Genomic DNA, 52,931 nt, shown 5'->3' with positions numbered 1-52,931 from the left:
CTGAAGGACCCACCTTTTTTTGGTTAGGTGTTATATCAGACCCTAAACTTTTGTTATAAACCATAATTGTCATATTGAATTCAAGAATTTGAATGAAATACTCCAAAACGTTAACACTAAAGTCTATGGGAAAACAATTGGTTGGTTGGTCTCTTGAATAAGGTGAACAATGACCGTTCTGTTAATCTAAGTAAAAAAATCACGCCTGCAAACTGAATTCGGTGTTAGTAACATAGGACACACTAGTGTATACATACACTCAGATGGCGATGAAGCTGGACAAATATGAACAAAATACAAATGTTCATGGAGACCAATAAAGATTTGAAATGGTTTTTTACATCCTTGAAGGCATCCGGCAATAAAAATCTGGGTCAAATATGGGTTCAGTCACATTCTTAACATGATTACTTTGATGGTGATAAGGGGACCACTAGGCATACCAACAAGGTAATATGGCATTTGGGACATACTGGGGGTATAAACACCATAGGTAAGGAAAGCAGGGGTGTTATTATCCAGAAATGGAAAATTTATTATTATGAAAGTGTAATTATATCGTGTCTTTGTCTTTGGGTAGAACCTGTTCAGTATGGTAAGCATAATTAATTATCGTATTTATTTAACTATTATTTTTGGAACATCTAGTCTTAATATGCTGATAATTTTACCAGGTATCGCTGAAGTTAAATTTTGTCTTCGTTTTTGTCAGCTTTGATGAAAAATCCTTTCTGATACGTTTGAGACGCTTGAGCGACACTATGGTGGTACTTTTCCGGTGGCGACTGCATCGTCATTTTAAAGTTTAAAGTTTTTTTGTTTTGATCCATTTCTCAAAACGTGAATGTTCCACTTTAACCATTCGGTATATAGTTAGACCACATATTGGACGTTTAGACACATGCATTGTCCAGTGACTATGGAAATCAGGCAATGCTAAGAATCTGAACTTAGGTTTTGAGATTTCTTTGTTTTTTGTTATCTTTATTACATCTCAAATGGACTTATAAATTAGCTTGTAGACTAATTTTGGTACACTTTCTGTAATACTCTACATACAGGTATATATTTGTTTTGGATGAGAATGTCATATTTAGATGAATTTTGAGAATTAGTGATTTTGCAATGCATCAATTATAATTATTAAACTTGTGTATCAAACATACAGGGTCTGTACTATCATTTTATTTATGTAAATGCTTGGTTGCTTTTGGGAATTCATGAAATAGTGAATTGTGGAGCTTAAAACTTAAAACAATGTTGACACTGTGAAACTAGCGACGTAATATATACCAACACTATTATTAGTAATTAATTGGATCCATTGAGGACGTTCTATTTCCTGCCTGTATGTATTTCATCCTATTAGTTGAGCCAGACCCATTGGTTCGATAACAATAATGTATTCTCTGTTATTATCATTTTTAAATAGTACATACATTTATGTCATATCAACACTCGTCTATGATTGGTTTCCAAATATAAGTTGCATTTGCATGTACGTATTTCATTCACATCTCCATGACAGTTGCGTAGTTGCCTAAATGGCCCCAGGTTGATAACTGGTTCTTACTAATACACCGGACACAGGTCACAGGTAGTATGGATGCGTCATAATCGTCACCGGTCATTCGTCAACATTATTGCGAGCTTTTGTCGTTTTATCGAATCGCATTTGAGAAACATTTCCTGATTTCCTTGTGCAACTTGTATAAATATGGAGGAGAACCATCCCCGAACCATTCTCAATATTTACTGGACACCGAATCGTACCGACGTCTAGGTAAGTCATTGTTTATAGTATGTTAGCGAATATATCTTTCTGTTATTTATTAATGGCATTTGAATTTTGTCCTCATATTTCGTTTAACCATATCGAATTTCGACTCTATATTTAGTTTAATAGGCATTCTGTTCCAATTGGAGTTAATCTATCCGCATTCTGACGATATATTTCGTTTGATCATTGCTGTTATCAGTTCATATTGTCTAGTATTTTCATCTTACTGTTTTTACATTGTAACCGAACTATACATTATCAGCATACGACTCTTTGCTTCTCTTTGTTGTGTTTCCTATATATGCTTTTACTTGTATATCCGTTGATGATTATAGCGTATTGATAGTGTATTAAGTTATTTCTTCGCCTCCGTTAGCTCTAAATGTTTTTGTGCTTTTGTGTTTTAATTAGATAAGAGTCATGGAATGACGCTGTAATTGAATAGAGATACGGCTTGTTGTAGACAAAATAAGATATTTTACATTTTGTTATTATATAATAACATTTTTGTCTTTCAGTCACTACCAAGTCTACACCATGCTGAAGGTATTGTTTCTCCTGTCCTGCCTCGTCGCTAGCGGGCTCTGTACTTATTATGGTGAGTGCAGTGGATGTTCACGCATCAACATACATTCACATATTATACACTACACAACTTATACATAACATAACCAGCAGTCATTTTTTTTTGATAATTTTGGGTAAAAACCATTCAATATTCACTAGGAAACAAAGTGACAATTATGTGTGTATGCATTTTATTCGTATCCCATAATCTGTAGAAAATAATGGCTTATGTGAGGAACCGACTGACCTTTTCACATTTTTAAGATGCAAATACATAATTTACGAGGCTTGTATATGATGCCGACCTCTGTTTATCACAAAACAGCCCTACAACCTGGTTACACTTGATGAGATATATTCCCTGCTGGGTGTCTATTGCTTAAAAGTTTCGAGTCAACCTTATTTCCAAGGTTGTTAAGTGTGACATTTTTGTTGTTTGCATATTCAGCTTTACAAACAGAAAACATTTATTGCAGGGAATTCCTACGGCTATGGGTTGGGATCAATGTTAGACAATGGATTCGGAAGTGGTCTTGGACTTCTTGGTGGTGGATATGGATATGGAAACGGATACGGAAATTACTATGGTCGCGGGGGGTACGGACTTGGAGGCCACGGACGCGGATACGGAAACAGGTGGATGAGACGACGGAGTTCCGTATTTGGTGGATATTAAAACGTTTTCCAGGTAAAGTTCGAAGTGTTTTAGATTTGCTTTTTTGACCTTGTTGTCGATATGTTTGGTATGGAGTAATGAGTATAGATAACTCAGAATCAAATGAGTATGTAAATCAGCAAATAAAATATTTCTAGGTAAAGCTCGAAGGCATTGTCTGTTTATTACCTAATTTGACATTGTAACATATTCTCCTAATTTACACAAAGAAGTTGTCATTAAGTGGTAAATCTAAGCTTTTAAAATAGACCAATCAAGCATCATCAAATAGAAATTTAATATTTTTCACATAAAATAATAATCAATGCAGTAAATGCTTCATAATGATGATAAAATTGCATTATTTTAAGACAAATTGCACTGAAAATGTTAAAAGTTCGAAAGTTAGGAGCATCAACCGTATTGCTTATCAATTGAGTTTTGTCAGTTCTTATCTATATAGTGTTAAATATAACCACGAAAGAAAAAATTGCCCGTAGTCAGAAATATGGACAGACAGTAACTGATAGAAACATATATTGGTAATTATAGATATTATAGATGATATCATTGACAATTGTATTAAATGTGTTTCTTTTTTTTTGCAGATTCATCACACTCTCCTTCATGCTTTAACCATTTAATTTATTGCCAAAAATTGTGTTCACTTAATAAAATGTTTTTAATAAATGAAATATGGTTTTTATTTGTATATAAAGTCAGAATAGTCAAAATAATGCACAGAAGAAAATGTTTCTACCAGAAAAATTCTAGAGGTGATATTCGTTAAGTGCTGGATAATTAGTATGACACACAGACCCCTCCCTGCCGCGTAGACTTGACTCTGTGTTTTGATTATCGTTACCAGATTCAAATTATGATTTAAACTAATCTCAAATGGTTGAGATATCATAGCATGATCGCACAAACTGATTGTTTCCTCATACCAGTTGTACATTTTAAAATGACGCCAACGTTTGAAAAGTATTTTCACTTGATTGGTTTTTTGACCCCACGACGTTACAAGCTTGTTCATGAAGTGTTATGATATTGACTACTTCTTGATGTTACAGAAATAAAGTAGTATCAATATTTAAAACGAGAACTTTATCAATGAACTTCCTTGCTATGTTATTAGATGTCCTAAAATGACAAATTTTTGTTCTAAAGTGCAATTTGTATACAACTTTACATTACTATTAACTTATAAGGGAACAAATGTCTTTTTTTACTGTCATTGCGAATTGTGATAAATTTAATACCTAATTACATATGAAGTTAATTATCAGAAGATACATATAATGATTACTGCGACGGATTCCTTGTGAAGAATGATTGTGGAGAGTTGCGAGTAACATGTATAATGCTTTTAACCGATGAAGTGCCTAAAATAGACAATGAAACTAAATCAGAGTTAGATCGACCAATTACCATGAAAGAACTAGCTCATTCAGTTAAATGTCTTAAAAATGGCAAAAGTCCCGGCCCAGATGGGTTTACAACATAATTCTATAAGTTCTTTTGGATTGATCTCAAGCTTTTTATCACGAACTCCTTAACTATGGGTATTCAAAAAGGCGAGTTATCACTTACACAAAAACAAGGTGTTGTATCTCTACTACCTAAGGGTAATAAACCTAGAGAACTCCTAAAAAATTGGAGACCAATATCTCTTCTTAATGTTTCCTATAAAATACTCTCTAATGCAGTTGCTTATCGATTAAAAGATGTTTTAAACAGTATAATACATGAAAATCAAAGGGTTTTTTTAAAAGGTAGATTTATTGGTGAAAATGTTAGACAAATTTATGACTTAATGCAATATGCAGAAGAGAAGGAGATACCTGGTTTATTATTATTAATAGATTTCGAAAAGGCCTTCGACTCTATTTCATGGAACTTCATAACAAAGGTTTTAACATACTTTAACTTTGGTAATTATCTCAAAAATGTTATCCATACTTTATTCCAAAAGGCATCTTTATGTGTTACACAACATGGTTTTTTCTCTCAATTTTTTAATATTGGTAGAGGATGTAGACAAGGCGATCCGCTGTCACCCTATCTTTTTATTATGTGTGTGGAGATACTTGGCATATTAATAAGAAATGATAAAGACATAAAAGGCATCAAAGTCGGTAATAAAGAATTCAAGTTATCGCAGTATGCTGATGATACTGGTCTCACATTAGATGGCTCAGACAAAGCACTCAAGAAAACTTTAGATCTTCTTACTCAATACGCCAAATACTCTGGGTTAAAACCCAACATCGAAAAAACAAAGTGTATATGGTTTGGAACTAAAAAATTAAGTACGGATAGGATATGTGCTAATAATAACCTTTCTTGGTCAAATGAACCATTCACTTTCCTAGGAGTGAAATTTAGTCCGAATCTGTCAGAGCTTGCTGACTTGAATTACTGTGACAAACTTAAAGAAATTAAAACTCTCATTCACATATGGTCAAAGAGGTGTCTTAGTCCAATAGGTAGAATTACAGTTGTTAAAAGCATCATTCTTTCTAAATTAACACATTTATTTATAAGTATTCCAAGACCTGATAAGGACTTTGTAAAAATCCTAGAAAGACTTTTATACAATTTTATATGGGGCAGGAAAAACGACAGAATCTCGAGAAACCTGATAGTTCAAAATTACAAAGATGGCGGTCTTAAAATGGTTCAAATTGATGCTTTCATTAAATCCATGAAACTATCCTGGATAAAACGCCTGTTAACAAATGAGAATTCATGGACCTACCTTTTTGAAGAAGTGATTGGCGAATCAAAATTTACTATTATTTCATATGGGGCGGACTATTGGAGAAAAAAGTCGAAATCTATTAAAAATCTGTTCTGGAAAGAAGTCCTTGAAAATATACATTGTTTTTTGTACCTTCCATGCAACGAAGAAAGTGTTTTGTATCGTCCCTTGTGGCACAATCCAGAAATAAAGATTGATAACAAGACCTTACATTTTAAACAATGGTCACGAAAAGGGATATGTTATGTGTATGACTTATGTAATGACCAAGGTAAATTAATTGAAAACTATGAAGAATTTTGCGAAAAAGTTTCTTTTTCACCAATACTAACTCAGTTTTATGGCATCAGGAATACCATTCTGTCTAAATGGCCTTTTCTGAGAAATTATAATTCCACTATTATACTTCCACATGGTCAAAAGTACATTTATCACATCTTAACAAATAAACAACGAGGACTCTCGATATATAATCTTTTTATTAAAGATTTATCTACAAATGATAAATACAAAGTCAAATGGTCACTTGAACTTGATATACATCAAAATCAATATTGGTGGGAAAAGATTAACTTTATAATATTTAAGTTAACCTCGGACTCAACACTTCAATGGTTCCAATACCGAATTACTCACAGAATCATTAGCACAAACAAATACCTGCGTATGATAGGTGTAATTAACTCGCCTGTATGCTCATTTTGTAAAGCAAATATAGAATCAATAATCCACTTGTTTTGGGAATGTACTCTTGTTACAAAATTTTGGCAAGAATTCACCACATGGGTAGAAAACAAAACCGGGAAAACTCTGAGTTTGATTAATTCAGATGTTATCCTTGGGAAAACGGACAACGAAATAAACAACATAAACTTAATTATTGTTTTAGCAAAATTGCACATATACAAGCAAAAGTATAAAAATCATGTCCAAAAATTTGAAAAACGATGGGTTGATTTGAAAGCACTTGTAACGTAACAAATCAAAAAAAGAAAAACTTGTTATTGTTACTTTTAGAACTCTATTACTGTTAAAGTATGAGTCTGTGCATGTAAGAAGTCTTTATGTATGTTTTTTTTTTTTTTTTTTGTATATCTACATGTATAAAAAGTTTTCTTCTGAACTAATATGGCAATATCCTTACCTGAGGTATACCACAAATAGCTATAGCAGCACAATAAAAAAAAAAAAAAAATATATATATATATATAAAAGAGCATGTTCTATCAGCCACATTACACAATGAGATAATATGATATCGTGATGAACACTTTCATTTTATACGATTGCACGATTTAATGTATTGGGACGAAACTGCATCTGAGGTATACTTCATGTATTGATGAGCGAATTTTTTATTAAGCGTATGAAAAAGTGTAATTGTTGCAATTAAATATACACCAATATTATGTATTGCTACGTGTGTGCATATGTATGGAAGAAAATAAAAAATTTTGAAAGCTAAAAAAAAATTATTTAAAACGAGAACTTTATCAATGAACTTCCTTGCTATGTTATTAGATGTCCTAAAATGACAAGTTTTATTCTAAAGTGCAATTTGTATACAATTTACATGACTATTAACTTATAAGGGAACAAATGTCTTTTTTTACTGTCATTGCGAATTGTGATAAATTTAATACCTAATTACATATGAAGTTAATTATCAGAAGATACATATAATGATTACTGCGACGGATTCCTTGTGAAGAATGATTGTGGAGAGTTGCGAGTAACATGTATAATGCTTTTAACCGATATTTTACAATGGAATACATAGAAAGAAAATATACATTAATGTCATTTTTAATATCTGAAAAAAGTCATTGTCTCTATGAGGACGCCGAAATTTTTTTTTAAAGGTGTACATTTAAAATAATCATCTGTGTTATTGCCCTTAGGGTTTTTATGCTGATGAATTCTCCTAATTCAACGACGGAAACAAAATAGAAAAATCCTGTTTGTATCAACAAAGTTTAGTTGTAAGCATAGGGAAATTCAGATGAGCTGAACCGGATTCCACGTCATTTAATATATATATGATTTGTCAGAGACACTGGATAATTGGAAATAACATTGATATGAATCTGGATGTCAATACAATTTAACAATATATATATATATATATGCAAACTCTCACAAAAAAGATACTGAATACTTCGCCCCGGAACATCTTCACCAAACCAAAAGTTACGTCCGTCAGGCATGGTTGAATCCTCCCATCAGTCAATGGCTAAAATACCAAACAAGGTATGGTTCTTTCTGAATATTCGCACATGTTTACAATTTGATGTGACCCCCACAATAGTCTCACAATTTCTTAACAAATTTAAAGTCTTCTTGAATACCAAACAAAATCTCGAAACAAAACTATATGGCGAACATCAAGAAAATGCTACTCTTCTTTGAAAATGGAATGAAATGTGATACATGTACCAGTGTGTATTATGTTATTGCGCTGGTTAGGTCATACGTTCCATCATTCGCAATTTGTGGTGAGTGTAACTTGTGTTACAGTTTTCAACGAAAAACTTTGCGATTTCACATGCTTCATCAGTATGACAGGGCATGTAGCAAAAAATTGTTGCCGTGTAAAGTTTTATGAAAATTATAACCCGATATGACTCAGAATGTTGACACATATGCTTTTGGTATTCTTATTTCCTAAACTTTCGTGATGATTTTCTATTTAATCTTATCAATCCCTCAATTGGACATTATCGCATACCTTAAAATAGTTTCTGCAAATAAGGTTTTACGAGTTATGGCCCTTCAACGATATTCGCACATCTGTTGGCAAGGTTGTGGGACCGTAACATGTCTGACAATTTCTAAACAAACTATTAAGAGCTCACATTTGTTATAGGTTTGATATAGAATTTTAAATATTTAAAGATACATGTCACGTGTCAGTTCTTCCCCTAGTTTATGGTTTCTTTCACCAGTAAATCTGAAAAAAATACAGCTGAAAGTGGCGTAAATACTAATAAAATAAATGAAAAACAATATATTGTAAATACAGTCAAAATTCGATGTTTCGAAGTTCAAGGGACTAACAGAAAAACTTCGAAACAGCGGGACTTCGAATTATTCATGGGTGACAATAGATCGATGTTTTCTTGATAATGACCATATATGTTAACGTTACATGTCCTCGGTGTCTTCGTGAGGATCGTCGCCTGTCAGGCTCAAAAGTTAATTTATACCTCAAACACAACAAAATGAAAATACTTTTCATTAATTATACCTAAGCATTTTATTATTAAACAAACTATGTATCGGTTACAAAACACTTATATCGCGTTTAACAGAGAAAGCAAAAGAAGTACAATGCACACTTACGTAAGTCGTTAGGCTTTTCTGCTAAAGACACGTGCGGTTACTTTTGCATATAAAATACGGAATGCCGATCGGTTGGAGAATGCATGATTGAATGACAAATAATCGATTTACTTGGATATTTATGTATAAGTTTGCAATGTGACACTTATGAGTGAAGACATCGCTAATTGTTTGTGTTTAAAATTGGTCCGCTTGTTTTATAGTTCCGTAAAATTTACTCACCGACCGCTGATTTCAATGGCGGCGAAGATTATCAGAGACGACTACCGAAATGTTTTACCGGAGTGATTAAATGTCATGGCTTCTAAATACACCTTTTATCTATCAATTTGGTCTGATTATATATTAATCAACCCCATGATAGGGAGTGACAACACACGCTATCGTTATCCCTATTGTCAGTCAGGGCATCTAGGGGAGAAGTGTGAAATCTTGCCGCGGGGGTCACGACCAACACCTGTCCAGTGGTCAGTACAGGTAAACTTTTGTTGGAATCATGAGATGTCAATTACCTATGACATCATAGCTAACGGGCCATGAAAAAAGTTCGATATATCGAAAACTTCGATTTATAAAAATTCGAATCATGCATAGGTTCGTTAGTAGCGTTATATAGTAAGGAAATTCGGGACCAAGCAAAAAGTTCGATACAGCGAGAAATTCGAATCGACGAAGTTCGAATCATCGAGGTTTGACTGTAATTCATTCTTTATTTTTCAACACAATATCTATTACTCTTCAGGTCAATACCAATCACACAACCCTATCAAATGCCAACATTTTCAAAGTTAAAGGGCTATGTCTCTTATTTCTATAGCTAGGGGCGGATGAGGAAATTAAAATGTAAATGGTAACTTGATAACATAGACGGTAATGTCCATTGCAATGTAAGATTATCATACGACTCTGATAAAAAAAACCCATATCTGCACAGTAGCAGTGTACAGTAAAAATGCCCAATTCTGAAAAATATAACACATGCTTAGATATTTAAATATTGCCAGTTAACCTAACATATTACCTCTAATTAAGTATATATATTTGTAATCTATACACTATTTGCAATTTTTAAACAGCCTAGAATACCACGGTAACAACTTAAAAATAACTTAAAAATTGCAAAATTTTATGTTTGACCCAAAATGACAATTCTCTTCACGATTTTTTTTCTGAAACCTAATTGAAATTAAAGATCTATCCCAAAGACAAAATTAATCTTGTTTTGACATATGTTGTAGATTAAGTTTTCCCGCAATCTTACCTTGATTATATGAGCCTCCATTTTTCGTTGTAGGCAAAACCGAATTTCCTGTGTAAACACACTTTCGGAAAGTCCGGAACCAATTTTGTTATTTTAGTTTTAACAAATGTGAAGACTATATGCACTACTTCATAATGAATATACCAATTATAGTGTGCATTTATTTTTTTCATTTTTTATGCATATCATAATACAGGAGTTATTTGCTTAAAGAAAATCACCCATGGATAGCCAGTCATTCTGTGGCGTGCTACCACATATTCCATAAGTCAGAACACTATGCAAGTGACGTCGGAACAGTAACACAGACAACTGCTTCTATACATTAAACCAATCGTTGTTATTATCAAGTATCATTATAAAAAAAATAATCCCGACATACGGGTAAGAATCTTTTGGCTCGTCGACGGCACCCTCCATGCAAAGCTAGGTTAAATCTTCGTTAAGTAACGTTCGTAAAATGAAAACCAGTGCTGTGACAACGTAATCAGTAGGTATACTAACAAGTATCAAACACTTAATATCGCGCAAGGAAATATGGCATCTGGAACATATAAATACAAATGTATCGTATGTATGGGAAGCAGGGATGTTACTATCTCCAAAGGGAACATTTGTTATTGGGGAATTGTACTTATATCCTGTCATTGTCCTTGAGTATAACCTGCTCAGTATGGTAAGTCTTATCAATCATCATATATATTTTGAAATGATATTCGGAACATCGAGTCTTGTTCCCCTGATAGTTTTAGCAAGTACCGCCGAGTAAATCATTTTGTTATACCTTTTCCTCGTTTTTGTTAACTTTGATAAAATCCTTTTAGTTCCAGAGACTTGTTGTCACACCCTAAATGCCATATCTAGATTCTTACGGATAGTGACACACAGTTTAAAAATACATAACCATTTGATGTGATGTGAAACATATTTAAACTGATCGCCATTTTCATTGAATTATATAGAGTTATAGTCTTTCTCACATACGTGTGTGCTAGGGAAAAGATAAATCCATCCCACACAGGGGGTAAATAATAACGTAACGTCATCATTTTACGCCATGTCGTAAATGATGACGTCATCAATTTTGACGCATATTAAAAGGAGCATTGTAGATGGCGCGATGCAATACTTTCATAAAAAATTTGCTTTCAAGCATGTGAGAAAAATAAACAAAAATGGGTCTGTTCCACAAACAGTGATATATCAACCCTCGTGTAAGAGTTTGGCTCGTCAGCACTCGTCAAGCCTTGATCTGACTGGCTAAACTCTTACATTCGGGTTGAGTTATCCCTGTTCATTGAACAGACCCATGCTAGATTATATAAATAGCAGCTTATAAAGTTAGTATTTGAGACAGATTTCTGTGGAATACTTTTTTTTTGATTCCCACGCTTTTTTCCATTTGCATAACTGATTTAAGATATATGATGATGGAACATAAGTATTATGCAGTTTTACTGTCTAAACTTTGAAGAAAAGTCGCGAAAGCGGCGACAGCGACAAACATGGTGGTGTCGTCGTAAACATTTTATTTTAAAGTTTTGCGTTTAGATCTGTTACTCAAAATGTATATCTTCAACTTTGACCAACTTTGGAAGATAGTTACATCATTATTGGATATCTCAACGCGCAATCACTCATAGAGTAAAACCGAAAATGTACGGTCCAGCGACTCTATAAGTTAGGAATGCTGTAATTCTGAACTTTATTGCATATGCAATTTAACTATCATTTACTATATAGAGAAATTTTGAGACAATTTCTGAAATACTGTATATACTTGTTTTGGATAAAAAATCATATTTAGGTGAAGCTTGAGAATTTTTGATTTTGCAAGATTTGCTCTTTCTTTTACAATGCATCAATATTTAAACATGTCTATAACGCATGAAATGGTCCATACTATCATTTTATTAATGTGAAAATTTGTTCGATTGTAAAAACAAAAGAAATAGTAAATTTTAGAGTTTGCTTACAACTTACCATAATGACTAAGTGGAACTAACGAGTTAACATATGACAACACGTAGTTTATGATTTATTATTTGACATTGATTGGATCCATTGTAATTTCCTGTCTATATGTATTTCGTCGAATAAGATGTGACAGACCTACGGTTTTGATAACAAGAATGCATTCTTTGTTATTCTTTTTAACAGTACATACATATATGTCTAATCAACACCTTTCTATGATTGGTTTCCAAACATGACTGCGTTACTTGTAAGCATTTCATTCACATCTCCATGACAGTTGCGTAGTAGCCTAAATAGCCCCAGGTTGAATACTGTTGATATTACTAATACACCTTATTGGACACAGGTCACAAGTAGTATGGATGAGTCATAATCGTCACCGGTCATTCGTCAACATTATTGTGAGCTTTTGTCGTTTTATCGAATCGCATTTGAGAAACATTTCCTGATTTCCTTGTGTATCTTGTATAAATATGGAGGAGAACCATTCCCGAACCATTCTCAATATTTACTCGACACCGAATCGTACCGACGTCTAGGTAAGTCATTGTTTATAGTATGTTAATGAAAATATCTTTCTGTTATTTATTAATTGCATTTGAATTTTGTCCTCATATTTCGTTTAAACATATCGAATTTCGTCTCTATATTTAGGTTGCATTCTGTTCCAATTGGAGTTAATCTATCCGCATTCTGACGATATATTTTGTTTGATCATTGCTGTTATCAGTTCATATTGTCCAGTATTTTCATCTTACTGTTATAACATTGTAACCGACACTATACATTATCAGCATACGACTCTTTGCTTTGCTTTGTTATGTTTCCTATTTATGCTTTTACTTGTATATCCGTTGATGATTATAGCCTATTGCTATCCACTAAGTTATTTCTTCGCCTCCGTTAGGTCTAAATGTTTTTGTGCTTTGGTGTTTTAATTAGATAAGAGTCATGGAATGACGCTGTAATTGAATAGAGATACGGCTTGTTGTAGAAAAAATAAGATATTTTACATTTGTTATTATATAATAACATTTTTGTCTTTCAGTCACTACCCAGTCTACACCATGCTGAAGGTATTGTTTCTCCTGTCCTGCCTCGTGGCTAGTGGGCTCTGCACTTATTATGGTGAGTGCAGTGGATGTTCACGCATCAATTACATTCACATATTATACACTACACAACTTATACATAACATAACCAGCAGTCATTTTTTTTTTATAATTTTGGGTAAAAACTATTCAATATTCACTAGGAAACAAAGTGACAATTATGTGTGTATGTATTTTATTCGTATCCCATAATCTGTAGAAAATAAATGGCTTATGTGAGAAACCGGCTGACCTTTTCACATTTTTAAGATGCAAAAACATAATTTACGCGGCTTGTATATGATGCCGACCTCTGTTTATCACAAAACAGCCCTACAACCTGGTTACACCTAATGGCTTATTTTCAAGACCGTTTATGTAGAGATATGTTCCCTGCTGGGTGTCTATTGCTTAAAAGTTTCGAGTCAACCTTATTTCCAAGGTTGTTAAGTGTGACATTTTTGTTGTTTGCATATTCAGCTTTACAAACAGAAAACATTTATTGCAGGGAATTCCTACGGCTATGGCTTGGGATCAATGTTAGACGATGGATTCGGAAGTGGTCTTGGACTTCTTGGTGGTGGATATGGATATGGAAACGGATACGGAAATTACTATGGTCGCGGGGGATACGGACTTGGAGGCTACGGACGCGGATACGGAAACAGGTGGATGAAACGACGGGGTTCCGTATTTGGTGGATATTAAAACGTTTTCCAGGTAAAGTTCGAAGTTTTTAGATTTGCTTATTTGACCTTGTTGTCGACATGTTTGGTATGGAGTAATGAATATAGATAACTCAGAATCAAATGAGTATGTAAATCAGCAAATAAAAATTCCAGGTAAAGCTCGAAGGCATTGTCTGTTTATTATCTAATTAGACATTGTAACATATTCTCATAATTTACTCAAAGAAGTTTGTCATTAAGTGGTAAATCTAAGCTTTTAAAATAGATAAATCAAGCATCATCAAATTGAAATTTAATATTTTTCACATAAAATATTAATCAATGCAGTAAATGCTTCATAATGATGATAAAATTGCATATTTTAAGACAAATTGCACTGAAAATGTTAATAGTTCGAAAATTAGGAACATTAACCGTATTGCTTATCAATTGAGTTTTGTCAGTTCTTATCTATATAGTGTTAAATATAACCAGGAAAGAAAAAAAATGCTCGTAGTCAGAAATATTGACAGACAGTAACTGATAGATACATATATTGGTAATTATAGATATTATAGATGATATCATTGACAATTGTATTAAATATTTCTTCTTTTTTTGCAGATTCATCACACTCTCCTTCATGCTTTAACCATTTAATTTATTACCAAAAAATGTTTTCACTTAATAAAATGTGTTTGATAAATGAAATATGGTTTTTATTTGTATATAAAGTCAGAATAGTCAAAATAATGCACAGAAGAAAATGTTTCTACCAGAAAAATTCTAGAGGTGATATTCGTTAAGTGCTGGATAATTAGTATGACACACAGACCCCTCCCTGCCGCGTAGACTTGAATCTGTGTTTTGATTATCGTTACCAGATTCAAATGATGATGTTAAATAATCTCAAATGGTTGAGCTATCATAGCATTATCGCACGGACTTATTGTTTCCTCATACGAGTTGTACATTTTAAAATGACGCCAACGTGTGAAAAGAATTCTCACTTGATTGGTTTTGACGGCATTTCGACGCCACGACGTTACAAGTTTGTTCATGAAGTATTATGATATTGACTACTTCTGGATGTAACGGAATAAAAGTATTGTCAATATTTAAAACGGGAACTTCATTAATGAATTTCCTTGCTATGTTATTAGATGTCCTAAAATGACAAAATTTTGTTCTAAAGTGCAATTTGCATACGATTTACATTACTATTAACTTATAAGGGAACAAATGTCTTTTTTACTGTCATTACGAATTGTGATAAATTTAATACCTAATTACATATGAAGTTAATTATCAGAGGATACATATAATGATTACTGCGACGGATTCCTTGTGAAGAATGATTGTGGAGAGTTGCGAGTAACATGTATAAGACTTAACCGATGTTTTACAATGGAATACATAGAAAGAAAAAAATACATTAATGCCATTTTTAATACAATAATTGTATCTATGCGGACGTCGAAAAAAAGATTTTAAAGTTGTTTTATATATAAAATAATCATCTGTGTTATTGCCCTTAGGGTTTTCATGCTGATGAATTCCCCTGATTCAACGACGGAAACAAAATAGAAAAATCCTGTTTGTATCAACACAGTTAAGTTATAAGCATAGGGAAATTCAGATGAGCTGAACCAGATTCCACGTCATTTAATATATATATTATATGTCATCGACACTAGATAATTGGAAATAATATTGATATGCATCTGGATGTCAATACAATTTAACAATATATATATATATGCAAACTTTCACAAAAATGATACAGACTACTTCGCTCTGGAACATCTTTCCCAAACCACAAGTTAAGTCCGTCAGGCATGGTTGAATCCTCCCATCAGTCAATGGCTAAAATACCAAACAAGGTATGGTCCTTTCTGAATATTCGCACATGTTTGCAATTTGGTGTGACCCCCACAATAGTCTCATAATTTCTCAACAAATCATTTAAGTCTTCTTGAATACCAAAACAATTCTCGAAACAAAAACTACATGGCGAACATCAAGAAAACGTTACTCTTCTTTGAACATGGAATGGAAGGTGATTAAAGAACAACAGGAAGTTTTATACGTCCGCGATACATATAGCAGTGTGTATTATGTTATTGCGCTGATCAGGTCATACGTTCCGTCATTAGCAATTTGTGGTGAGTGTAACTTGTGTTACAGTCTTGGGCATGTCGCAAAAACATGTCTGACAATTTCGAAACAAATTAAGTGCTCACATGTGTCCTCGGACTGATATGGAATTATATATATTGGTAGATACATGTCACGTGTCAGTACTTTTCCCATAGTTTTACCAGTAAATCTGAAAACAAAACACAAAAATACAACTGAAAGTGGCGTAACCACCAATAAAATAAATGAATAACAATATATTGTAAATAGTTTATTCTTTATTTTTTAACACAATATTACATTTCAGATCAATACCAATCATACAATCCTAACAGATGCAGACAATTTCTAAGTTAAAGGGCTATATCTCTTATCTCTATAGCCAGGGGCGGCTGAGGAAACTAAAATGTAAATGGTAACTTAATTACAGAGACGGTAATGTCCATTGCAAAGAAAGATCATCATGCGATTCGGATGAAAAAACAACAAAACAAAACAAACAAACTATTTCTGCACAAGTAGCAATGTACAGTAAAAATACCCTATTCTGAAAAAAATATGGCACACGTTTAGATATGTAATCATTGCCAGTTAACCCTACATATTACCTCTAATAAAGTATATATTTGTAATCTATACAACATTTGCAATTTTAATACAGACATACTTAATCATGTTTTGACATACATGTATGTTGTATATTAAGTTTTCCCGCGATCTTACCTTGATTATGAGCCTCCATTTTTCGCTGTTGGCAAAAATAAATATATAGTTTACATTTATTTTTGTTTTATTTTTTATGCAAATCATAATACAGGAATTATTTGCTGAACAAAAAAACAAATCGCCATGGCCACCTAGTCTTTCTGGGGTGTGCTACCGCATATTCCGTAAGTCAGAACACTATGATAGTGGCACCGGAACAGTAAAACAGAAACTGCTTCTATGCAATAAACCGTTGCTATCATCAAGTATCATTGTAAAAACTAATCCCGACATACAAACAGAACCGTAATTCAAACTCAAAATCGATAAAAAGAGGACACCCTACGAACACAAATGTAGATTTGCATATAGATCAGTGGGGTTTTGTACGGGTAAGAATCTGTTGCCTCGTCGATGGCACCCTCCATGCAAAGCTGGGTTAAACCCGCGTTAAGTAGCGTTCGTAAAATAAAAACTAGTGCTGTGACAACGTAACCAGTTGATATACTAACAAGTATCAAACACTTAATATCGCACAAGTAAATATTGGATTTGGACATGTAAATATCATATGGGAAGCAGGGATGTTTCTATCTACAAAGGGGACATTTGCTATTTGGGAATTGTACTTCTACCCTATCATTGTCCTTGAGTATAACCTGTTCAGAATGGTAAGTCTAATCAATCATGATATATATTTGAACGATTTTCGGAACATCGAGTCTTGTTCCCCTCGTGTAAGAGTTTCGCTCGTCAGCACTCGGCAAGCCTCGTTCCGACTGGCTAAACTCTTACACTCGGGTTGAATTATCCCATGTTAGATTATATTAATCTCACCTTATATAGTTAGTATTTGAGGCATATTTTTGTAGTATCCTCTTTGATTCCCACGCTTTTTGCCCTTTGCATAACTGATTTAAGATATATTATGATTGAACATAAATATTGTGCAGTTTTACTCTCTAAACTGCGAAGAAAAGCGACATTAGGGTGTTACTGTTCTGGCGGGGGTGTCGTCGTAAACATTTCATTAAGAAAATTGCGTTTAGATCTAATACTCAAAATGTATATGTTCAACTTTGACCAACTTTGGAAGATAGTTACATCATTATTGGATATCTCAACGCGCTATTCACTCATAGAATAAACCGAAAATGTACGGTCCAGCGACTCTATAAGTTAGGAATGTTGGGAATCTTAACTTTATTGCATATGCAATCGAACTATCATTTACTTTATAGAGAAATTTTGAGACAATTTCTGAAATACTGTATACATATTTGTTTTGGATAAAAAATCATATTAGTTGAAGTTTGAGAATTTGTGATTTTGCAAGATTTGCTATTTCTTTTGCAATGCATCAACATTTACACATGTCTAAGAAAGGGTCCATACTATTACTTTATTAATGTGAAAATTAGTTTGATTGTAAAAACAAAAGAAATAATATTAAAGTTTGCTTACAACTTACCATTATGACAAAATGGAACCAACGAGTTAACATATGACAACACGTAGTTTATGCTTTATTATTTGACATTGATTGGATCCATTGTGGACGTGTAATTTCCTGTCTATATGTATTTATGCATGCTCCACATAAAACTAAAACCAATGATTGAATTGAAAAGGCCATCTTATACAAGATGACAATTTATTATAGAAACATGAAAATTATTATCATCAGAAATATTTTGAAAAGCTCATCATAAGATGGCTAATTCCGCGTCAGTATTAGAACAAAATACAAATTGTATGACAATTTACATCCTTAGGTGGGTATTCGACAGAATTACGCCGAAATAGAACAAAATACAAATTGAATGACAATTTACATCATGAGTGGATATTTGGCAGAATTACCCTAAACCGTATTACTTGTAAAAGGGTGGAATGAGGGTGGGCTTCGAAATAGCTTAATTTTAGATTTAGTTCTATATGCGTAAAAACAAAATGGCGATGATGAAAAAAAAAAATTCAAGTGAAGAAAAGTAAACAGCCAATCACCGACCAGCAAGTGCTGAATGCTCTTGGGCCCCCAACGGGATAAAAAAGGGCCCCATAAAGGGACATAACCCAAACAGAATAAAATTACAAAAGAAAATTAATGTATTACAGCATAAACTCAGCTATTTGCATAGCTTGCATTTCCTCGAATACGATGTGACAGACATACGGTTTTGATAAAAAGAATGCATTCTTTGTTATTCTTTTTAATAGTACATATATATATATATCTAATCAATACTTTTCTATGATTGGTTTCCAAACATGACTGCGTTACTTGTATTGTATTGTTTATTCACTTTAAGCCTTACGGCTCATAAGGATACATATACATAATAACATAATATATAATCAATCATATGAAATACTAAATAATTCTATCATCAAATAATAAACATGATCTTGTACATTGCATGGACAATATAGATGTTCGAAAACAATTATAGGTACAAGATCAAGAAATTTATAAAGATGGGCGGCTCTAAAGTGACAAATGCAATTTTAAACATAAATACTAATTCATAATTGATGGTGAATAATTGAAGAATCGGCAGCAATTCTGAAAAAGGGGCTAAGTAAAATATATTAGCAAAACAATAGTAGGGTCTATATGTCAAGTGGTGCTGTCAGGGGATGGACTATACAGCAAATGCAGGAGACGGAAAATGTACTAATGTAATATAACATAAATAAGTAAATGAGATCAAATTAAACTAAGAATGAATTCTGGACCGTGATAACAAGCTTGATTGTAAGCATTTCATTCACATCTCCATGACAGTTGCGTAGTAGCCTAAATAGCCCCAGGTTAATCACTGTTGACCTTACTAATACACCTTATTCGACACAGGTCACCAGTAGTATGGATGAGTCATAATCGTCACCGGTCATTCGTCAACATTATTGTGAGCTTTTGTCGTTTTATCGAATCGCATTTGAGAAGCATTTCCTGATTTCCTTGTGTAACATGTATAAATATGGGGGAGAACCATCTCCGAACCATTTTCAATCTTTACTCGACACCGAATCGTACCGACGTCTAGGTAAGTCATTGTTTATAGTATGTTAATGAATATATCTTTCTATTATTTATTAACGGCATTTAAATTTTGTCCTCATATTTTGTTTAACCATATCGAATTTCGACTCTATATTTAGTTTAATAGGCATTCTGTTCCAATTGGAGTTAATCTATCCGCATTCTGACGATATATTTCGTTTGATCATTGATGTTATCAGTTCATATTGTCTAGTATTTTCATCTTACTGTTATTACATTGTAACCGAACTATACATTATCAGCATACGACTCTTTGCTTCGCTTTGTTATGTTTCCTATTTATGCTTTTACTTGTAGATAAGAGTCATGGAATGACGCTGTGATTGAATAGAGATACGGCATGTTGTAGACAAAATAAGATATTTTACATTTGTTATTATATAATAACATTTTTGTCTTTCAGTCACTACCCAGTCTACACCATGCTGAAGGTATTGTTTCTCCTGTCCTGCCTCGTGGCTAGTGGGCTCTGCACTTATTATGGTGAGTGTAGTGGATGTTCATGCATCAACATACATTCACATAGTATACACTACACAACTTATACATAACATAACCAGCAGTCATTTTTTTTTTTTTTTTGATAATTTTGGGAAAAAACTAGGAAACAAAGTGACAATTATGTGTGTATGCATTTTATTCGTATCCCATAATCTGTAGAAAATAAATGTCTTATGTGAGAAACCGACTGACCTTTTCACATTTTTAAGATGCAAATACATAATTTACGAGGCTTGTATATGATGCCGACCTCTGTTTATCACAAAACAGCCCTACAACCTGGTTACACTTAATGGCTTATTTTCAAGACCGTTTATGTTGAGATATATTCCCTGCTGGGTGTCTATTGCTTAAAAGTTTCGAGTCAACCTTATTTCCAAGGTTGTTAAGTGTGACATTTTTGTTGTTTGCATATTCAGCTTTACAAACAGAAAACATTTATTGCAGGGAATTCATATGGCTATGGGTTGGGATCAATGTTAGACGATGGATTCGGAAGTGGTCTTGGACTTCTTGGTGGTGGATATGGATATGGAAACGGATACGGAAATTACTATGGTCGCGGGGGATACGGACTTGGAGGCTACGGACGTGGATACGGAAACAGGTGGATGAGACGACGGGGTTCCGTATTTGGTGGATATTAAAACGTTGTCCAGGTAAAGTTCAAAGTTTTTTAGATTTGCTTATTTGACCTTGTTGTCGATATGTTTGGTATGGAGTAATGAGTATAGATAACTCAGAATCAAATGAGTAAGTAAATCAGCAAATAAAATTTCCAGATAAAGCTCGAAGGCATTGTCTGTTTATTACCTAATTTGACATTCTAACAAATTCTCCTAATTTACACAAAGAAGTTTGTCATTAAGTGGTAAATCTCAGCTTTTAAAATAGACAAATCAAGCATCATCAAATAGAAATTTAATATTTTTCACATAAAATAATAATCAATGCAGTAAATGCTTCATAATGATGATAAAATTGCATTATTTTAAGACAAATTGCACTGAAAATGTTAATAGTTCGAAAATTAGGATCATTAACCGTATTGCTTATCAATTGAGTTTTATTAGTTCTTATCTATATAGTGTTGAATATAACCAGGAAAGAAAAAAATTGCCCGTAGTCAGAAATATGGACAGACAGTAACTGATAGATACATATATTGGTAATTATAGATATTATAGATGCTATCATTGACAATTGTATTAAATACTTTTTTTTTTTTTTTTGCAGATTCATCACACTCTCCTTCATGCTTTAACCATTTAATTTATTGCCAAAAATTGTTTTCACTTAATAAAATGTGTTTGATGAATGAAATATGGTTTGTATTTGTATATAAAGTCAGAATAGTCAAAATAATGCACAGAAGAAAATGTTTTTACCAGAAAAATTCTAGAGGTGATATTTGTTAAGTGCTGGATAATTAGTATGACACACAGACCCCTCCCTGCCGCGTAGACTTGACTCTGTGTTTTGATTATCGTTACCAGATTCAAATTATGATGTAAACTAATCTCAAATGGTTGAGATATCATATCATGATCGCACGGACTGATTGTTTCCTCATACCAGTTTTACATGTTAAAATAACGCCAACGTTTGTAAAGTATTCTCACTTGATTGATTTTGACGGCATTTTGACCCCACGACGTTACAAGTTTGTTCATGTACTGTTATGATATTGAATACTTCTGGATGTTACAGAAAATAAAAGTATTGTCAATATTTAAAAGCGAGAACTTCATCAATGAATTTCCTTGCTATGTTATTAAATGTTCTAAAATGACAAGTTTATGATCTAAAGTACAATTTGCATACAATTTACATGACTATTAACTTATAAGGAAACAAATGTCTCTTTTTACTGTCATTGCGAATTATGATCAATTTAATATCTAATTACATATGAAGTTAATTATCAGAAGACACATATAATGATTACTGCGACGGATTCCTTGTGAAGAATGATTGTGGAGAGTTGCGAGTAACATGTATAATGCTTTTAACCGATGTTTTACAATGGAATACATGGAAAGAAAATATGCATTAAGGTCATTTTTAATATCTGCAAAAGTCATTGTCTCTATGAGGACGTCGAAAATAGAAAAATCCTGTTTGTATCAACACAGTTAAGTTGTAAGCATAGGGAAATTCAGATGAGCTGAACCAGATTCCACGTCATTTAATATATATAATATGTCATAGACACTAGATAATTGGAAATAACATTGATATGCATCTGGATGTCAATACAATTTAACAATATATGCAAACTTTCACAAAAATGATACAGAATACTTCGCTCTGGAACATCTTTCCCAAACCACAAGTTAAGTCCGTCAGGCATGGTTGAATCCTCCCATCAGTCAATGGCTAAAATACCAAACAAGGTATGGTCCTTTTTGAATATTCGCACATGTTTACAATTTGGTGTGACCCCCACAATAGTCTCATAATTTCTCAATAAATTATTTAAGTCTTCTTGAATACCAAAACAATTCTCGAAACAAAAATCATATGGCGAACATCAAGAAAAGGCTACTCTTCTTTGAAAATGGAATGGAAGGTGATTAAAAGAACAACAGGAAGTTTTATACGTCCGCAATACATATAGCAGTGTGTATTATGTTATTGCGCTGGTCAGGTCATACGTTCTGTCATTAGCAATTTGTGGTGAGTGTAACTTGTGTTACAGTCTTCAACGAAAATACTTTCACATGCTTCATCAGTATGACAGGGCATGTCGCAAAAAACATGTCTGACAATTTCTAAACAAATTAAGTGCTCACATGTGTCCTCGGTCTGATATGGAATTATATATATTGGTAGATACATGTCACGTGTCAGTACTTTCCCCATAGTTTGATGGTTTCTTTTACCAGTAAATCTGAAAACAAAGCACACAAATACAGCTGAAAGTGGCATAAACACCAATAAAATAAATGAATAAAAATATATTGTAAATAGTTTATTCTTTATTTTTTAACACAATATTACATTTCAGATCAATACCAATCATACAATCCTAACAGATGCAGACAATTTCTAAGTTAAAGGGCTATATATCTTATCTCTATAGCCAGGGGCGGCTGAGGAAACTAAAATGTAAATGGTAACTTAATTACAGAGACGGTAATGTCCATTGCATAGAAAATCATCATGCGATTCGGATGAAAAAAACCAAAAAAAACCCCAAAACAAACAAACCATATCTGCACAGGTAGCAGTGTACAGTAAAAATACCCTATTCTGAAAAAAATATGGCACACGTTTAGATATGTAATCATTGCCAGTTAACCCTACATATTACCTCTAATAAAGTATATATTTGTAATCTATACAACATTTGCAATTTTAATACAGACATAATTAATCATGTTTTGACATACATGTATGTTGTACATTTAGTTTTCCCGCGATCTTACCTTGATTATGAGCCTCCATTTTTCGCTGTTGGCAAAAATAAATATATAGTTTACATTTATTTTTGTTTTATTTTTTTATGCAAATCATGATACAGGAATTATTTGTCGCCATGGCCACCCAGTCTTTCTGGGGTGTGCTACCACATATTCCGTAAGTCAGAACACTATGATAGTGGCATCGGAACAGTAAAACAGAAACTGCTTCTATGCATTAAACCGTTGCTATCATCAAGTATCATTGTAAAAAATAATCCCGACATACAAACAGAACCGTAATTCAAACTCAAAATTGATAAAAAGAGGACACCCTACGAACACAAATGTAGATTTGTATATAGATCAGTGGGGTTTTTGTACGGGTAAGAATCTGTTGCCTCGTCGACGGCACCCTCCATGCAAAGCTGGGTTAAACTCGCGTTAAGTAACGGTCGTAAAATAAAAACTAGTGCTGTGACAACGTAACCAGTTGATATACTAACAAGTATCAAACACTTAATATCGCGCAAGGAAATATTGGATTTGGACATATAAATATCGTATGGGAAGCAGAGATGTTACTATCTACAAAGGGGACATTTGCTATTGGGGAATTGTACTTCTACCCTATCATTGTCCTTGAGTATAACCTGTTCAGAATGGTAAGTCTAATCAATCATGATATATATTTGAATGATTTTCGGAACATCGAGTCTTGTTCCCCTGATAATTTAAGTAAGTATCGCCAAGTAAATCATTTTGTTATACTTTTTCCTCGTTTTTGTTAACTTTGATAAAAATCCTTTTAGTTCCAGAGGATTGTTCTCACACCCTGAATGCCATATCTAGATTCTTACGGATAGTGACGCAAAATTAAAAACTACATAATCGTTTATTGCGGTTTGAAACATATTTAAACTGATAGCCATTTTCATTGAATTATATGGAGTTAGTGATTCTCACATACTTCACGTGATTGTCCCGTGGTTGCTAGGGAAACGATAAATCCATCTCATACAGGGGGTAAATAACAACGTAACGTCATCATTTTACGTGGAGTAGCCATGTCGTAAATGATAACGTCATCAATTTTGACGCATATTCAAAGGGGATTGTAGATGGCGCGATGCAAAACTTTCATAAAAAATCTGCTTTTAAGTATGTGAGAAATATAATCAAATATGGGTCTGTTGCGCAAACAGTAATATCTCAACCCTCGTGTAAGAGTTTGGCTCGTCAGCACTCGGCAAGCCTCGTTCTGACTGGCTAAACTCTTACACTCGGGCTGAATTATCCCTGTGTATTGAACAGACCCATGTTAGATTATATTAATCTCACTTTATATAGTTAGTATTTGAGGCAGATTTTTGTAGTATCCTCTTTGATTCCCACGCGTTTTGCCCTTTGCATAACTGATTTAAGATATATTATGATTGAACATAAATATTGTGCAGTTTTACTGTCTAAACTGCGAAGAAAAGCGACATTATGGTGTTACTGTTCTGGCGGGGGTGTCGTCGTAAACATTTCATTAAAAGAAATTGCGTTTAGATCTAATACTCAAAATGTATATGTTCAACTTTGACCAACTTTGGAAGATAGTTACATCATTATTGGATATCTCAACGCGCTCTTCACTCATATAATAACACCGAAAATGTACGGTCCAGCGACTCTATAAGTTAGGAATGCTGGGAATCTTAACTTTATTGCATATGCAATCGAACTATCATTTACTTTATAGAGAAATTTTGAGACAATTTCTGAAATACTGTAAACATATTTGTTTTGGATAAAAATCATATTAGTTGAAGTTTGAGAATTTGTGATTTTGCAAGATTTGCTATTTCTTTTGCAATGCATCAACATTTACACATGTCTATGAAAGGGTCCATACTATTACTTTATTAATGTGAAAATTTGTTTGATTATAAAAACAAAAGAAATAATAAATTTTAGAGTTTGCTTACAACTAACCATTATGACAAAGTGGAACCAACGAGTTAACATATGACAACACGTAGTTTATGCTTTATTATTTGACATTGATTGGATCCATTGTGGACGTGTAATTTCCAGTCTGTATGTATTTCGTCGAATAAGATGTGACAGACCTACGGTTTTGATAACAAGAATGCATTCTTTGTTATTCTTTTTAATAGTACATACATATATATGTATGTCTAATCAACACTTTTCTATGATTGGTTTCCAAACATGACTTTGTTACTTGTAAGCATTTCATTCACATCTCCATGACAGTTGCGTAGTAACCTAAATAGCCCCAGGTTGATCACTGTTGATCTTAATAATACACTTTATTGGACACAGGTCACCAGTAGTGTGGATGAGTCATAATCGTCACCGGTCATTCGTCAACATTATTGCGAGCTTTTGTCGTTTTATCGAATCGCATTTGAGAAGCATTTCCTGATTTCCTTGTGCAACATGTATAAATATGGAGGAGAACCATCCCCGAACCATTCTCAATATTTACTCGACACCGAATCGTACCGACGTCTAGGTAAGTCATTGTTTATAGTATGTTAATGAATATATCTTTCTGTTATTTATTAATGGCATTTGGATTTTGTCCTCATATTTCGTTTAACCATATCGAATTTCGACTCTATATTTAGTTTAATAGGCATTCTGTTCCAATTGGAGTTAATCTATCCGCATTCTGACGATATATTTCGTTTGATCATTGCTGTTATCAGTTCATACTGTCTAGTATTTTCATCTTACTGTTATTTAAGAAATAATTAACGATGATTCGTGTATTGTTGCAGGATATACAACGAGGACGAGGATATTTTGCAATTAAATTAATAACGAAGGCCGCAGGCCTGAGTTATTAATTAAAATTGCAAAATATCCGAGTCCGAGTTATATATCCTGCAACAATACACGAGTCAAAGTTGATTATTTCTATTCTACCATGTACTGTTTAGTTCTGAGACCGACCTCTTTCTAATAGAAAAAAAGCAAAGAAACCCCGAGAAAACCTTGTAATTTATTTCTGGAGTATTGCATTATTTGTTGATGAAATATACAGGCAATACAGTACTACGATCAAGAGTATCTATCATATAGCATTGATTTTGAAAAAAAAATGATAAAAAAAAAATAAAAAAAGATAAAAGGCGGGGCCTCCGTAGGATTCGAACTCGCATCGTGATAAAAATTTATTGAAAAACTAACCCATTAACCCACTCGGCTATAGTAACCTTTTATAAAATGTGTGAATATTAGATATATAAAATTGTAACAGCCGTGACTCACTACCGTGTATTATTGGCACGAGCGTGGGTTATTGGAAAATAATACATGGTTTTAAACCAATCAAAACTGTCGTTACATAGCAAACATGGTAGAATACATTGTAACCGAACTATACATTATCAGCATACGACTCTTTGCTTTGCTTTGTTATGTTTTCTATTTATGCTTTTACTTGTATATCCGTTTATGATTATAGCGTATTGCTATCCACTAAGTTATTTCTTCGCCTCCGTTAGCTCTAAATATGTTTGTGCTTTTGTGTTTTAATTAGATAAGAGTCATGGAATGACGCTGTAATTGAACAGAGATACGGCTTGTTGTAGAATAAATAAGATATTTTACATTTGTTATTATATAATGACATTTTTGTCTTTCAGTCACTACCAAGTCTACACCATGCTGAAGGTATTGTTTCTCCTGTCCTGCCTCGTGGCTAGCGGGCTCTGCACTTATTATGGTGAGTGCAGTGGATGTTCACGCACCAACATACATTCACATAGTATACACTACACAACTTATACATAACATAACCAGCAGCCATTTTTTTTTTTTTATAATTTTGGGTAAAAACTATTCAATATTCACTAGGAAACAAAGTGACAATTATGTGTGTATGCATTTTATTCGTATCCCATAATCTGTAGAAAATAAATGGCTTATGTGAGAAACCGACTGACCTTTTCACATTTTTAAGATGCAAATACATAATTTACGAGGCTTGTATATGATGCCGACCTCTGTTTATCACAAAACAGCCCTATAACCTGGTTACACTTAATGGCTTATTTTCAAGATCGTTTATGTTGAGATATGTTCCCTGCTGGGTGTCTATTGCTTAAAAGTTTCGAGTCAACCTTCTTTCCAAGGTTGTTAAGTGTGACATTTTTGTTGTTTGCATATTCAGCTTTACAAACAGAAAACATTTATTGCAGGGAATTCCTACGGCTATGGCTTGGGATCAATGTTAGACGATGGATTCGGAAGTGGTCTTGGACTTCTTGGTGGTGGATATGGATATGGAAACGGATACGGAAATTACCATGGTCGCGGGGGATACGGACTTGGAGGCTATGGACGTGGATACGGAAACAGGTGGATGAGACGACGGGGTTCCGTATTTGGTGGATATTAAAACGTTTTCCAGGTAAAGATCGAAGTTTTTTAGATTTGCTTATTTGACCTTGTTGTCGATAAGTTTGGTAGGGAGTAATTAATATAGATAACTCAGAATCAAATGAGTATGTAAATCAGCAAATAAAATTTCCAGGTAAAGCTCGAAGGCATTGTCTGTTTATTACCTAATTTGACATTGTAATATATTCTCCTAATCTACACAAATAAGTTTGTCATTAAGTGGTAAATGTAAGCTTTTAAAATAGACAAATCAAGCATCATCAAATAGAAATTTAACATTTTTCACATAAAATAATAATCAATGCAGTAAATGCTTCATAACGATGATAAAATTGCATTATTTTAAGACAAATTGCACTGAAAATGTTAAAGTTCGAAAATTAGGAGCATTAACCGTATTGCTTATCAATTGAGTTTTGTCAGTTCTTATCTATAAAGTGTTAAATATAACCAGGAAAGAAAAAAATTGCCCGTAGTAAGAAATATGGACAGATAGTAACTGATAGATACATATATTGGTAATTATAGATATTATAGATGATATCATTGGCAATTGTATTAAATGTGTTTCTTTTTTTTGCAGATTCATCACACTCTCCTTCATGCTTTAACCATTTAATTTATTGCCAAAAATAGTTTTCACTTAATAAAATGTGTTTAATGAATGAAATATGGTTTTTATTTGTATATAAAGTCAGAATAGTCAAAATAATGCACCGAAGAAGATGTTTCTACCAGAAAATTCTAGAGGTGATATTCGTTAAGTGCTGGATAATTAGTATGACACACAGACCCCTCCCTGCCGCGTAGACTTGACTCTGTGTTTTGATTATCGTTACCAGATTCAAATTATGATGTAAACTAATCTCAAATGGTTGAGATATTGAGATATCACAGCATGATCGCACGGACTGATTGTTTCCTCATACCAGTTTTACATGTTAAAATGACGCCAACGTTTGAAAAGAATTCTCACTTGATTGGTTTTGACGGCTTTTTGACCCCACGACGTTACAAGTTTGTTCATGTAGTGTTATTATATTGAATACTTCTGGATGTTACAGAAAATAAAAGTATTATCAATATTTATAAGCGGGAACTTTATCAATGAATTCCCTTGCTATGTTATTAGATGTCCTAAAATGACAAGTTTATGTTCTAAAGTGCAATTTGCATACAATTTACATGACTATTAACTTATAAGGGAACAAATGTCTCTTTTTACTGTCATAGCGAATGATGATAGAAATACCTAATTAAATATGAAGTTAATTATCAGAAGATACATATAATGATTACTGCGACGGATTCCTTGTGAAGAATGATTGTGGAGAGTTGCGAGTAACATGTATAATGCTTTTAACCGATGTTTTACAATGGAATCCATAGAAAGAAAATATACATTAATGTCATTTTTAATATCTGAAAAAGTCATTGTCTCTATGAGGACGTCGAAAAAAGATTTTAAAGGTGTACATTAAAAATAATCATCTGTGTTATTGCCCTTAGGAGTTTTATGCTGATGAATTCTCCTAATTCAACGACGGAAACAAAATAGAAAAATCCTGTTTGTATCAACACTGTTAAGTTGTAAGCATAGGGAAATTCAGATGAGCTGAACCAGATTCCACGTCATTTAATATATATATATGATTTTTCAGAGACACTGGATAATTGGAAATAACATTGATTTGAATCTGGATGTCAATACAATTTAACAATATATATATATATACACTGTATATATATATGTGCAAACTCTCACAAAAATGATACAGCATACTTCGCCCCGGAACATCTTCCCCAAACCAAAAGTTACGTCCGTCAGGCATGGTTGAATCCTCCCACAGTCAATGGCTAAAATACCAAACAAGGTATGGTTCTTTCTGAATATTCGCACATGTTTACAATTTGGTGTGACCCCCACAATAGTCTCATAATTTCTTAACAAATTCAAAGTCTTCTTGAATACCAAACAAAATCTCGAAACAAAAACTATATGGCGAACATCAAGAAAATGCTACTCTTCTTTGAAAATGGAATGAAATGTGATACATATACCAGTGTGTATTATGTTATTGCGCTGGTCAGGTCATACGTTCCATCATTAGCAATTTGTGGTGAGTGTAACTTGTGTTACAGTTTTCAACGAAAAACTTTGTGATTTCACATGCTTCATCAGTATGACAGGGCATGTCGCAAAATATTGTTGCCGTGTCAAGTTTTATGAAAATTATAACCCGATATGACTCAAAATGTTGACACATATGCTTTTGGTATTCTTATTTCCTAAACTTTCGTTATGATTTTCTATTTAATCTTATTAATCCCTCAATTGGACATTATCACATACCTTAAAACAGTTTCTGCAAATCAAGTTTTACGAGTTATGGCCCTTCAACGATATTCGCACATATGTTGGCAAGGTTGTGGGACCGTAACATGTCTGACAATTTCTAAACAAACTATTAAGAGCTCAACCTGTGTTATAGGTTTGCTATAGAATTATAAATATTGATAGATACATGTCACGTGTCAGTACTTCCCCTAGTTTATGGTTTCTTTCACGCGTAAATCTGAAAATAAAAAACAAAAATACAGCTGAAAGTGGCGTAAATACTAATAAAATAAATGAAAAACAACATATTGTAAATAATTCATTCTTTATTTTTCAACACAATATCTATTACTCTTCAGGTCAATACCAATCACACAACCCTAACAAATGCCAAAAATTTCAAAGTTAAAGGGCTATGTCTCTTATTCCTATAGCCAGGGGCGGAGGAGGAAACTAAAATGTAAATGGTAACTTGATAACAGAGACGGTAATGTCCATTGCAAAGTAAGATTATAATACGACTCTGATAAAAAAAAAAAAACACAACATATCTGCACAGTAGCAGTGTACAGTAAAACCTGAAGTTGGTTCCGAGTTCCGAGTTCCGAGTTCCGTTTAAGAAAAACGGAACTGCAATGTATTAGCTTTACGAGTTTTGGTCCCAGTTCTGAGTTCCGTTTAAGAAAAACTGAAATATTAAGTATTAGCTTTATTGGTTTTGGTCCCAGTTCCGAGTTCCGTTTAAGAAAAACTGAAATACTATGTATTAGCTTGATTGGTTTTGGTCCCAGTTCCGAGTTCCGTTTAAGAAAAATGGAACTTCAATGTATTAGCTTTACGGGTTTCGGTGCCAGTTCCGAGTTCCGTTTAAGAAAAACGGAACTAGGAATAAGTTTCCAAATTCATTAAAGAAAATATTCTACGTACTTTATCTCATTACAAGACCCGAATATGAAAAGAAATGATATGTCAATGAGTGTAGGAACAATTATCAGTTAGGTATAAACTTTACGGGACTTGGTCTTTGCTCCCAGTTCCTTTTAAAATAAATGAAACTAGAAACCATTTCCGAGTTCCGTTTAAGTAAAACGGAACTAGGAACCAGTTCCGAGTTCCGTTTAAGATTACTAGGAACCAGTTCCGAGTTTCGTTTAAGAAAAGTGGAACTGAAATGTAATAGGTTTGGTCCCAGTTCCGAGTTCCGTTTAAGAAAAACTAATATACTATGTATTAGCTTTATTGGTTTTGGTCCCAGTTCCGAGTTCCGTTTAAGACAAACGAACTACTATGCATAAACTTTACGGGACTTGGTCCCAGTTCCGAGTTCCGTTTAAGTAAAACGGAACTCGGAACCAGTTCCTAGTTCCGTTCAACCAATTCCGAGTTCCGTTTAAGGTAATGTAGGTATGTAGAAGATTTACGGGTTTTGTCCCAGTTCCGAGTTCCGTTTAAGACAAACGAACTACTATTTATAAACAGTTCCGAGTTCCGTTTAACCAGTTCCGATTACCGTTTAAGTAAAACGGAACTCGGAACCAGTTCCGAGTTCCGTTTAACCAGTTCCGATTTCCGTTTAAGAAAAACGGAACAACCATGTATAAGCTTTACTGGTTTTGGTCCCAGTTCCGAGTTCCGTTTAAGATAAACGTATATGGGGTTTATGTTTTTGTATTTTACTATGCTGAAAAACTTAAAAAATAAAATAAATACAAAGAAAAAAAAATGGAGACGATTTGTTAACAAGAATACAAGTTATCGCACGGAAACAAACGAATGAATAAATTTAATATTTTCAGTAGCAGATCATGTGAGCTCTGACTTACAAAACTCAAGTGCAATCCCAAGCATCCCCTCCTCGCGGGAACAAAGCAATATGTCTCTCCGAAACTTACGGGGGAGACATAATTAATGGTTATCATTTATTCGATTTATTTATATGAATAATTCCATTATTGATATCATTAATTCAAGGAATAAAGTGATATCAATACGAATTATTGATATAATTTATTCATTAAATGATATCATAAATTAGAATTCATGATATCGTTTAATCATTTAATGATACCATATATTCGAATTAGTGATATCACAAATTGTAGATTTAATCTAATCATTTAGTCTAATCATTGACAGCGAATTACAAGGAAGGCCTTTGGCAACTCCTTAGAAGTTTCCTGCTACCCCGCGTATTTCTATGTTTCCAGGTACCAATGAAAGAACTTTTCAATATTATTCAATGAAATTGTATTTTTTTTTTATTTGTGTTGAATAAAACTTCAGTAATACCAATTAAAGATTTTTCCCAGTCGTCATATAGACATTTCACCTCAACAGTAGAAGCCATATTGAAAAACAAAATGGTGTATGAAATATACTTTGCAGTTATTGCTTTGTTTGTGTACTTTAACTTCACACATATAGATACATTAACTACAAATAAAAACTCATATCTCCCTCCATAGACCCATATTTCGCGATATCTAGAAAGCTGCTTTAACAAGCTACTTGTAATTTAGGAAAGGGTAAAAAAAAAAAAAAATGTACCATGAACGAAAACTGCGTTGTAACATTCTCTCTTGGAGGTTACAACACAACAATGTCTCGTAATTTTACAACACCAGTCGTGTTGTTATCCTTTTTCCCAGAAGTTACAACGCAAGCTGGTTCCTAGTACCGTTTATCTTAAACGGAACTCGGAACTGGGACCAAAACCAATAAAGCTAATACATAGTATTTCAGTTTTTCTTTAACGGAACTCGGAACTGGGACCAAAACCCGTAAATCTTCTACATACTTACATTACCTTAAACGGAACTCGGAATTGGTTAAACGGAACTAGGAACTGGTTCCGAGTTCCGTTTTACTTAACCGGAACTCGGAACTGGTTAAACGGAACTCTGGTTCCGAGTTCCGTTTACTTAAACGGAATTCGGAACTGGTTCCTAGTTTCGATTTTCTTCAACAGAACTGAAAACTAGGACCGTGTCCCGTAAAATTCATACGTGACTCATAAATGACTTTGCATCCATTTGACACATGTAGTTTTTCTTCTTCAGATTCGGGTCTCATATTGAGATAAAGTACATAGAATATTTTCTTAAAAGGAACTCGGAACTGGTTCCAATTTTCGGTTTTCTTACACGGAACTGAAAACTAGGACCAAGTCCCGTAAAACTGGTTCTTAGTTCCATTTTTCTTAAACGGAACTCGGAACTGGTTCCTAGTTCCGTTTATCTTAAACGGAACTCGGAACTAAGACCAAAACCAATCAAGCTAATACACAGTATTTCTGTTTTTCTTAAACGGAACTGGAAACTGGCACCAAAACCCGTAAAGCTATTACATTGAAGTTTCATTTTTCTTAAACGGAACTCGGAACTGGTTCCTAGTTCCGTTTTTCTTAAACGGAACTCGGAACTGGGACCAAAACCAATCAAGCTAATACATAGTATTTCAGTTTTTCTTAAACGGAACTCGGAACTGGGACCAAAACCAATAAAGCTAATACTTAATATTTCAGTTTTTCTTAAACGGAACTCAGAACTGGGACCAAAACTCGTAAATCTAATGCATTGCAGTTCCGTTTTTCTTAAACGGAACTCGGAACTGGTTCCTAGTTCCGTTTATCTTAAACGGAACTCGGAACTCGGAACTCGGAACTCAGAACCAACTTCAGGCTCCCCAGTAAAAATGCCCAATTCTGAAAAATATAACACATGTTTAGATATTTAAATATTGCCAGTTAACCTTACATATTACCTCTAATTAAGTATATATATTTGTAATCTATACAACATTTGCAATTTTTAAACAGCTTAGAATACCACGGTAACAACTTAAAAATAACTTAAAAATTGCAAAATATTATAGTTGACCCAAAATGACACAATTCTCTTCACAATTTTTTTTCTGAAACCTATTTGAAATTAAATATCTATCCCAAAGACAGAATTAATGTTTTGACATATGTTGTAGATTAAGTTTTCCCGCAATCTTACCTTGATTATGAGCCTCCATTTTTCGTTGTAGGCAAAACCGAATTTCCTGTGTAAACACACTTTCGGAAAGTCCGGAACCAATTTTGTTCATAATGAATATACCAATTATAGTGTGCATTTATTTTTTTCATTTTTTATGCATATCATAATACAGGAGTTATTTGCTTTAAAAAAACACCCATGGATACCCAGACTTTCTGTGGCGTGCTACCACATATTCCGTAAGTCAGAACACTATGCTAGTGACGTCGGAACAGTAACACAGACAACTGCTTCTATACATTAAACCAATCGTTGTCATTATCAAGTATCATTATAAAAAAAATAATCCCGACATACGGGTAAGAATCTTATGGCTCGTCGACGGCACCCTCCATGCAAAGCTAGGTTAAATCTTCGTTAAGTAACGTTCGTAAAATGAAAACCAGTGCTGTGACAACGTAACCAGTAGGTATACTAACAAGTATCAAACACTTAATATCGCGCAAGGAAATATGGCATCTGGAACATATAAATACAGATGTATCGTATGTATGGGAAGCAGGGATGTTACTATCTCCAAAGGGAACATTTGTTATTGGGGAATTGTACTTATATCCTGTCATTGTCCTTGAGTATAACCTGCTCAGTATGGTAAGTCTTATCAATCATCATATATATTTTGAAATGATTTTCGGAACATCGAGTCTTGTTCCCCTGATAATTTTAGCAAGTACTGCCGAGTAAATCATTTTGTTATACCTTTTCCTCGTTTTTGTTAACTTTGATAAATCCTTTTAGTTCCAGAGACTTGTTGTCACACCCTGAATGCCATATCTAGATTCTTACGGATAGTGACACACAGTTTAAAAATACATAACCATTTGATGTGATGTGAAACATATTTAAACTGATCGCCATTTGCATTGAATTATATAGAGTTATAGTCTTTCTCACATACGTGTGTGCTAGGGAAAAGATAAATCCATCCCACACAGGGGGTAAATAATAACGTAACGTCATCATTTTACGCCATGTCGTAAATGATGACGTCATCAATTTTGACGCATATTAAAAGGAGCATTGTAGATGGCGCGATGCAATACTTTCATAAAAAATTTGCTTTCAAGCATGTGAGAAAAATAAACAAAAATGGGTCTGTTACACAAACAGCGATATCTCAACCCTCGTGTAAGAGTTTGGCTCGTCAGCACTCGTCAAGCCTCGTTCTGACTGGCTAAACTCTTACACTCGGGTTGAGTTATCTTGTTTATTGAACAGACCCATGCTAGATTATATTACTAGCATCTTATATAGTTAGTATTTGAGACAGATTTTTTGTGGAATCCTTTTTTTTTTTTTATTCCCACGCTTTTTGCACTTTGCATAACTGATTTAAGATATATGATAATGGAACATAAGTATTATGCAGTTTTACTGTCTAAACTTCGAAGAAAAGTCGCGAAAGCGGCAACAGCGACAAACATGGTGGTGTCGTCGTAAACATTTTATTTTAAAGTTTTGCGTTTAGATCTGTTACTCAAAATGTATATCTTCAACTTTGACCAACTTTGGAAGATAGTTACATCATTATTGGATATCTCAACGCGCTAATCACTCATAGAATAACACCGAAAATGTACGGTCCAGCGACTCTATAAGTTAGGAATGCTGTAATTCTGAACTTTATTGCATATGCAATTTAACTATCATTTACTATATAGAGAAATTTTGAGACAATTTCTGAAATACTGTATATACTTGTTTTAGTAAATTTCAGAGTTTGCTTACAACTTACCATAATGACTAAGTGGAACTAACGACTTAACATATGACAACACGTAGTTTATGATTTATTATTTGACATTGATTGGATCCATTGTGGACGTGTAATTTCCTGTCTATATGTATTTCGTCGAATAAGATGTGACCGACCTACGGTTTTGATAACAAGAATGCATTCTTTGTTATTCTTTTTAACAGTACATATATATATGTCTAATCAATACTTTTCTATGATTGGTTTCCAAACATGACTGCGTTACTTGTAATCATTTCATTCACATCTCCATGACAGTTGCGTAGTAGCCTAGATAGCCCCAGGTTGATCACTGTTGATCTTACTAATACACCTTATTGGACACAGGTCACAAGTAGTATGGATGAGTCATAATCGTCACCGGTCATTCGTCAACATTATTGTGAGCTTTTGTCGTTTTATCGAATCGCATTTGAGAAACATTTCCTGATTTCCTTGTGCAACTTGTATAAATATGGGGGAGAACCATCCCCGAACCATTCTCAATCTTTACTCGACACCGAATCGTACCGACGTCTAGGTAAGTACCTGTTGGAGTGTGTTTATGAGTACAATATGTATATTTCTATTGTCATCTGAATTTTGTCGTTATATTTAGTTGTATCATTATTTTTACGACTGAAGACATAATTATCTATTGAAATGTTTACGCTATATTTCTTTTAATATGTATTGCTGTTAAAACAGAAGTTTCTCTTTCGTTATCCTGATGCTATATTTCGTTCGAGCATTGTTGTTATAAATCCATACTGTCACAACGAAAAAATTACCAATTGAAATTCTAGCAATTGATAGAAATGTGACACTATCTTTCATGTATTTTCATCATGCTGTTACAACATTACAACCGCACTTCACACTATCAGTGTACGACAGTATGTTGTTTCATTGATCGATGTCAGTTAAACTGATTCGATGCTCGTTGATTTGTCTGCTTGTTCTGTTGTTCGGGAACAGCGATCTTAAACTTCTTGTTCTTTTTCAAGAGTCTGCATACAAATCGAGATCTTTTGTTGATATATTGCCCTCGTTTTATCAATTTCATGTTAGAATTTTGGTTGATAAGGCGGTATTCTCTATTGTTTTAGGATAATGATTCTGTTTACATATTGGTATTCTCATTCTGTCTTTTCGTTTTACTAAGATATGTATCTGAAAGATATATATAGTGTTAAACTGTTGTTAAACGTTTATTTATCGTTCCATATTCGTTCTTTTACTAGTTTATGGAATATTTTTAGTCATTCTGAAGTTGATCTCAATCGCTAACTGATAATCTGTTTTGATACCGATACATCAATAAGTTGACATATGCATTATTTAGGAGTATTACCTGTTAATTAACCGAACCAGACGTCTGTAATAGCGAGATAAAATCAAGTATTAATTAATCATTCAGAGTATTATTTAATGATAAAACTTTGGTGTTTTTCAGTCACTACCAAACCGACACTATGCTGAAGGTATTGTTTCTCCTGTCCTGCCTCGTGGCTAGTGGGCTCTGCACTCATTATTATGGTGAGTACTAGATGCGGTGGATGTTTACACATCAACATATAATCACATGGTACACACTACACCACTTACGTTTAACATAACCAGTAGTAAAAATATAGAAATATTCAGTAATCTCTAGAAAACAAGATGACAATTTCATTTGTCCTAATTTTATTCTGATATCCTAGACTCTAGAAAATAAAACGCTGCTTACATTATATTTGAAAGGTTTTCCTTCCTTGTTTACAAACCGGCTAATTTTTCATATTTTAAGATGCAAAAACAACCCAGTTTACGTTACTTATATATGATGACCTCCGCATATTATAAATAAGCCTTACGACTTGGTTAAAGTTAGGGATCGCGGCGGCGTTTGTTAAGGTGCCCCGACACTTTATCACAAGCCCTTCACCTCTCGGTCGCGAGTTCGAAACACACGGGCAGTTGTCTGGTATTGACGGTAGATCGATGTTTTTTCTCCAGGTACTCCCGGTTTCCCAAACCTCCAAACCCCCAAACCTCACACGTCCTTAAATGAAACTGACTGACCAAATAGCTAATGTAAATCTATTTTCATGACCGTTTATTTTCAAGATATGTTCGCTTCAATGAATCTATTGGTAATCATTTTCAAGTCAAAATTATTTTTATAATTTTGTGACATTGTTGTTGTTTGCATATATAGCTTTACATAACGAAAACATCTATTGCAGGAAATTCCTATGGCTATGGCTTGGGATCAATGTTAGACGATGGATTCGGAAGTGGTCTTGGACTTCTTGGTGGTGGATATGGATATGGAAACGGATACGGAAATAACTATGGTCGTGGGGGATACGGTCTTGGAGGCTATGGACGTGGTTACGGAAACAGGTGGATGAGACGACGAGGCTCCGTATTTGGTGGATATTAAACAATAGAATTTCAAGGTAAAGCACGAAGTCATTGCTCATTGCCCGAATTCATATGGTAGCAGATACTCCTAATTTACAAAATCAAAAAAGTTTATCATTCAGTACTAAACATAGGCCTATAAAAAGGAAAAACAAGTTAACAGCACCACTAAAGGTGAATTATTATCATACACAGTAGTAATCATTGCAGTAAATGCCGAATAATGATGATAAAAAAGGAGGAGCATTAACCGCACGCTTTAAATTGTCTCAGTTCTTATCTATATATTGTAGCCGTTAAAGGGAAAACAAATCCTTGATCCACATGTGCACTTTATGTTGAACAACTAGCTGAAAAAATACACGTGTCACTGGTAAACATGTTAGATAATAGCCTTGAAAGTTATTTTAATTTTTTCCCCTTTTTCGTTTTCAGATTCATCATACTCAGCATAACTTGCCATTTAATTTATTGCCAAAAATGATTGTTTTCATGTAATAAAATGTTTTTGTTAAACGGAATGTTTTTTTTTATCTATATACTAATGCAAACACTCGTCTAGCTGTCTAAGAGAAGAGACAGGGTTAATTATAGTCTAAAGGTAATGAACGAACAATTAGTATGACGTATAGACTTTCTCTAACGTGGAAGTTGAGAATGTATTTCATTGCAATGTCCAATTTTAAGCAGATATTTTGATATTAAGTAATGTCAAAAGGTTGAAATATGATTGATTGCCATTAATCCACATATGTAAATTGGAAATTTCGTATGTTCACTTGAAACGCTAAAGCCATTTTTGAAATATTCAGAAGTATTATAAAGTCCATATAAAGACAATTAGGGATCAAGCTATGTACAAAGAATAGCTTCTGTGACGGAGACCTTGTGAAAAGATCCCGGTAGTGAATTGTGTGTATAAATAGATAAATAAAAAAAATCATATATACGATTATGGCAGAGAGCTTTAGTATTTGTGAAAATGCGTTTTTTCTTCAACTCATAATGGAAATAATAATCTCCCTCAAATCTTCGAAACAAGATAATTCAAGCCGTACGTATGATGATTGTATAATGTATTATTTACCTGTGTTCTCGCCCTATGAACATACAGAGATAGTGTTCGCCCAAATGGATTTTCCTGATCCAAGTATTCATCGACGTGTTTTGTGTTAGCATGGTAAACTTACAAATGCACCTGAGTGCGATTTGCATACAACAATTTCAGTTGAAAAAAAAACCCACATCTAAACCTGAATCCACAATATCTGTTATGAGATTAAGTGTGTTAATTAGGAGGATAATTTGAAACGACACGAAGAGGAATTAAAATGAAAACAAAGAAATACTTTAAACCACAACAAAAACGGATGCAGAAAATTTAGCCCCTGAAAATCTTTCCTGGACCATCAGTAACGGTTCCACTTGTTGAATTATGTCATCAACAGTATATGAAATACCAAACAAGATCTCATTCATGATGAATAAAACCATTTTCTCTGATCAAAAACACTACATGCCAAATATCAAGACTAAGAACCGTTTGATCCTTCAAAAAGCAATAAAGTTGATTAAAACAAAATGAATAGATTGTCTTTTGAATTTAAGTTACTATATCATTATAATTTTAATGGTTTCTTTATTTTGCTCTTCCTGTTGAAAGAAATTCAATCACATTTAATATGATCATGTAAATTTAATTCAGGAAATAATATCATAATTAGTATTGGTAATTTCAACTAATTTCAAGAAGAACAAGCTATGGTCGTTTGATATTAAAATTACATATGTAGAATATCTATTTTACACGCTGATGTTAGCTTGGTACAACACTTTTTCTAGGAGGTAATTCAAATATGCAAATATAAAGATGTACTGTTTTTATCTAAATCGATGTCATTCATAGAAATCTTATTGTAATTGTAATCTAATTTCATTAAAAAATGTTCAAAATGCGCAAATATTAACACCTTTCTATAAATATTGAGAGATGGATATAGTAAGGTTGTATTATAAAGGTGTTTCATCATTGCATGCCACTGTTCAAATGAATTGATACGTGGCCTCCAATCTAAGGCTGACCTCGGGGACTAAGGTCCACCAGTAGTTCCTACCACCTTCACTTACAAGGTATTTGCACCTTTCAATAATAATGAGTTATCCTTTTTTTGGCGGAGAAATACAACACAAGTAGAATAAACCGCATTATACATGTTATAGACTTTTCTATTGAGCTTGAGAGGCGTAGAAAATATTGCATCCTCATCAGTTCTCAATTATGTACCGAAATTTGTGGGATGACTTAGTCATGCATTTGGTGATAATTGACAGAGATATGATAATACTCTTATCGAATGAAAATGTATTTCAACATTCATTCTAAGTAATGCTTAAGCAATACATATCCCCTCACCGCTTCCGTAAATAATGACATTACACAAAACCACTTTAAAAATTTAAAATAAAATTCAATACATATGCAAACAGTATTGATGGACTTTCCCGTCAAAACAATAACTTTTGTTTTTCGTAGCAGCCATTTTGATTTTCCTGACTTCCCTTCCGGAATTCTAAATACTTGACCTGCGGTATCATTATTAGTCATACACTCTATATGTTACTAAATTTACATGTATAAGTGGTATACTTACATGTGCCTTTTGTTGCAAACATATATATCATTTGTTAACAAATTTACATCTTAAGATGGTATACGTACATGAGCATTTTGCAGAATGTAAATATATCATCTGTATCAAATTTACATCTAAAGGTGGTAAACTTACATGTCCATTGTAGAATACAAATACTCTATTTGTTACTGAATTGACATCTTAAAGTGTTAAACCGACCTGAACCTTGAACATATATTCTATCTGTTACAAAATTATGTTCCTATTGTAGAATACATATATTCTATCTGCAACTAATTTACACCTGAATGTGGTATACGTACATGAGCTTTTGTGTTGAATACATACACTCGATCTGTTACTTAATTAATATATAAAAGGTGGTATAGGTACATATACCTTTTGTAGAAATGAAGACACAAATATTTAAATGTGTTCTGTGATAAAACATTATTCAAACAAGGAATTTAAGCTCGATATCGCACGACGCAAAACAAACACCGCGAAAAGAAAATTTCTGAAACTTCTTAGTAAATAGGGCCATACCTATGTCAAAATGGTCGATAATAAACAAAACATTTGATCAAATGTTTTCACCAGCGGGAGACTGTAATGACATAATGATGTATTTAACTTACATCTTTGGTCATGTTGCAGATTTGAAATCATCAAATCGGCTGTACTGGAAGTTTGTAAAGTGCAACCATGTACTATATTGTACACTTTGTTCGGGTCCTTTTAAAGATTGCAGAAATTGCCTTAAACATTTTTATAGTGACAATACTTTGGTAACAGAACCAACAAAATATCCGAGTGGCCAATTACACAATTGCAATAAACAGTTATAATTGATTGTTTATAATATCGTAAATAATATGTTAATTAACGAGACGATTACCCTGACCATCTAGTATCAATTTAAGGCTTTACACTGAAAAGATAAAAATATGTTTGTGATATATGTATATGTTATATATAAATGTATGTTAACACACGCATATCCTAAAAGTACATTGTACAGGTCATTACCGACGGTTGTCGCCCGCAGCATGTTTACATTTGATAACGAACGTCATTCATAATAATACACTTGTTTCCGTCTGAAAACACTTAACGTTATATAACGCCTATATCTGTCAAAAATATCACATAAAATTTGATTCACCAACACGCATGTGATGTTTCATAAATACGACACAACATGTTCCACAACGTCAACACGCCATAATAAAATCTCAAATATCAAAGAGTCAGCTCACAAATGACAAAATTGGACATGTTACTGTAACAAAACTGTCACTGTCAAACTATTCAAATCCATGCACTTTCTGGCCAAGATACAATCTCAGAGAGAGTTGAAGCCACACATTGAAATGTCGGTCATTACATAGAATTATTTACGTATATCAATAACGTTAGTGGAATAAAGCGACAGTGGTTAGTTCTATAAATCCTAGACATTTTACTTAACCATAAAATACTAGAGCACCAACAAGTCACTTTAAAATGAAAACGAAAGGCAATACACTATTTCAATTCCTTCTTTAGACTTCACTAATGTTGTATAATTTCCAAGTGGTATCAGGTCGGTTTGAATAAATATCCAGATCCATCGCCTTTCATCAACATATCGCATTGAGGTACATGTTGAGGTCTGGATTATACTTCCACTTCAGTTTTATGTACCACATATTTCTACTACGATTTCAATAAATTTTGAAAAAAACAACCCAAAACTGTTTAATGGTGAATATTTTGTTCACTCCACATCCACTTTGAAAGTGTTTATATGAAGTGGAATGTTCAATTCCCTCAAGTTTGTATTAGTAGAAAAACGACACCATACGGGTTAGCAGTGCCTTCACTATCCCATCTCGAAAATATACCAAAGAATAAATATGACGCCCATGACAAGCCTTGTTTTATTTCTAAGAATCCTGCCAAATGAAAGACACTACCAGACATGTTCTACAGGACCTTATTCCAGATTGTTTTTGCTATTTTGAAATAAAAAAAAAATTCTATGCGAGATTAATGAAATAATGAAGTGTTTCAATGTTCCGAAGAAATTCGTTATATACAAAATGTTCTGTAATCTTTTCCTAGGTATAGCTCGACATTTGCGCAGGTTGTTTACACACGTGTACATATGCATGTGAATGAGAAATGAACAAAACCCTGCCAGTGCTGGCGCTCGAACTAAAACACCTCGTAATATACGGAAAATGTATGATTTATATTACTGAATTACAATGTCTTATACACCATACAAAATTGACGATACGAGAATATACAAGACAAAAACTGTGTATGAAAAAGGGTCTAAGGCTATTGAATCTGGTATTTCTGATATTGTATTTTACTATTGATATATCATTATTGTTTATATTTCTAATAACAATGATGTCAGTGGTTCTCTTACTGGAAACTAATTATAGCTGAAGTAGAACAAAAGATAAAGCTTGTAATATATTAATATAAATAATGAATGTAAAACTGCTTCATGCCTGTTTCATTCTTCTAGGAATCGTCAGTAATGCTAGAGGAAAATTGTAAAAGTCCACATTAAAATTTTTTTTTTACTTATTTGGTTACAATCTCAAATACGTGCGTATGTAAAAATGATACCTGTTTAAACTAAAATATGTTTCTGAAACACCTGCTCTAATTCTACAAGATGTCACATGTATAATTTTGTTATGAATTTAATTTCGCCTTTTAGCTGATGTTTAGGTAAAATGTTGGTATATATATATCAGTTCAACTATTGTTTCAATACATAAGTAACGGACATCGGCACATTCTCTACCTATTGAATGACTATCGTATAGTTCAGCCCCGGGCAGTTTTGATCACTGTTTACTAATATAACTCACTGGACACAGGTCACTGGAAGTACGTATACGTCACGATCGTCACTGGTCATTTGCCGTCATAACTACGATTTTTTGTCATTTTTACGAATCGTAATTGACATACTTGAAAGTATGATAACAAGCTGAAAATATGTTGATAGCACTCAATTCTTCGAAGGTGAGGTCAAGCGTTCATTTAACAATTATATATATATTATATCACATGTAACTATGAGTACGTATTGTCCTTATCGATCTGTTCATCATTAATTCTAACCTATTTATGTATTTCGGGTCAGAATCTGCCTGCTCAAAATTGCATTTCCTTACAGATTGGTTATCTATTGCATTATCAATTTGTTAATTGTATTATTACAGATATGTGGTTCAGAATGTCAATGCCTTCATTTCATATGTGGGGCCAGGATACCGATGTGCCTGTCCACTCTATGATAGCATTGTGTATTGGGCACACTATAGCTATATATTATTAAGTTACATGTACATGTTCAGAGCTTTGGATGGGGTGATGATGAACATTGATGTACATGCATGTACTGTATGTACAGTCCATTGCATGTATCTATTACTCATCATCGGCGCCATCATTTGTACCCCATCTTTGTTGCTACATCATTATATTCTGTAAATACACTCTGTTTTTTCCATTACATCAAACATTATTCATGTTGAATTATGATATATTGTGGTCTCGCAAGAGTTCATCAGTCATTCAATAAATGACCTTTGAACAACAATATAATTTTTGTTGTCTTTAATTTGCGAGTCATCTTTTTGCAACAAACAAGCTTCAGTCTCTGAACACGATCCAGGCTTACACAAATATAAATATGGAGGAGAACCATCTCCGAACCATTCTTTACTCGACACCGAATCGTACAGACTTCTAGGTAAGTACCTGTCTTTGCGGTGCGTTTGAAGTATATATTTACACTCTCTCTTAGGCAATTTATATGAGAATTTAATTTCTGAATGTTTATCCCGTCTAAAATGTGAATAAAAACCGAACATATTGTCGGTATTCTGACGCTTCGTTTGGTGTAAGCATAGTTGTTGTAACCCAGGTAAATGTTTATCACACATTTTGAATGAATACCTGATATTGTTCCGTCTTCATATGACCTTGACTGTAACGAGGATGTTTAAACACCCCAAACAAACCCTGATATTGTACCATCTTCATATGACCTTGCCTGTTACGGGGATGTTACAAACCCTGATATTGTACCATCTTCATATGACCTTGACTGTAACGGGGATGTTACAAACCCTGATATTGTACCATCTTCATATGACCTTGACTGTTACGGGGATGTTACAAACCCTGATATTGTACCATCTTCATATGACCTTGACTGTTACGAGGACGTTACAAACCCTGATATTGTACCATCTTCATATGACCTTGACTGTTACGGGGATGTTACAAACCCTGATATTGTACCGTCTTCATATGACGCAAGCTTCAGAACAGCGCTCACCACGACGTCGATGAACACATTGTGGTCCAACTGGCTGTCTCGTCCTTCTAGGCTTCGTCAATGATGCTATTGGCTATTGGAAGGGGAGCCAGGAAACTCAAAATGGTCATAACCAGTTTAAGATGGTCACTGCAGCAACCGAAAATTTCGATATGGAATTGAGCAAAGTGCTAACTTAGGTTGTCTATTCCCTAATCTAATTCCATTTCACGCTGATTTCCAGAAAATCTATTAAACTTAGATATCTATTAAAATCCTTCCTCCATCTATTTCGACCGGCTAACAACTTTGTAAATGAGGTTTTCTTATCTAATCCCGGATCCCATAATGCAGGGAAAAATATGTTCTGACGATAGAATAAAGATACCGCACAAAAACAGAATACAATTATGGAGTTTTGAGAACGAGAGAAGATTTCGATGCCTACTTGATACCTAAGGACATACGCTTCGTTTTGGGTATGCGTCGTCAATGTGCCAAATAAAGCTTTTTCACAGGTCTACGATTAGGTTATTCAGTATTTGTTCTGGTCAAGCTGAACAAAAGATCGTCATATAAAGTCAGAGAAAGTAGAAATGGATAAGTCTATCAGTTTTCCATTTTTGTTTATTTCAGGAATGCTGACCAGTTTTAAAGTATGGAAGGAGAAGTACATTAACACCACCAATCAATTTTGTAATGTTTGTGTTTGGTATTTCTAAAAGCACACGGAGTACTTGTGTATAGTGCTATACCATATCGGGACCATTAAACGACTTTATTATATAGGCATCACTCAGAATAAATGATAAAATATGTTTCCGACAAAACGAATATAAGTATGTCAATTAGCGCCATCAGAATATACGCGGAGATCAAAAACAACACAATGTCCATCAAAAATAATTTGGATAAATAACAGACATATGTCACGATTTCCACGGAAACTTTCCTTTTTGTACGATAATACTGGCAATACTATTTCGTATTTTCTCCATTATCCTAGAGTAAGATATGGCATTTGACAACACGAAGTAACTTTTATCTATGGTTACCAGATATTAATAAAGGATGATATGAATATTGATTTATATAGATATGATTAAGAATACTGATTTTAATTGAAATACAATTCGTTCAGGAGATTACAGTGCGCCTAACATATTTGTAGAATTAGATTAATCCAAATTGGGTTTCGTTTAAATAAAGAACGTCGTTTCCAAAACGCTAAAATCTATCACAATTTTATATCAAATGGTAACGATAGCTTCCTTGATTGTACTATTAAGACCATATTGACCCAAGCAACATACTGATTAGTGAAGCAAGGAAAATGTTTTTCATTTCAGTTCCGTTTTCGTTTCTGAATCAGAAGTCACGAGGGGCCAGTTGCACAGCCATATCTGTTGATCGGACGTTAAACAATACAAACCAAAAATCATATTTATTTCTTACATGGACAAAATTAAGAAATAACGTCTTTTAAAAACAAAAACAATTTATAACATTTATTTCTCCTTATTCAATCTATAATATGTGTAATGAGGTGTTTCCCATCATCATCAGAAGGTTTGCGGTTTCAAATATTGATATTCATCTTTGGAATATATTACTGTCAGAAAAATATACCTTTGCGGTGATTATGATTTTAGAAGTTCCCTGAACCTTTCGCGATTTTAATAAAAATAACAACATATTTCTGTTTAGAAACACAATTTATTAAGTGGGAAATATTATAATGACGCAATAAATAAGATGATCTATGATGCTGGATGAGATAAATCTGTAAAGAAAGAGGGAATATTTTTAATCAATTGCTAAGCTTAACATCAATCTACATACCTGTAGATAAACATTTACATTTTTTCTTATTAAAAATTTGTTCGACATAATATTATTTCAATTACTAAACTAACAGAAAGATCATTGCTGATTTTACTATTTCCTTTTCACAGCTATATATTTGTGTTTTTTAAATGTGGACTATGTACTGATGGTAATGATTATCCCTTTATGTATTATATTATACTCATTACCAAAACAAGTCAGGAAAACCAACAACAATATGAAATGAACGATGAAAGCCGGTAACAAGTTCAAAAAAGGTATCGAACAAGAAAAACAGTAATAAGATCAAAAGAACAAAGGACTATTTTTTGCCTTCACCTTGAATTTCTGCTGTCTTAATATCCACCAATTACAGGACTTCTCCTCATCCCCCTGTTTCCGTATCCACGTCCAAAGCTTCCTTGTCCGTTTCCTCCTTGTCCGTTTCCTCCTCGGCCGTAGAAATTTCCAAATCCGGATCCAGATCCAAATCCAGATCCAAAACCGGATCCAAATCCGGATCCAAATCCGGAACCAAATCCAGATCCAAATCCAGATCCAACTCCAGATCCAAATCCAGATCCAACTCCAGATCCAAATCCAGATCCAAATCCATCCCGAACCAGAAAATCCAAGATCTTGTCCATATCCATCGTCAAATCGTGATGACCCAAATCCATTCCCAAAACCATTACCAAAGGAATTTCCTGCCATAAATGGTTTATTGTTTAGTAAATCTAACTAACAATGATACACAAACAAAACACGTGGTAAGCTGGAGACGTAATGTATAAAGATGATAGGAAAAAGATACTTTTAGTAGTCATCCGCTTACTTATCTACATATTTACTGGATTTTATATAAAGATCAATGAACATGAATAATTGTCTCGTAGTTTTTTTTTTTATATATTCTTTACAAAGTAAAAAAATAGAAATCAAATGATGTAACAGATTATCAGCTACAGGAAATAACAGGTGCCGCTTTTGTAGTGTGACCTGACTACATGAATACTCACCATAGTAATGGCAGAGCCCACAAGCCACGAGGCAGGACAGGAGAAACAATACCTTCATCATGGTGTCGGGTCGGTAGGGACTGTAACATACACAAATAACAGCAAAAATGATATTTTGTAATTCCTGGACCTGGAGCATAATATGAAATAAATTTGCAGTTAAAACATGGTGACAGTTTAGTACTGAAGTTTTGTCGAAATAGGATAAAACACTTTAATTTAATAAATATCTGGTTTCTTGTTTTCATCACAATGACGTTTACAGAGACCAACCAACCAATTGTTTTTCAATAGAATTTGGTGTGAAAGTTTTGGAGTATATGATTAAAATTCTTGAATTCAATTTGGCAATTATGGTTCATAACAAAAGTTTGGGGTCTCATATGACACAAAAACAGTTGGGTCTTTAGCTGAAACTTTGTCCAGGGTAGCCATTTTGAAAATGGGTGAATTTCGCAGTAAAAATTCTCAAAAATCTGAAATGTTTACCTGTTAATTAATATGACCTGAATTTTTGAAAAAAAACAAAACAATTCAATCGGACTTACGAAATTCATATCAACATTTCCTATGGAAAGTTACATATCAGGCTACATATCTATTGTGTAACTTCATAATATACTGGCCAATCAGTGGCTGCCAGACATTTATCCCTGGCTCAACTTTCCCCCTATACACAGGGGGTGTTTCAAAAGTCTATTTTTTCAATTCGTTGGTTGTTCCCTTAGATACTGATTCCCGAGATATCTGCTGTAAGGATATGACCACCAAACAATACACTGTAATGAACACATAACTATTTCCAGGATTACACCAGTTTAACTAGAAACTGATTTTAATCAATAATTAATCAAAAATGTATATTATTTACTGATATTTTTGTACAAGTGATACATAAAAAATAAACAAATTGAAAATGTATTGATGAAAATCATTTTGTTGATAATAGGATCTACATACGACATTAAATATTCACAGGAACATGAAATATACCGAGCAAAAAGAAACAACGTATCGGGAGCTTGTTACTACTTTAAAACAAATACAATAACGAAAACATGATATGTTGTTAAACAGTGATGTTTACCAAAACCAAGTGTCTGAATTACGTTAACATAGTCTCGGGTTTTACATCAATTTTAGCGAAATAGACATTCAGAGATTAAAAAATAATCGAGCCTGTTGAAGTGCTAAGAGATATATAGTCAGACGGTAAATACTCATAAGATCTGACTACAAGACAATAGAACTGTATATATGTTAACACGGCAAACAAAACTCACCTTCACGTTGGTATGATTCGCTGAGGAGTAAAGATTGAGAATGATTCGGGGACGATTCCCCTCCATATTTATACCAGTTGCACTAGAAAATTAGGAAATGTTTGTCAATTGCGATTCGTAAAAATGACAAAAAAATCGTAGTTATGACGGTAAATGACCAGTGAGGATCCTGACGTTTCCCTACTTCTAGTGACCTGTGTCCAGTGAGTTATGTTAATAAACAGTGATAAAAACTGACCGAGCCTGTAGTGCACAACAACCATACAATGTATGTATCAACTGTATTTCATTGACATGTACTTCTGTTTCGAAACAATCGCTGAGCATTTTCACAAATAACTTTGACTATACAAAGTTTAGAGTTCTAAACCGATACTTTACCTTTACATTATTGAATAGAAACAGGTGTCTCGGAACCAATATATGATGGTAGAGGTTCCTCAGGATACACCACCATTATGCTGTTACGTTTTGGAAATATCAACGTTTATCATATTAAAAAAAGATAGTAATACACCTTCGCCCTTATTTGAAACATCGATTTCGCCAAATTTAGTTTTTAATATATCTTCCAAATAATAAACAATATCAATAATACATATTCCTCTTCCGTTTTCAAAATTTATAATAATACTAATACTAATAGTACACCTTCCCATTTATTTTTAAACATGGATTTAACCCGGTTGTGTTTTTTCTATCTTCTTTTTTTGGGGTTTTACACTTTTGCCCTAAATAGTTGTATGGAGAAACTTTCGATTTAAATTCGGCATAATTAAAGAGGCTTACCCGCAGACGGACCGGTAAACGGCACATCTCCGATCACTAAATAAACTTCAGTACACGTTTCTATGTGACAAAATTAGAGGCTTTCCGACTTTATTTCTTGAAAACGATTACAGAATATGTATTTAAAAGACGTTTTAAAACTCAACCTGAGAGGGAAATGTATGGAATATAACGGCAAATCTTCTTTGTAAATCGCCGCTGCAATACCTTGGTGTGTGTCAATATGTGATTAACGTATGTGTGGTGAAAAATCCTCGTAAGAGTTTCACTGATGTCATTTTAATAAAGCAATAATATCATACTGAAAATATCATAAATATATACATTTATACGAAAATAGGAATATGACGTTTCGATCCTTCGTCAAAGATAACTTTCTTTTTTGAGTATTTTCGTGTCGTCAGACCAGTATTGAGTAACAGACATTCTGATTTAGAAGATAAATTAAAGTTATCACCGTAAAATTGGAGTGTATAGTCCATCTTACTATGTCATGCTTGGAGTTTAGTTCTAGCCTAAGCGCAGGCAGGTGATTTTACGCCTTCCTATTACATATACACCTGTACCTGTGCACCTTCCGGACGAAGTCAACAACCTGGGCGGAATTCGAGTTATTATTAGGAAATGATTGCGTTGTGAATATGATTTTTTTGTGCATCCAACTGACAAGTTCATAACATTTGTAAATTTCATGTGTAACAATTCGTGTTGTGTGGTCCTAGAAGTATTCAATTTACTTTTGTATTTCACCTGATGACATTGTGAGGCAACCATCGTCTATTCGGTGTCATTTGTTCGAAGACATGGTAATTCAACCATCGTTTGTTCGGTGTCATCTGTTCGTAGACATGGTAATTCAACCATCGTTTGTTCGGTGTCATTTGTTCGAAGACATTGTAATTCAACCATCGTCCGTTCGGTGTCACCTGCTCGAAGACACGGACAGACAACCATCGTTTGTTCGGTGTCATTTGTTCGAAGACATAGTAATTCAACCATCGTCCGTTCGGTGTCACCTGCTCGAAGACACGGACAAACAACCATCGTTCGTTCGGTGTCACATTTTCATAGACGTGGTAAAACAACCATCGTCCGTTCGGTGTCACTTTTTCATAGACGTGGTAAAACAACCATCGTCCGTTTGGTGTCACTGGTTCGAAGATGTGGTGAGTCAACCATGGCCCGTTCGGTGTCCTCTTTCTCTCAAAAAACAAAGGATCATGATTATGGGTTAATAGCATGCTTGGATAAAGGGATCATCAAGTTTGTTAATAAGAATTACCCTTTCCTATTCTCTAATCTTTAAACGACTTATTTTGCAGTAACCAAGAGGGGAAAGATCCAGAAATTGGGCTAGTAGCATGCTGGGAAGATCTGAACCTCCATGTATGTTCAAATAAATCCAATTGACATATTTGCGATGTATCCTTTTATTTTTTCTTTAAGTTATGGTTCAGCATTTTAATCTTGTTCGACGATAAGCTGACTTAGTTTTCAACTAATTAGTACGGAACTTTTTAGTATATGTATTTTGCGCTTTCTTAAAACGCAATATTGAATCCGAGATTACTTTTGTTACATTTCTACATTTGTATTCCTCTATAAAAATAATGCATGTTATTGAAATGAGGCGGTCTTAACTTTTCTCGAGGTGGTAGCAGAGAAAATAGTGTTTCCCACTCATTTTCTCTTTTGACAAAGCTCTAAAAGTGCTGCCTTTCTACCAAGGAGGGAGTTGGTAAATACACTGCACTGCTTAGATTAAATATTGTCATATTGAAGCATTTAAGATCGGAATGAAGAACATATTCAGCTTTCAATTGTAGAGTTTTTGCAAAATTCATGATAACAAACAGATAATAGAAACATACACACAATACCGTAATTAAAACTCAAAATGGACACAACGTGGCAAAACATATTATAAACTATATGGTCAAGCGTGTAACAAATAAAGTTTGATTGGATTTTAAATCACGAACAATTAAGTAAATATTCGGGGCATCTATTTAAACTTGTTGATATCACTTTGTTTATGGAGTCTTAGAAATAGAGAAAAATATTTTATGTTCATTTCGCTTGGTGTATGGCATAAAATGTCAACGATTTATAGAAGTAACTGATCATGATGATAATGATCCCCTAGCATAAACAATATTGATATACAGTATAA

General features: G+C 33.6%; 1 protein-coding gene and 6 long non-coding RNA genes across 7 annotated transcripts; 6 read left to right on the top strand and 1 right to left on the bottom strand.

Annotated features, from left to right (window-relative positions):
- Window positions 1-1,574: 1,574 nt before the first annotated feature.
- LOC117334400 lies at window positions 1,575-2,952 on the top strand. The gene is made up of 3 exons (XR_004534145.1): window positions 1,575-1,783; window positions 2,299-2,378; window positions 2,824-2,952. It is a non-coding gene; the product is annotated as an uncharacterized LOC117334400 (long non-coding RNA).
- On the top strand, window positions 2,953-3,697 carry LOC117334401. Its single transcript, XR_004534146.1, has 2 exons — window positions 2,953-3,035; window positions 3,611-3,697. It is a non-coding gene; the product is annotated as an uncharacterized LOC117334401 (long non-coding RNA).
- A 9,061-nt stretch (window positions 3,698-12,758) lies between these two features.
- LOC117334398 lies at window positions 12,759-14,816 on the top strand. The gene is made up of 4 exons (XR_004534143.1): window positions 12,759-12,885; window positions 13,395-13,474; window positions 13,946-14,157; window positions 14,730-14,816. It is a non-coding gene; the product is annotated as an uncharacterized LOC117334398 (long non-coding RNA).
- A 5,057-nt stretch (window positions 14,817-19,873) lies between these two features.
- LOC117334399 lies at window positions 19,874-21,840 on the top strand. The gene is made up of 4 exons (XR_004534144.1): window positions 19,874-19,999; window positions 20,420-20,499; window positions 20,965-21,176; window positions 21,754-21,840. It is a non-coding gene; the product is annotated as an uncharacterized LOC117334399 (long non-coding RNA).
- A 4,475-nt stretch (window positions 21,841-26,315) lies between these two features.
- On the top strand, window positions 26,316-29,008 carry LOC117334396. Its single transcript, XR_004534141.1, has 4 exons — window positions 26,316-26,448; window positions 27,587-27,666; window positions 28,142-28,353; window positions 28,927-29,008. It is a non-coding gene; the product is annotated as an uncharacterized LOC117334396 (long non-coding RNA).
- Window positions 29,009-36,869: 7,861 nt separating this feature from the next.
- Window positions 36,870-39,392, top strand: LOC117334397. Its single transcript, XR_004534142.1, has 4 exons — window positions 36,870-37,000; window positions 37,916-37,998; window positions 38,691-38,906; window positions 39,307-39,392. It is a non-coding gene; the product is annotated as an uncharacterized LOC117334397 (long non-coding RNA).
- Window positions 39,393-47,488: 8,096 nt separating this feature from the next.
- On the bottom strand, window positions 47,489-50,143 carry LOC117333900. Its single transcript, XM_033893318.1, has 4 exons — window positions 49,970-50,143; window positions 48,687-48,766; window positions 48,007-48,374; window positions 47,489-47,623 (listed from the first exon to the last, which is right to left on the bottom strand). The coding sequence occupies exons 2-4, from the start codon at window positions 48,745-48,747 to the stop codon at window positions 47,489-47,491; spliced, it is 564 nt and encodes a 187-aa protein (XP_033749209.1). The 5' UTR covers window positions 48,748-48,766; window positions 49,970-50,143.
- Between the last annotated feature and the right edge of the window lie 2,788 nt (window positions 50,144-52,931).

This window comes from Pecten maximus, chromosome 9, assembly GCF_902652985.1.
Source record: "Pecten maximus chromosome 9, xPecMax1.1, whole genome shotgun sequence".
Classification (NCBI taxonomy): domain Eukaryota; kingdom Metazoa; phylum Mollusca; class Bivalvia; order Pectinida; family Pectinidae; genus Pecten; species Pecten maximus.
The sequence above is the reverse complement of the archived record's forward strand: the minus strand, read 5'-3'. Positions and strand labels throughout refer to the sequence as shown.

What these genes read in the sequence shown, in the direction of transcription:
- LOC117333900 (XM_033893318.1), bottom strand. Translation starts at nt 48,747, where the DNA reads ATGATGAAGGTATTGTTTCTCCTGTCCTGCCTCGTGGCTTGTGGGCTC. An exon ending in TGGGCTCTGCCATTACTATG is followed by an intron (nt 48,375 to 48,686) that starts GTGAGTATTCAT and finishes CATTTATGGCAG; the next exon opens with GAAATTCCTTTGGTAATGGT. An exon ending in TAAGACAGCAGAAATTCAAG is followed by an intron (nt 47,624 to 48,006) that starts GTGAAGGCAAAA and finishes CTTTCTTTACAG; the next exon opens with ATTTATCTCATCCAGCATCA.